Source organism: Castanea sativa, chromosome 9 (assembly GCF_040712315.1).
Source record: "Castanea sativa cultivar Marrone di Chiusa Pesio chromosome 9, ASM4071231v1".
NCBI lineage: Eukaryota > Viridiplantae > Streptophyta > Magnoliopsida > Fagales > Fagaceae > Castanea > Castanea sativa.
This window is the reverse complement of record NC_134021.1, coordinates 39,200,339-39,261,286: the sequence shown is the minus strand read 5'-3', so window position 1 is coordinate 39,261,286 and position 60,948 is coordinate 39,200,339. Positions and strand designations below refer to the sequence as shown.

At 31.9% G+C, this 60,948-nt stretch overlaps 3 protein-coding genes across 5 annotated transcripts; all 3 read right to left on the bottom strand.

Annotated features, from left to right (window-relative positions):
• Positions 1–5,247: 5,247 nt before the first annotated feature.
• LOC142610696 (uncharacterized) lies at positions 5,248–13,089 on the bottom strand. 3 transcript variants are annotated; one of them, XR_012839859.1, is made up of 7 exons: positions 12,852–13,089; positions 11,892–12,043; positions 10,747–10,852; positions 9,588–9,770; positions 6,790–7,302; positions 5,856–5,952; positions 5,248–5,742 (listed from the first exon to the last, which is right to left on the bottom strand). XR_012839859.1 is itself a non-coding variant. In XM_075782597.1 (7 exons), the coding sequence occupies exons 2-7, from the start codon at positions 11,937–11,939 to the stop codon at positions 5,389–5,391; spliced, it is 1,359 nt and encodes a 452-aa protein (XP_075638712.1). In that variant the 5' UTR covers positions 11,940–12,043; positions 12,852–13,089; the 3' UTR covers positions 5,248–5,388. The 3 variants fall into 3 exon arrangements, 2 of the variants coding, with proteins under 2 accessions (XP_075638712.1, XP_075638713.1); XM_075782597.1 differs by having other exon boundaries at positions 5,856–6,010; XM_075782598.1 differs by having other exon boundaries at positions 5,856–6,010; positions 9,612–9,770.
• Positions 13,090–18,233: 5,144 nt separating this feature from the next.
• On the bottom strand, positions 18,234–19,382 carry LOC142609200 (F-box/kelch-repeat protein At3g23880-like). The gene has a single exon (XM_075780810.1). It carries the CDS (start codon positions 19,380–19,382, stop codon positions 18,234–18,236), a length of 1,149 nt encoding a protein of 382 aa, XP_075636925.1.
• A 10,966-nt stretch (positions 19,383–30,348) lies between these two features.
• On the bottom strand, positions 30,349–32,527 carry LOC142609513 (two-component response regulator ARR9). The gene is made up of 5 exons (XM_075781105.1): positions 31,936–32,527; positions 31,673–31,776; positions 31,473–31,550; positions 31,016–31,086; positions 30,349–30,897 (listed from the first exon to the last, which is right to left on the bottom strand). Exons 1-5 carry the CDS (start codon positions 32,036–32,038, stop codon positions 30,534–30,536), a joined length of 720 nt encoding a protein of 239 aa, XP_075637220.1. The 5' UTR covers positions 32,039–32,527; the 3' UTR covers positions 30,349–30,533.
• Positions 32,528–60,948: the final 28,421 nt, after the last annotated feature.

Genomic DNA, 60,948 nt, shown 5'->3' with positions numbered 1-60,948 from the left:
TTTCAAGGAAAGCTACGTAACACCAATTCTTTGCAGCTATCACTTTCTACCACAATGATCTTTGAACATCATATAGTGAGCAATTGATTGATCTCAAGCGACGCCTTGCCAATCAAAGGGTTCTTGAAAGCATGTTGACGACCTTTGGACAAACTCTTCAAGCTAGACTGACAATCCTTCTTCTTTTTATGTGACTGAACTTAGTGAAAAGTACTAAGCTGCCTACGTACCCTGGAGAGGGATCAAGTCATTTACGTAGTTCAACCAAAATTTTTTTAATTTTTCTTTTGCTTTGTTTTTGATGATGATTTTTTTTCTTTTGTTTTGTTTTTTGATGATTTTTTTTTTTGTTTTGTTTTTTTTTTCTTTTGCTTTGTTTTTTTTTCTTTTGCTTTGTTTTTTTTCTTTTGCTTTGTTTTTTTTTTTTTTTTTTTTTTTTTTTTTTTTTGTTTTTTTTTTACAAAAAGGGAGGGCTCACGTGTGTAATCCTTGCCCTACACCCCACGGCATTTCATGGGTACCAATTGTGCAATAGTGGGTATCATCTCTAATCGAACCCGAGACCTTGGCCTCAAGGGTGACATGGACATCCAACCACTACGCCACACTCACAAATGGTGACATAAAGTGGGATTAATTTCTCCTTATTGGTGCACTTTCAAAGGTAATGGAAAAACATCATGTACTCTTGTAGTGCTGCAGTGGGTAGTTTAAGCTCTTACCGAGGAGCAATTCTTGATTTTCAAGCATAGAAGCGTTTGAGGAACTTCCCATTGATGGGGCCGATCCTTACACCCTTATTGTCAATCAATTTGTAAGCCTTATTGGTGTTTGCCCTTTGCCTGAGAGTTGGAAGTACATCACAAGCAACGGTCACATGGTTTGACCCAACAACTTCATCAAGGTCTAGATCAATCTTGTTTTCTTTGGCAAGCTTCATGATTTGTTCTTTGAAGACGAAGCATTTTTGAATTGGGTGGCCAATGATGTGATGATATTTACAGTAGTTAGGGTCATCAACTTTCCCTATGTCTTCTGGTCGCTTGCATTCTGACAATTTAATCAGCGTTAATTGCAGTAGTTGTTCTAAGATGTTTGGCACATCTTCATCGGGGAACGAATATGATTTTTGCTCTCATTCCTTAAAGGTCAGACGACGCACTTCGTTCTTTTGCCATCCTCCAAGTTGTTTTTCATTTGTCTTTGCTCCTCTCCTTGGAACCTTAACTATGGTAGTGTTAACAGTTATTGGGTCTTTGAGATTGCCTTTTGTATTCCTGTCATTCATCTTTACTTCCTTTCTGCTTTCCTCAGGTATGGGAGGTTTCATATTTTCATGGCAAGAAATACTCAATTCCATGTCGTGCGCACGAGTTGCCAATTCTTCGAATGTTTGGGGTTTTACCCCTTGTAGGATGTACAGAAGTCCCCAATGCATGCCTTGGATGCACATTTCTACAGCAGATATTTCAGAAAGTCTATCCTTACAGTCTAGACTCAAAGAACGCCACCGACTGATGTAGTCAACAACGGGTTCATCTTTCCACTGCTTAGTATTGGTAAGCTCCATCATGCTTACCGTGCGGCGCGTGCTGTAAAACCGGTTAAGGAACTCCCTTTCCAACTGATCCCAACTATCAATCGACTCAGGTTCCAAGTCTGTATACCAATCAAAGGCGTTTCCTTTCAGTGAACGAACAACCGCTTTACAAAGAGGCCTCCTTGAGTCCTGCGTTCTCACGGTGTTTCTACAAAGTGAGCAATGTGTTGCTTAGGGTTTCCCTTGCCATCGAATTGCAAGAACTTGGGGGGTTGATACCCATTTGGCATTCTCATATTGTCAATGCGCTTCGTATAAGGTTTTGAATACATGAGAGAATGTGTGGAAGAACCTCCATATTGTGCTCGTATGGTGTTCGTTATCATGTCCTGCAGTTGTTGGACAGATATTGAGGCCATTGAGGTGGATTGTTCTTGTCGGGGAGTGTTTTCAATTTCTTTCCCTTCATCATCCTTTGCAGATGCGAATTTATGACCATGGCTTGATTCACCAAGATCTTGTACTTCGAGTTTGTTCATTAAAGTTGCAATTTGGAGGTCCTTATCTTCAAGTGCTTTTGTGAGAAGGACGACCCTTTGTTCCATTTCAGCCATCTTTTCTTCCATGGTAGAGGTGTTAGTCATCATGACTGACACAACTTCCACAGATGATGGAGAAGGAATTGAATTGAAGTGAGCACGTGAAATCTCATCTTTTGGGTTCCCTTTGATGAGAGAGAAATCGTGCGACCAGCTTCTTGTGGAGGAAGAAGGGGATTTGCCCCCATACTTGTGGTGTTCCAAGATGGAGATGTCCTTGTTGATGACCTTGTTTCTTTTAAGAGGGTCTAAGGAGATGATTGTCTGGACCTTGGCTTCCTTGGTTGATTGAGATTGAAGCTTATTGTGAGCTTTAGATTGGCTACAATTGATTGCTCCAATGCAACTGTTGGTGGTAGCCGTACCAAGTTTAATTGAAGTAGCTATTGTTGAAGCTTGAATGTTCTTGCTAGAGGCCATTGAAGTTGGTAGCAAGATGATGAAGATTTTTTTCTTTGAAGGAGAATGAGATGAGAGGCAGAGAGGTCCCACTGGGCGTGCCAGAATTTGTAGACGACTAAATTTCTTAGTTCGAAATAAATCAAACAAGTAAAATAGTTTCGCAAATACGAATTTGTATTGATAAATGTGTGGTACAATTCTCTGTAATTACAAAGGAGTGATCCTCTGATTCGATCTCCTTGAAAGATTTATTGATTGGAATTGTGGTAATGTGATTTTGATTTGAACATAAGATATTCTTCAATTTGGCTGAGGAATGGATCGAAGATCTTTGAAACGGAATTACAATGAATCTCTAGCTATGAGCTTGTTAGAAATTCTTTGTTCTTCGTGTTCTTCGTGTTCTTCGTGTGTTCTTCGTGTTCTTCGTGTGTTCTTCGTGTGTTCTTCGTGTGTGAAGGTTTGTGGTGGAAGTTCTTCGGGGCTTTGGAGGCTTGAATCCGTAGAGCTTCACCAATTTGTGGTTTGTTGAGGTTTCCGGAGGCTTTTAAGCTTGATTCCAGTGAACTTTGAGATTTAGGAATATGATTTGGATGATTCCTCTTTGATTGTTCTTCGTATTTGAAGGTTTGTGGTGGAAGTTCTTCGGGGCTTTGGAGGCTTGAATCCGTAGAGCTTCACCAATTTGTAGTTTGTTGAGGTTTCTGGAGGCTTTTGAGCTTGATTCCGGTGGACTTTGAGATCTGGACGAGTAGTTTGGATGATTTTGCTTCGAATGTTGTTTGCATTCGAGGTTGAAGTTCTTGAAGTTCTTGGAGGCTTCGGGGTTTGATTCCGGCAGAGCTTCTGGATTTCTGAACTCAAGATATCTTCTTCCTTCTGTCTCAGTCCTGTCTGTCCCTGTCTGTGTGTCTCCTCCTAAATGTCTTAGGAAGGCTTCTATTTATAGGAGTTTAGGGGTAGGTGAGCGACACGTGGCGGAGTTTGATTGGTCCGCTTATGTCATCGCTTACACGTGCTGAGTGCTTGTGTCACTGCTTACACGTGCGAGGCTGCCTGTGTCATCGCTTACATGTGCTGAGTGCTTGTGTCACTGCTTACACGTGCGGAGCTGCTTGTGTCATTGCTTACACCTGCTGATGCAGTTTCATGCCTTTATTTCAATGACACTTGGCAAATTTCTATTGGTTTCTGAATAGCGATGGCAAAACCTAGCAGCAATACGTGGCGCTTTGTAATTGGTTGTATTTTGTGGACTTGGTAGTATGATGTGTCAGCTTGTGATAGGTCGGGAATTTTCCCTCTCTACAGTATTTTCAGTTTTTAGTTTTCAATTTTCAGCAATAAGCAGTATCCAAACAAACCATAATTATGTTTTCATATTCAACTCTTGCTTATGTTTCCCTTTTTATTGTCAATATGGTTAATCTGCTTAGTCTTTCTTGTGATATAGTTGATCTTAAACATGATTTTTATCAATTTTGATTTTGGAAAACTTCTTTCCCCACGTACAAGTGTAATATGTATTGTTAGTCATATTCTATAAGCAATACATGCAAAAGGGAAAAAAAATCTAGTCTTTTTATATAATTTAATACATTAATTGGAGTATTTTTATCTATTTGTAAAACTTCTTTTCAAACCTTTAATTTTGAAAATTAATCTAAACCATCAATATCATTATAAATACAAGTTTGAGATAGTCACTATTTCTCTTGGTGATATTTGATTTTAGTATTGAACATTGGATTTTAGTAATGAGTTTGTCTTAAAATCAATTAATTTTGATTTTAATTTGATATAAGCAGAAATGATGAGTCTATTCATCTTTCATGTGTATGGGAGATTGAATATTTTCAAACAGAGTAAACTGTATTAATAGTGTACAACATTTGAAAAGATGATAATTTCTAAAAATAATTTTTATTTTTAAAAAATTTTGGGCTTTAATTAAAAAGTTTACTCACAATAGATAATGCATTTTTTTTAGAGATAATTACAATATGCTACTAACCCCGTAGCTCGAACCCTCTCCTCCCTTGACCCTCAAGCACTTTGTACATGGGGAGGTGCCAATTTAGCTACAAGGCCTTTGACCAATAGATAATGCATTCAATTGTTCAATAAAGGGGGCTTTTCTTTTTTTTTGTTTGCTAAGTGAGAGGCCTTAGTTTTTTATTATTATTATTATTAATAATATCAATTTTTGCAGATATAGTATATTCTATATTCTATTCTAATAGAATAAAGGTTGAGATGCCACTGGCACAAGATACCTATCACCCACAGATAACATATGTCATCATATAATCTTAGGCTTGGCAGACATGTCGAGTTAATTAATTTTGGGTAAAAAAATTGGGCCCATATATCTAATTATGGGAAAATTATTGTGTACTCCCGGAGTACCATAAATGCGTACTCTTTCCTCTTACATGAATGGTGTGTCCCACTAATTAAATTCATGGTAGGATCTACCATTCATGTGAGAGGATGCAGTACACATTTATGGTACTTCGAGAGTACCTAATAATTTTCCTTAATTATGACTCACACCTAGAGAATGCATGCAATGACAACAAGTGTTCTTTTATCAAAGCATAAGAGAATGACGTGTCAAAATCGTAATAATTCTAATAGTAAGGAAAACAATAATAAAGATAATTAGTTTTTCCCATAAACATTTTAAGTAAAAAAAAAAAAAGGTTTTGGTAAAAATTTGGTCTTAAGTAATAACATTCATTACAAATTGACTTCAAGTCATTAAAATACAACATCTTACATATCATTAAAATACAACATCTTGTGCCGTTTACTCTCAAAAAAAAAAAAAAAAAATACAACATCTTACATATCATGTGCAAGACTCAATGACTTCAATCCAACATCCTCAATCCTACTAGAAAATACAAAGAAAGCAAATAGAATCCATGACACAACCAGTGTAATTCTATACATTCTTGCTCTGACTTGGGAAATCATTTCTCTCATCCTTGATTTTTCTTCTCTTCGCCTAGCTATCCTTTCCCTCTCCCTTGCCTTTTCTTCCATTTCACGAGCTAGTTTTTCCCTCTCATTAGAGGCCTTTGCCTCATTCTCCAACCTCTTGAATTTTGCCAAGACTATTGCTGCAACTTCAGACCCACGCTTACAAGTTTTTTGATCCAACCACTCAAAGAATTTACAAGTCTGTACCTCTTTCTGCACATAAAATCAAATCATTTCAAACAGCCCAATTGCAACAATTTAATCAACATTAATCGGGTTTTGAAAAATAAAAAGCATTTCAAACTGAAGATGATTACATAACTCACCTCATCATAAAAGCAACAGCCATAAAACCTCCTCCCAAAATTATCCAATGTCAAAGACGTCCTTTGCGCGCATCTATCTCTCGAACATAAATGGTGACTGAAACTTGAGTAAAAATCACTTGATGAAGACATAGTGGGACACAAATTTTTGATTCCTACGGACAAATATCAAACATTACCCATCATCAGTACAAATTTTTCAAAATTTGAAATCCTAGAACACTCACTTACCTGTGAGATACAAGAACGGAGGTCAAACTTGTATTTCCTTGCTTGCAATCAGTAGCAGAAGCTGAATCTTGCGTAAATCTCACACAATTTCGATCATGAAATGCAATTTCAGTCACCGGATTTGATTTCTAAGAAAGTTGGAGAAGGAATTCGAATGAAATATCTCTCGGATCCTAGTTCTAATTTGTCTTATATAGCAAAGAGGGTTTTTAAGTGGAGAGGTGAGGAGTGGGTTACGGAGTCCTAACAGAGGCCACATCAGGTAGATAAAGTGATAAAGTCCAAACCATGGGTAGGCATTATTAAAATGGGTCTAATTATTACATGTGGATAAACTGTAATTACCCCAACAAAATAAGATCCTGTACTAAATTTAGTTAATTAAAGATACACAAAAACTCATGCACTCAGTTAAGGACAACTTTTGAGTTGTTGTCAATAACTGAACTCATGACCCAATCAGCATTTCCACCTAAGAGTCTATAATTGTGTGTATGACAGTATATATTTATTTTTACATTTTTGGCTGAGAGGGGGTTTTCATTCTTTCTCAGATGAATATATGAACAAAATAGTTGTTCCACTTAAACTAGCTGAGTTCCAGCTGCCTCACTGACTAGAACAGTACTCTTGAGCCAAAAAAAAGCAAAAGAAAAAGAAAATATATAAAAATGTTCATGAGAGAGAGAGAGAGAAAACATACCAGAACTCTGTGAAAAGTCTGCTGCCAGGTCAGAGAGACTGAAATTTCGAGTTTCCTGGCCTAAAGATCCAAAAGAAGGAGATTCCATATCCAGAATTTGTTCATTCAGGGGTTGTGAGTTAGACTGTACACTGGGGAAAGATGCAACAGATGCATCTTCAACCGTTGGATGCATTTCCAGGACATTTCTGTCAGAGCCATACATGTAAGGAGAACTGCCAGAATATCCAGTTTCTGATTTGATCATGCCCCCATTTATTCCTTGAATCATATCCATGTTTGAGCTTTGAGCTGATAGCATACTTGGTGGGGCACCAATCCTACTAGAATGAGCAGGCATTTGAACAGCAGTGTGCATTCTTGTGTGCAACAATGATCCACCATTAGTAAATGCATAAGGCACACCATTAGTAAATGCATTAGGCAAACCAGAAACAATAGGGTAGTGCATATTTTCTAACTTCACAGCTGGTCCTGTATGCTCTGAAGCATAGCAAGCTGAGTTCTGGTGCACTGTCAAATAAAGTAAATATCAATTGCCAATTCGATGAAAATTTGACATGCCATAACAAGCATGTACTGGAAATGAAATTTGTCCAAAGGAGCGATCAAGGAAAACATTAATAGAAGTGCCTAAACAGTTCCCCAGGCCACCCAATAAATCTGTAACAGACTACAATATGGAATTTTGAACAAAATTAGCCCAGCATTTCAAAGGAAGCGCCAGATGACGTTCATCTCCCCCCTCCTTTGCCCCCACCTATCATATGAAGTTGGCTACATGCCTGTAATTATATCTATGCCTACTTTTCTCACCACCTTGATCAACAACTATTCATGAACCATTTTCAACTGAAATAAAGTAGTTCACATGGTGCATGTATCTGTATCATTGTAAAGCAGAAATTTTTTGTTTATTTTATTTTTCTATTGAACCTAACAATTTATTGTAAACCCAATGCAGCAATCAGTTTTCAGTAAGTTCTAATCATTAGCATATCAGTCCTTTGTTTGCATGTGCCTATGGTGTATTTTAAGCATAATTTTACAATTATTAGACATTAACCCTGTCAAAATATGATGTTATGGCTTCTACACAGCCAATGAGTAGTCCTTATTTTATATAAACCATTAGCAACTTCGTTAGTTTGCCATCCTGACTTTATGAGATCTTTGGTGTATTCTAAGCATAATTTTACAATTATTAGACATTCATCCTGTCAAAATATGATTTTATGGCTTCTACACAGCCAACGAGTAGTCCTTATTTTATAAAAACCAGTAGCAACTTCATTAGTTTGCCATCCTGACTTCCTGAGATGTTCTCCATTGGGAAAAAAATACATTGGGAATGGAGGCCTAAATTTTACCAGTGTGCCAACTACTAAATAAATGGGTTCACATGCAAGTGCAGCATTTTCAGCTATGTAAGCAATCTGTGGATTATTCACCAATGTGGATTTATTAACAATAACAAGCTCCTGTGTTCTATCTCAGAATTCTGAAGCTTTTATTATGGTAATCAAATGCTGGAACCACTCGAGCAAGGTTGAGAAACTACATAATATTTATCAAAATTTTTTTTGGGGGGATGGGCGAGTGGGGGGGGGGGGGAGAGGGCAGGAGAGAGAGTAATAAGACCACTCAATTATAATATTTGAATGTTAATCCCTTGTAAACAAACAGCCAACCTTACAAGTACACTGCATTACTGCTCATGGTCCACACCAGAATAATGCAACAGTGCCAGACTTATAACAGTTAAACAATGAGAAGTGGTCAAGCTCATGTGAGCTAAAATTAAAGTCACAGTTAGATTAGATAAAAATCAAAGATTATTCCACTCTCTCTAGAATTTCTTATAGCATTCTACTTCACAAAAATTCTCAAGCTTATACAGCCGGAGCCATTTGATAATGAGTACTAGCAGTGAGTTCTTAAATATTTTTGCTAAACCACATTTTAGGTTTTTAAGTTTTTTCCATTAGCCATACAAATCCTGATGAAATGCAGTCAAGAGATATACCATAACTAAAAATAACTGGTACATAGTTCGTCAAAAAAGAAAAAGAACTATACTGGTACATAATGGTGGGGCAACTTGAGCCCCTCTTCCTTTTCTTCCATCCACCTATGCAAGCCAAAACTACAAGCTTTCAAGATTCAAAAGAAAAGGCACAAATAAGACATTAATTTCTCAGAATAAATTGTCGTCTGCGACACTTGCAAGTAATTCAGTAGTGGAGAAGGCAAAATTTTAGGGCTGTCCAAGTTCTTCTAGATATTATTAAGAAAATTTATTAAAGTGAAAAAAAGGGGTGCAATTCTAGTAAACAATTATTCAAGATATTGCCCAAAATAAAAAGAACAATAGAAGAAACAGGGAAAATGAAATGTGCTAGGGAAGAAATACTCCCCCTATGCCAACCATAATGTTCATCTCATAAGTGCAGCAATGTGAAAAGACTTCTCTATTTTCAAGTGACAGATCAAACTGTATGTTATCCAAAGAGAAAGATACATGATCCACCTAGATAGTAGCAATATATACAATTGTACTCCTGGGATTAATTAAATGACCAGGACTATGAGCAAAATGCAGGTATAAGGTTCTTGAATGTTGCAACAAAATGGATATGGTTTGTGTTAAATTATAAGAAAGTAAAAGAAGATCAGGGCTGCTTCTGAGAACAGTAAAATGAAACTTAGAACAACTAAACCTACAAGTAAAGCCATGGGCCAAAATAGACGTCTAGTGATTATATAACCCTAGCTACTAAACATGGAAAAGGTCTTACATGATGAGATATGAGATCCATTACAGGTAGGCAGTGAAGTAACTCCACTTGGTTGCATCTGACACATTAACTGCACCTGTAGATCAAGCAACCTGTTGAATTCATTTATTTGTTGCTTCACCATCAATCTAAGATAATAAGCCCTGAAGAACTCTCGATTTTCTTCTTCTAGCTTCTGCCAAACTGAAAAGCAAGCAAAATACTAAGTTTGTGAAGGGTAGAAGGACACAGCAAGCGCATAACGACTGTAAATAGAATTGGGTGGGGTAAAAAAGCTCTCAGAAATCTGATTTTTTTTTTTTTCTTTTTTGAATCCACTAAAAACTGTGGGTACATGGATCTGATTTCTCATATTGGATTCATAAATCAACAATACAAAAGCCTTATCTTGCTTGCTCTTCTTTTGAAAGAAATTGCTTGAGCAGCTGCAACTGCACTGGGTTTATTTGTTCAAGTTGACTGGCAAGGAGAAGTTAGTATAAAGCTCTGGATGGAAAGCGCTGGGGAAAGATAAGATATTGGATCAGGTTGAAGGGCTGAGCAATCCTATATGTCTGAAGAAGTCCTATCTCTATAGATAAAAGGAGTGATAAGTTTGCAGCGGTTCATGACTCCTGATTGCAACAGGTTGGTTGATGATTCAATATCCAAGTAGGCCAATGAGTAAAAAATTCTTTTTAGAGTTCAAAGTTCAAACTTAATTGGTAAACATATTACACAATTACATGAGCTATGGTCATCTTGAATATTAGAATTAATAATATAAAAGAAAGCTATTAAAGAAGCATGAATAGCAAGGTTCAGAATGCAAACTAAACGAGTTGCTTGGGCAATAGGCCAATGATACTTGATCAAAATTGGTCTTCACCATGCTATTATTTCACCTGTTTTCTTCTTAAAAAAAAAGGATAAAGAAAGTTGAAGCTATGCAATTTAAGGAGTTAATTTTCTAACTTTTCTAAAATTAACTTAATTATCAAAATAATTACACTGTATTAATTTATTATCATGCAGTTTTTTTAATTTTGAGTATGCAAGAAATCTCCATATATTGCTTGTGCAAATACAACCTACTCATATATGTTTCAGAACACATAAATAAAATGAAAATAATGACAACTATAAAAATAAAAAAAAATAAAAAAGTATCCATAATTACCAAGCTCTGTAAAACCAGGCTCTATTTTTGCTTGATCCAATAGAGTTTCCACAACCTCCTTCTGACTCATGTACAGTTGAAGACATTGCTCTATAAGATTTTCCACCTGAGAAATCAAGACATATATGCCCAGAAAAAGGAAATAAAGAAGATCAGGACAGCCAGATTCTTTTTCTTATATACAATACATGGACTAAAACCATGGTTTAAATTTTTCCATGTCATCAACATTCTATGGTAGGGTTCATCCTAAAAGAGATTTGTAGTCTGACTGGCACTTCTGGTATTTCCATCAAAGACATTCAGGGCTCAAATCACCACATCCCCCACTATTGAATTTTAAAAAAAATGGACCGATATCAAGTGCCTTCCATCCAAATATATCACAGGTTTGAGTCCGGAATCAAGCTTTCCCAAAAAATAATAATAATAATAATAATAATGAGGGGGCGGGGGAGATTTGAGAGTTTTGTGCACTAAGTACAACCTTTACCATTTTATCAAGGTTCTATGGTAATTCTAGGGTATGGTACCAATCCAAATTGTTTATTTCAATTGATTTATTAATGAACAAAAGGGTAAAATTAAAACACAAGCAAATACATGGTAATGATCACAGTGGATACTATACCTTCGCAAAACATAAGAGGTAAAGCAGAGTCACTAAATTAACATCTGTTTAGTTAAAATTTCAATAATCCTACAACGGAGTTACCCTAAAAACTCTATAAAATCTCAATCCATATCCCCTTATATCATACATACATTAATACATACACACAATATAATATATATATATATATATACAGAATTTAAAAAAAAAATACAAGTAAAAATAAAAAGATTATATTTAAGCTTATCCTCCAATTTCTCTAAACCTAAGCAATAATAGTACCACACACACACATCATTCACAATACAATTTTATTTTATTTTTTTTTGAAATCACAATACAAAGGATGAGGAAAAAACAATCATTATTCAGAACTAAACAAGGTCAATTGCTCAAAGAATTTTAAAAACAAATAATCAAAATACACAAAAAGGAGCAATTAGAAGAAGTATAAACCTATATAATTACTTTTTACTAATTAACATCACTATTTTTTTATTGAAAAAAAAAAAAATCAATCTCAAAAGCTTACCACTAGTATATCTTGGCAGGAGACTCTTCTAACGGAACCACTCGACATTTTTTGGATGCAGAGAACCGAAACGAAAATCACTATAAGAACGAACGCTATGAGGAATATTCGAAATTGAAGCACACTGATTTTCCTCCACTTTCAGCTTAAACCTATCAAAATAATCAAATATCAAAAAAAAAAAAAAATCTAAGATAATGTGCCCTGAAGAACTCTTTTTTTTTTTCTTTTTTTTTTTTCTTTGCTTTGTTTTGAATCCACTAAAAACTTTGTGGGGGCATGGATCTGATTTCTCATCATTGATTCATGAATCAACAATACAAAAGCCTTATCTTGCTTGCTCTTCTTTTGAAAGAAATTGCTTGAGCAGCTGCAACTGCACTGGGTTTATTTGTTTAATAGTATTGGATAAGGTTGAAGGGCTGAGCAATCCTATCCTATATCTCTGAGCAAGTCCTATCTTTATATATAAAAAGGAGGGATAAGTTTGCAGCAGTTCATGACTTCCGATTGCAACAGGTTAGTTGATGACTCAATATCCAAGTAGGTCAATGAGCAATTTTTCTTTTCTTTTTTTTTTATAGATTTCAAAGTTCAAACTTGGTAAACATATAACACAATTACACAAGCTATTGGAGTCTTGAATAGCCCAATGATACTCCATCAAAATCGTTCATTTCTTCTTCTTATTATTATTTTTTATATAGACAAAAACCATTTATTTTAATTAATTTATTCATGAACAAACAAGTAACATTAAAACACTTGCAAACAAACATTTACTAGCACTAATTTAACATCTGTTTTAGTTAAGATTGTAATAATTCTAGAACAGAGTTATCCTAAGAACTCACACACACAAACCAAAAATAAAAAAGAAGACTATTATATTCAATTATCCTCCCATTTGTCTACAAAATTATAAACACAAATTTTGAAATTAAAATCTGAAAAGCTTACCACTTGTATATCTCTGGGCGAGTCTGTTCTAAGTGAACTGCTAGACATTTTTGGGAGGGAAAAATAAAAAACAAAATTTCACAAAAAAGAGCTAATGGTTTTAGCTGATCTCGCTTTTGTATTACAATAAAAGAGAGACAAACATCCAAGAGTTTGAATTTGATTATTTTGAAACCAAAAGCAGAGAGTTGTGATGTTAATCCATTGAGAAATATGTTAAGAGAGAAAGTTTTGGAGCAAATTGGTCATTTTGATCGAAATTCGGTAAAGAGAGTGAGAGAGAGTGAATGGAAAGGTGACGAAGCAAAGGTTCGTTTTCTATGGTGGAAGCCGCTTTCATATAAAGTAAAATTTTTATTTTTTATTTTTTTTCATTCACAAACCAATGCTCTGCAATAATCTAGGGGCACGACAAATTTGAAATTTTACAACGTGACAAGTCATAAAGGAAATACCAAATAAAAAAAAATTATATATATATATATATATATAAAGTAATGTTAGCAATGAATTTATTTATATAAAACTTAATAATAATTCGAAAAGTTTTGAAATTTGTTAAGAAAATTATCGTCTTTGTAGTATCACTCAATAATTTTTTTTTTTTTTTTTTTTAAAAAGAAAACGTTTTTGGATGGGTTGGCAAGGTGGAATAGCTGTGAGCAAAGGAAAAAAAAACATTGGTTGTAAAAGGGATCTTCGGCTCGTGCTAACGGCGTGACCATTTTAGGAAAGAATAAGATTTGTACTTAACATGAACACCTAGTATTTGCATAAAAGGGAGATAGTGACCCCCTATAGTTTGATGTTATAGAACACCTCTTATTGACTAAGCTTGTGTTAGACCACTGTTGAGGATACGCGTATCACTCTTGGCATCCCGATGTCCATTTTCTTGTCCAAGGTTTGCTCGCCACTTAGTAGTAAAGTCACCATCTGTTCCACTACCCTGACATTGGCGTGTCTTCTCTCTCTTCCAGCCATAATATAGTACAGTAGCTATATTAGGGTTTGAAATGGGCGAATAAAGGTTTAACACCTGTCTTGATGTATCTCATAACATTCTTGGTACTATAAGAGGAACATATTTTTAAACAATTAGGGTAAGAACCTAGAGAAACACAGGAGAAAGAGCAGAAGGTTTATGTAGGAAAATGAGGTAGAGAAAAGGCTTTCTTTGGGAAGAACATCACCTATGTACAGAAGCTTTCATTTTCACATAATAGAGAGCTCCAAAGAGTAAGGGACATTCTCCCATTGCTCACCCGTGGTTTTTCATCCATTCCAAAGGGTTTTCCACGTATTTGCCCATGCCTTTTTTACTTTACATGTTATGCTTTCCATTTTTCTCGGTGTTAAAGTGCTAAAGTTTTCCTTTTTATTGTTCTTAAGTTTTTTCACTTATATATATTGTCAGATCCATCATCTATTCTCACACATAGTCTTAAAAATCTAACTTGTACGTACAGTTGACATGTGAAAAGAGTGGGGTTCACAAATATGGGAGATCGAGGGCCTATTTGGTAATAGTTTTCAAGTATTGTTATTCAAAATGATATGAAAACTGTAGTTTGAAAAGTGTTGTAAAAATACATGTTTAAAATATTCATAATTCAAAAAATGTGTTTGGTACCATGTTTCAAACAACATATTTTAAAATATAAAAAAATATAATTGTGTGTTTGATATGTGTAAGTATATTTTTTTTAAGTGTCAACTTTTTGACATGCACAATTATTTTATTAATATTTATTAGAGTAGAGAGAATTTCCCACGCTATTTATGTTTGGTCTTCTTCAGTTCTTCTTCTTCTTCCTCTTTAGAAAATTTCTTCCTCCTCTTAAAAAAAAAAACCACAATCGTTTGGTAAAAAAATCCAAGAACCCACTCTCATTAATCTTCTAAAAAACTAACGAATCCTTTGCAAAAAAAAAAACTAGGAGGAAAGAGATAAAGAAATCTAGGTTTGTGTTTTTTTTCTAATTGGTGATGTTGGATCTTTTTTTTAGTAATGGAAGTGAAGAGAGAGATGAAGAAATATAAGAGTGAAGAGAGAAGGACGTGTGAAAGAGAAGGAAGAAAAAGAAAGAACGAAAAAAAGAAAAAAAGAAAAGAAAAGATGAGGCGTGTTGCATTAGCGTGAGACAGAGAGAGAGAGAGAGAGATGGAGAGATGTAGATATGTTAGGTCTTAGCAAGTGGGTCCCACACTCTTTTAAATATTTACAAAAATGCCATTGAAGAATATTATTTGAAAACTAAAAACTGGTATCAATGAATTCTCTAAATATAGTATTTAAACTCCATAAATTGAGAAACGTGACTTAAACACTTAATAAAAAAAAACACTCCTACCAAACATGTTATTTTCTTTTGGGCCCCACAGTTTTTAATATTTAAATGCTGAAAATTGTTATTTAGAATCGCTTACCAAATAGGCCCTGAGTAATGACGTCTACAATAATTTCATAACAAATTATGAGTGACATTTCATATAAGGTAATGTTACCTAGAATGTGTTGTGAAGTTATAGTTAAAATATTATGGACATAACATTTCTCATGAGAATTTAGTTGATTTGGATTTTGGATTGGGACCATCATTTATTACCATCTGATTCATTTATTTGGTTTCACTGGCCTTGGATCAAATCAGTGTTGGCTCCAAGAATTTTTTTCAGGGTAGTCAATAAGAAACTTAGGGTATATTTAGTAGACTGTAATAGGCACTGTAATGTAATAGTTATTCCTATGATTTAGCTATTCAGTAGTTTTGTTATGTTTTTATTATAGGAAATAGTCATTCCTTATGAATAATTATTCTTTAAAATGATAAATAACTATTCATCTCTAAAAAAGATGTAATAGCTATTCCTCAGTAAGTGTATTAATTTCTACAATTAATATATTTCTAAATAAACAAATTTTCCATATGCACATAATAATTATGAAAATAAAAATATTATAAAAAATAACTAATCTCTCTTTCAAATTTAAAATATTATTTTTTTTAAGAAATATAATTATATGAGTATGATATTTCCTAAAATATTTATATCTTAAGTTTGATTTGAAACACTTTCATTCCATTATCTTCATGTTCTATTATTGTATTGTCACCAAACAAATGAATAGTAATAAATATTACGTTACAGTATTTTGTATTCTTTGTAATATCTATATTCTTATTCCTATGTAATTATCGTTACATTATAGCAAACATGCCCTTAAAGAAATGCCTCATTGACAAACAACATACAAGTGGAATAGAAAATTATACAAAACCTAATAAATAGAAAACCTCATATATTGTCAAAAAAAAAAAAAGCACAAATACATAAAATTTTACAATATCATTTTACTAGTTTTCATATTTTGAAATCATTGCATGTTAATTTCATTATCAATATTGTAAGTTACATCTCTTTCAATGTCCATAACCAAGCAATCATTCATCCACTGATTTTCCATTTGATTACAATTTTTTTATTTAACAATTTCACTCAACTTATTCGTTCTTGTATTTGTATTAAGAAGAATTTTTTTTAATATTCTTTATTAAGAATTCAACTCAACAATTCAATTAAAAAAAAATACAATTATTTTATTTAACGATTCAACTCAACTTAGTAGTCTTTGTAATTGTATTAAGAACAACTTTTACTGTGTTCATAGCATTAATTTATTAAGAATTCAACTCAATAATTCAATCAAAAAAATTTGTTTTTCACTACTCATTGTCCCACACCCCAGTCCTCGCATCCACTTGGCCCACTTCCTCACATAGTGTTATTTATAATTTATTAAAGTGTAAATTAAAGTTTATGCACTTATATTTGTCTTTACCCTTTAGCTTTTTACTGCCCACGCCCCATAGCAGTTAGAGCATTCACAGCAGTGGAGCTAAAAATTTAGCAATTTAGCTCCACCAAAAGTTACTTTATCTATTTTACCTACACACATGCTGCAGCAGTGGATCTATTTTAGCTTTCAACACAATAAAATAATATAAACATCACAATAAAATAATATATCTACCACAATAAAATAATACATCTCACTACAATAAAAACACCACAATAAAAAAGTAATGTGAACGCAAAATAAAAAATTAATTTTTTTTAAATTTAACAGTGCACATCTATCTAGATGCAGATCAGAAGAATTTAAAAAAATAGATTTAAATTTCGCATCTTCATTTCTTTTGGTATTTTGGTGGAGCTAAAATAGCTATATAGCTATTTAGCTCCACTGCTGCAAGTGCTCTTAGCACAGCCACTCAACTCTTACAGCAAATAATACTTCATAAAGCTAAACACTATCATAAAGATGTCAAACACTTATAAGACTAATCACTATCATAAATTATAAATTTACACCAGTCTATCACAATCCACAAAACCAGACACTCAAAACTCAGAGACAGAGACAGAGAGAGAGCTGTGATAGTTACCGGTAGATGAGATACTGAGAGCAACGAGCAAACCGATGGTCAATTTGATTATGTTCTCTCTCTAAAACTCTTAGGTTTGCATTTATTTTTATTTTTATTTTTTGAGGTTGTTATTGGGCTTCCTAGTTTTTTTTTTTTTAAAAAGGGCCAAGGATATTATTAAGGGACCAAGTTTAGTCTTTTAGCTTAAATAAAATTTAGGCTGTGGTGGAAGAATTCCTATCCTTGGATAAGGAGGGACATGCCTCTAACAAACTTATTGCTATTTAGCTAATGCATAATCCTTGTTTACTAAAAAAAAAAATTAACATGTTCATCAAAAAATAAAAAATTAACATTATTCTGTCAAGAGCTTTGTAGTTGACACTTCATAGTATTTTTTTAAAAAAAATGTTCATGATTCAAATGTCTCATCCTCTTGTTTTAACTATCAAATCATCAACAAAAAAAAAAAAATCACTTACTTACAAGAGTGATCACTTGAAGAACATATGTCACCGTAAAATCTTGAATTGAATTACAACTAACGCTCCGTTTGTTTCAATGGAAAACCTAGTGTAAAGATAGTTTTCCTTATTTTCCAGTGTTTGGTAGCATAAAAAAAAGATGAGTCAAAGGAAAACTATCTTTGGTCAACATAAAAAGTATGTCTTATTTTTAGAGATTATTTTCCATTAAATTCTTTTGGAAAATAACTTTATCTTACAGCAAGCTAAATAAGGGAAGTTAAGAAATTTTTTTCAACTCATTTAAAGTTGCTACCAAACATGGGAAAATGAGACAGTTTTATAGAAAATGTTTTATAGAAAATAACTCATTTTCTAGAAAACATCATTGTTGAAACAAACAGAGCGTAAATAACTGATGAAATAAATGCTGTATGGCATGGATTAAGGAAAAGGCAACATCTTAAAGGACAAGAATGACAAGTTCACTTGCCAATTAAAACTAAGCTTTCCATGGAATTTGTTACATGAACAATCCATGTAACCCCTTGAATACCAAGATTATTCTCAATTCGAGTCTCAGGGTCTAACAAAATGAGCCTGTGATCTTGTTCAACTATAAAAACACCAGTGTTGGAGCAGCTAAAGAACCAGTCAAATATTTTCGGTAGTACGATTTGTTTAGTCCACGACTCGACCACACCATAGACCTTCATTACCCATAGGCATATCTTAGCATCACTCACAGTAACCACAGCCAGTGATCCCTTGTATTCTACAAGAAACTCTTTATGCCCCACCTCAAGAAAATCTATGTCTGGCAAAAGTATCTCACGGAATCTCTCTTCATTGAGATCAAAACACAAACTGGATAGGCAGGTTCTGATATATGCCCTGATCCCATTGGATCTAATACTATAAACTGAAACAAGTGACATCCAATGTAAAGATCCATTAACCAATTGGCAGGTATCCCTACGAGAGATTACAACATAGTGTATTTTCTTTGATCTTTGTGACTCTGTTGGTAGCCTTCTCCATGAATCCGTACTTAATGTGTAAATTTCAGCCTCAATCCATGGCTCCATATTACGACTCCTAAGATATACAATTCTTACAATCTTGTAGTCATTGGTCTCAGAAAAATATGAGAATCCAACAGCCACTTCAGAAATTTCAGTTTGCTTTAAATAACTTGACAAGCAAGTAGTTGTTAGCACCTTAAACTGTTGAATATTAAGATTCCACAAATATATTGTTGGTTCTAATGTATATCTGAGACATACAATGCCATTATAAACGCCCACTATTATGGGTGGAAAAGAATTGGGAAATTCAAATCTAGATAGTGGAAAAGAATTTGGAAATTCTAATCTAGAAACCTCACTATTATTGCATGTAATCATGCACAAATTTGGCAAAGTATTATCTGGTTCCGTAAGTAGTAGAAAATGGGACTTGTTATTATTCTTGCATAAGAGGCTGGCTTTATTGAGGTGGGCGTTGATGAAACCTCTACTGGTGATGGAAGAGTTCCAAAGCTTGGAGACACACCTGAATCGAACAAGAGACTTGACTAGTAGCCATGTGAGGATTTCGAGGACGAGCTCATGTGGGAGATACTTGGACGACATTGACTCTTTTTTACTCATCTAGGAGCCTGAGACTGGCAGCTTAACAATCTAATCTGGGACTTATATATATTGCCTTAAGTGTAGTACAATTTGTTTTTTTAATTGAATTCAAACACTTGGATTCATTAACAATTGACCAATAAAACACAAATTATGTTATGTTTTCTAAGTATAATTAAATTATCATTCCCCTTAAGTTTATCTGGGATGATAATATTTCATAATTCTTTACAACCTGACCAGCTTTATATGCTAGCAACGTACAAAAGCTAAAATCAACTATTACTTATCAGCTGACAACAATCAGATGCTTTTCAGGGGGAAAAAAATCAGATCCTAAAATCATGGGCTCAAACTAAAATAAAGGACCAAACAAGTAAAGACTCCGTTGGATAAACATCCTAATGTTACAAATGACAAGTAATTAAGTACGTTCTTTTTTGTTTTTTGAAGCCGACAAAGACAATGGCAATTTCGGGGCAGACTTCTTCTCCTACATGCTTGCTGTTGTGCCAGTCCATTGCAACTACTCAATCCCATGTAATACTTTTATCAACAACAACAACAACAACAACAACAACAAAAAACCTAAAATCCCACGTAATCTTCACGTATGATATGAACCAAATTATGTCTTTTATATATATAATACGTGTTTGCCAAATAAAGGGCCTAAATGAGTTTGTCACTAAAAAAATACTAACTCTTGCTAATCCAAGCTTGAGCAATAGTTGATAGGTCTAGTTACAATTCGAGGTGTGCATAAGCTGGGTTGGGTTAGGTTGAATTTAGAGTACTTTTCAACTAAACCCGACTTAGTTGGGTTGAGAAATTTCAGCTAAACCCAACCCAATTTATTTTAAAAATCAACCCAGGCCAACCCATAGGGATTGGGTTGGATTAATTGGGTCATTTGGTTGGGACCATTTTATCAAGTCTAATTTTATTGTTTATAACAAAATTGGGTTTTCATTTAAATATTTAAATTCATTAGTAATAGATAATTATAATTTACATAATTGGGGCTAAATTAAAATACAATAATAAAAACAAAGTCTCAAATTAAACAAAGTGTTTGTTTGGATCTTGATTACAAGACAATTTTTAAATAAAATTTTTTATCTTACTATTTGTGGGTCTTACATGCATTTCCTCTTAAATAGATAAGTTGTTCTGAACGTATACTAACTCTTAAAATCCAAATAAATCAAACTAATAGACTTAAAATACATATATTTTTAATAAGCTATTAATAGCATGAGTTAGGTTAGGTTACTTGGGTTGAAATCTTTGCCAACCTCAACCTAACCCAAGAACTTAAAAAAATTAAAAATTAAGACTCAATCTATAATGAATTGTATTGTGTATGAGGAACTGAATATTTTTTTAGTCAAATTCAAGGTGAATAACCTCTTGAACATGAGAGAGAGAGAGAGAGAACTTTATTTAGTTTTATTTATGTTTGCCTCTTATTCATGTCTTGCTCAATTTGAATACAAACCTCGATTACCTACTGTAAGAAATTCATATTACATGTATGAATAAGGAAAAAACAATAGAAGATAATAACTCCTAATAACAAATAAACAAATCTCCTAATCTTTATCTCCATAACATATAAATAAATCTCCTAGAAAGGAGAAGATATTATTAATAGGATAAAGTTTGGCTCCAACCATCAATAGGAAGATGACAATTGTTCTTGTCACGTGCAATGCATATGATCCACTTAATTAATATTATAATTTTAATAGCATATGACAAGGACAAATATCATCTTCCTATTGAGGATTGAATCATTGAAGACATGTTTGGAACCAAATTTTATTCTTATGTTATAGGAGGATATAAAAGAGACATTTTACATCACATCCTTATTGAATTTAAATTTAGAAAAATAAAATGGACAAGAGTGTTAGGTGAGAATCAATTATTATGCACATATATTTTGACTCATATGATGCCCCTAAGATACTTATGACTCGTTTGATACATGTGTTTAAACATATGTTTTTAGTTTTTAAATAATATTAAACGCATTTTCATACACTTTTTCACTTACGTATTTCCCAAAAATACAAATAACGTTACTAGAACAACGTTATCAAACAACTCCTTATCTGCCAATAAAGTGAGAAAGTCTAACTAAATGATCAACTGCTCTAGTTTAATCCTACAAGGGTTTAAATAATAATTTTGTATAATAGAGGGTGCAAGATAATGACCTATACCCAAAGTACCTAGTCAATACAATACTAGAAGTCATTTTGGTTTGGTTAGGAGAATGAAATATTTGGCACTGATTATTATCGATGTTGTGGGGGGTGAGATTTATAAAATAAACAAATGGGTAGTAGGGGTGATCAATTGGTACTAGTTTATTTTTGTCATTGGGCCCCTAAGCCCATGAGTCAGCCTACACTACAGACATCCGAGGAATTATTCGAGGATGAATGTCTCCTCGGATGGGCCTGGCAAACGCCTTGAGATTTGCCGAGAAGATTAAAAGCAGAGCTCTGAAAGAACCATTGGTTAAGAGGGGAATCCAAGTATCCTCTAGAGGCAGCGGCATGGTGGAAATATCTTGCCAAAAAGGCTGCCACAGCCACATTAAAGACACTGCACCTACCTCCCTGGCCGCATTAATGAGAAAATGACCCCTGAACAGTAGAATAAAGCTTTCCTGTTACTATTTAAAGACTGGAAGAAGGTGGTAGAAGGGGAGATCAGAAAAAAAGAAGAAAAGAAGGAACTAAGAACTGTAATGTTTGGCATAAGAGAGAAGCAATATACAAATCGTCCTCGGCTCACGTCTGAGGAGGTTCTTTTATCGTAATTGTTTATTATTTGCAAGGATTGTGGCATTCTAGCCTGCTTGTCAAGTTTCTAGTACCCCTAAGCTAGATTTCAAATCCACTCTCTACAAATCTTATTGTTTAAGGCTCATTGGGCCTGAGCCCACATCTGTCTTTGGGTCCAGGTGCAATTGTGCATTTACAGATGTACCATTTCAAGATTACTACTATATACATACATACATACATACATACATACATACATATATATATATATATATATATATATATATATAATTTAGATATTTTATATGCCCAAATATCAGTCTAAGTATATTAACTCAAAATATCAGATCAAGTAACATGTTTTTATAATTTTTTAAAATTAATTTTCTTGTACTAACTGAAACTCCTAAAAAATCATTGACACATCCAACACAAACTAGTATGTTTTAGGTAATATCATTATTGGTTTAGTGGCCAATGCAATATATATCGGCCAGTACAACCGATACCAGTATAATATTGATTAATTTTTCCATACCACATGAATCTCTTTGTTTTTAACTCTTTAATCTATCTAAAACCAATGTAAAAAAGAAATGATCAAAAAAATTTCAATAATTTATTGTTGACAACCGCCACTATAAAGGGTTATTAAAAAAAAGCAAATCTTTATTTAACCACCGTGACATTGGCATGAATTGGAAGATTGGAACACACGTCTTGCGCACATAAGGAACTCAAACAAAATATTACGAACATATCGATAGCCACAATAAAAGCTCTGATAGAAGAAATAGTGTAATAATGGTGAAGAAATAGTGTAATAATAGTTTATTTTGAACACATATATATCTCCATTTAAAACATCAGAACGTGTTAGTTGAACTACAAAACTTTTGGTGAAATTATGGTTTATTAAAACATTAGAATACTTTTCAAACATAAAAAAGCTTACAAGTACTTAAAACTAGATCACATATTTTCTTTTTATGCAGAATGCAACACGTTCATTCTTCAACAAAAACTAAGCTCTCTAAGGAATTAGTTGTATGAGCAATCCATGTAACCCCTTGAGTATGAGCAATCCATGTAACCCCTTGAGTGCCAAGATGGTTCACATATTGAGTCTCAGGTCTAGCAAAGGAAGACCATAATCATATCCTTCAACTAGAAACTCACCAGTGCTAGAGCAGCTAAGGAATCTAACAAATGTACAGTTTGTTTAGCCCATGACTTGACCACACAATACTCCTTCATTACCCATTACCCATAGACATGTGCCAATACATCCTCTAGAAACACTTAAAGTAATCCAAGCCAGCAATCCCTTATAGTCTGCAAGAAACCCATCAACTTATATGCCATTTTCTTTTATATGTATTGAAAAAATATTTCCTTTTAGTGGTTTTAAACTTGTAATGAATGAAAAATAAATAAATAAATGACTTGCAATTAATGAAAAATTAAATAAATAAATGACTTGTAATGAATGAAAAAATAAATAAATAAATGACTTCAATTTATATATGAACAAGTGAACTCCCAATTTTATAGAAACTTTATTACAGACCAAACTCGATTTACCTGTCTATTTCGAACCAAACTCTCTTTACATTGGCATATTTATATATAAGAACAAGAAACCTGAACTTGTAGGAAGTTTCTTTTGAATCAAACTCTCTTTACTTCCTCACACACGTAAAAGTGGAGTACTACTATTACTGTAGTGAAATATTATTATTATTGTTACTAGTTCTTTTGAATCAAGCTCTCTTTACTTCCCCACACACGCATACCAAAAGTGGAGTACTACTATTACAGTGAAATACTATTATTATTGTTACTAGTTGAGTTCCTCAAGATGTGCGGTACAACTCATTATTAGTTTTCTCCAATATTTTGATAAGTTGTACCAAAAATTTTATTAGTTTTATCAAACTAAAGATTACAATTTTTATAAAAAATTGTAATATTTAGTTATTTTATATATACACAAAATAAAAATACACTAAGAATAGTATAATGATTTGATCATACTATATATGTGTGTGTTTACAAATTGAAAATTGCATGATATAGTAGCTAATATAGATAGGCATGCTTCATGCCTACTAAAAAATGCATATATCATTTCAATTGTTGCAAAAACAACTAAATTTGAGCAAAAATGCCATATTTCAAATCAATTGTTTCTCATATAAATCTTAGGAAGATGATATTAAAATTTCATTATGCTTAAAATAATTAATATAACAAAATAAACATACTTATTATATTAGTAATCTTTCTAATTACATAGAATACATACTACAATGTTATTTCCACACATACATACACACGCACATGTACACAACACGCACACGCACACGCACACGCGCATGCACGCACACAAAGAAGTTAGGAAATTTAAAGGATTAAGATTAAATTTAGTGAAATCACAAATATTTAATTTTTTTCAAGGCTTCTGTGACAATTGTTGTCAAAACAACTAAACATGAGTAAGAATGTCATATTCTAAATTTATTATTATTATTCCAACTAAAAATTATTTTCTATATAGAGTTTATAAAAATAATCATATAAATTCATTTAAAATAAATAATTAATGCACAACAATAGATAATTAATATATACATTTACTCTATTGGCTAATTCAATGAATTAATGCTTTAATATAAATCAAACTTTGTTAAAGTAGAAAACTAAATAAAGAGAATTTCAAGGAATGCACCACATGGCACAACATCATACTCTCCAGCATGAAGTCTCTGCTTTTATATACACTAGCTTGTAATCCCATGCATATACATGAAGACACTTAAAGATATACAATAAGATGCATAGTATAATTTAAATCCTATTGATAGTCATTTTTATATTTTGTTAACTCTTTAAAAAAATTTATAAGGATATTATTAGGTATAAAATGTAAATTATTCATGTTTTTTTTTTTAAATTATTGCGAAGCACTTTTTTTTTCGATTAATTTATTCTAAACTCTTTGGTTTTTGTACTTAATAACTCACTTGGATGATTATTTATGATATGGTTTCACATTTGATTTTAAAGTTAAGAAATAAAACTCTTTAAGAATAAAAAATTTAAGACACATAGCGCAAAATTAGAACTTTAATTTAAAATTCTAATTTGAGTTTTACTCAATTTCATCTATTATTATTGTGTGTGTGTGTGTGATGCATGGTTTAATCAAAATACATATGTAAACTATTTTTTATATTAATTTAATTAAAATTAAATAATAAAAATAAATGAATATTTTACTTTTACGTTATATAGAATGCAAATTGTGTGAGACTAATATATTATAAAAGGCATATGTGTGTGTGTGTGTAAAATAATTGAATGGAAGATCGTAAATAGTTATGTAATTAATATAAAAGGAGATACCTAAAAATTATATAAAAGGATTTTGCATAATATATTGAGATTTAAGGCTCAAGTAATATTTAAATGGAAAAACCTTGAATTTAATAATAAAAAACTATCCCAAAAAAAAATTATTTAAAACATATTTAAGTGGAAACATTAATTCAATAATTAAGAACAATTTAATCTCTATTATTTGATCTCAAGTTCTCTCTATAATTATTAACAAAACAAAATAAGTAGCCAAAAAAAAAAAAAAACCGCTTAGTATGATATTTGCTATCTAGTTCACCTAGATAAGTTTTTTCAAAGCGAGGATAAAGCTTTAGCTACGAAGAGATTCAATATGCCAAAGCAATAGAGAATAAAACTTAAACTACAAATAGAATAGTAAACCATTAAAACAAATGCAGTAGCTTCCTAGTTAACAATATGGTTCCTAGTTAACAATATGGGCAATACAATCTACTATATCTTTTAATTAAGCTCTAAAACAATCCAAGTGTTGTGAATACCATGCAAGAATGTGTGCTGAAAACTCCAATATTCTATCAAACTTGTTACAACAATCTTTGCATCTTCACTAATGTGCCCCATCTGTGATATGTTTTCTAGAACCTCGCAGTGCATATATAAAAAAGTTGAAAATAACAATTAAAATTTGTGTCTATCTAAAACATTGACAAAGCATTAATTAGGGTAAAGTTTTTAAACTGATTTAATGGCTGGAATTAAAAAAAAAAAAACAAAAAAACAAAAATTCCCGTAATGAGCAGCACATAAAGCAAATAAATCTAAAGCTTTCTAACCACAAAATTAAACTTTAATTTTATGAATTCTTGCATGGGATCCATATAAAGAGTATAAAAGAAGTGACCAAGGGAAAAAAAATTAACAATATATGCACAAACATCAAAAGATTAAGCAAAGTACAAAAGGCTATGAAAAACTGCAACAAAATACATATAATAGATGGCTGAAGCAAAGCAAGTTCATGTGCCACCTAATTGTTTTCTAAGATTGAAACCATGGCAAGCCGTGAAAGGTGTTTTGTATCATGTGTCCGTTGATTTGTTGGTTTGACTGCTTGAAAAAGCAATGTGCTCCTTGCTCTTAGGTTAAATAGATTTCCACTTCTAGTGCAAAAGCCTCCGTTCATTTTCTAAATAGAAATAGATAACTTGGTTTTCTAGTTTCAGAATAATTCTAGCAATAGTAGAGTTATAGATATATTTGAGATATTTATGATTTTAACATTTCGGATTGATTAGCCTCCATTGAACTGTTCTTGGAGATAAATATGATTTTAGCATTTTAGATTGATAAGCCTCCATCAAATAATTCTTTATGATCTAATCTAAAGTTGTTGATAAACTTGGAGACGGGAAAGGAAAGTAAAAATTATTGATAATTCATAAACTCGAAAAAAAAAAGGCTAAACAATGCAGGAGATAAAATTGTAGTGATGTAAGAATCAAATACATCCCATAAAAAACAAAAAAAAAACAAAAAAAAACTGATAAAAACAAATAAGTGATTGTTTTTATCTAAAAATTTGCTTTATTTCTATTTATTTAATTTACTGCAATTTGTTCAATAAGTGGTTACTGCTTTTTTTATTTTATTATTATATATAATACGTTTTTATAATACACTATGTTGCTAAAATATGCAGTAGACCTTTTTCTACACCAAATCTACGTTGCTATAATTCAAGATGCATTAGACCTCTCTTTTTTAGTGTAGTATACGTTACTGCAATTTAAAATGTATTAGACTTTTTTTTTAATCTAAAAATCCTTTTTTTTTTTGCAGTATGGTAAAGTCATTTGACACAACCACGGCGTCTAAGTCCAACTTTTATTATATAGTATATGATATGATATGATATTGATTAGCCAAGGTATTGCTCTTTTTGTGTTATTTTCATTATTATTGTGTTTACACTAACATTTTCCCATAGTAATACGAGGAAGCTCCGAATTCTGCCAAATATGTAAAAATTGGTTTGAGCTTTTCCATATTCAGCCGAAAAGTTTATACTTTATTTTATTTTTCCCTAATTGTAGGTAGATAATAAGGAATGTGATGTTTGAATCATAACATTGTTACAATGGGAAATGAGGAATTTGAAGATGGACTCTGTCCTCTTCTTCATGGACTTAGCAACCAGATGTTTCATCAAGTCCTATTAAAGGTTTCATAAGTACCAGTTTAGTCTAATAAAGGCCTAAGTTGAAGGTTCTACATTGATGGCACAGTAGAGTCGGTTGGGTTGGGCATCTGTACCTCAAGTTCTACAGCATCTTAGACGCGTGACACAGTCACACAAGTGACCGGGCCGGTTGTGCGTTTGTAATATGAAAAGGCCCAAGTCCAACACTAAGCCCACTATTTTAAATACCAATAGAAATGAGCATTTGCTTAAAACACACATAAGCAATTTCTTTTTGACGCTCTTGTTTGGGCCCTATCATCTGAGTTAAAAGGTTTATGATTTGGGCCTTCTTTGTAACTTTTGGGCCTTCAAAATATTGACTATAAGCCCAATGGCTTTGTTTTGCTCTTAGTTTTAACTTTTAGGTTAAACAATAGTTGCAAAGGGACTTGGATTTTAACCCCCCCCCCCCCCCCCGGGGGTCTTGGCCTATAACTTACGTTTTAATTCCTTTTTTTTTTTTAAAGATAATATTATAAATAATTAAAAATAATTAAACAATAAAAAAAATAAAAAAGGGAAGAAGGAGGTAAAGTTGCAACGAGGAATAGAAAAACCTATGAAGACATTTTGGTAAAAAAAAAAAATGATCGGAGACACTGAAGATTAGATTAGTGCTAAATCTTTTGATTGAGAAATATGAATGAATCAAGTTTGTTTGTTTAACATTTGTACCAATGAATTCAATTTGACTAAATTCAATTAAATTCAGTAAGGATTTAGTGTAAAACTCTTTATATACAGCCTCGTATAAAATATTTCAACATTAAATCGTTTCACAGAGAAATTGGGAGTAGCACAAACAAATACAATCCTATTTTAAAAAACCTATTTGCTGAATAACTATTAGTTTTCTATCTTTGTGTTTTGGTATTTGTCCTTACTTAGAAATTAGTAACACTACTTATTCTTTTTGCTTCCATTGCAATTACAAATTAAGAATTTCAATCTAGGAAAATTGTCAAAACTAGGTTTCGCAACAAAATGAAAGATGGTTTTCTACTGAATTGTTGTATTTCTACATTAAAAGCGTAATTGAAGCGAAATTTAATACATAATAATTTTCACAGTTTAAAAAATGGATCAGTTCCAAATTGATATATCACACTAAATTTAGTTAAAATATATTAATAAAGACCATCATTTAGTATCTTTTCTTTTATTTATATTTTCATTTTATTAATATTGAGAAGATGTCTTTTTTTTTTTCATACGAAAATTTTTGTTCATATTTTGATCTCAAAGACAAAATCATAGTTCGGCCTTGCAGGGGTATATTGTATATGTGTTCAAAGTTGTTTGTTTGTGACGCTGTATATATAATAGAGAGCTACTACAAAGTATTAAATCGATAAATTTGCAAAAAAGTGTTTAGCGAGTACCAGCGTTAAAATATTGGAAGAAACTAATATTTTTCACTTCCTACTTTAGATTGTCGCCTTTAACCGCGTATTGAGCTAGCCTTGATGAAGAGATGTTTGTTAAAATTATGTGCTTAAATGGTTATCATTTCATAATAGTTTAAGTTTTGGGGAGAATTGATAATTTAGTAATATATAAATTCACAATTTCTTAATATCTTAAATTTTTAGAAAAATTGGCAATTTAATATGGTATCAAAGCAGAAGGGTTAGGCTTACATCTAGTACTTTTTTAACTGAAATTTCCTTTTATTTTAATGAGGAACTGTCACATCATCCACTAATTAAATAAAATATAGAGATTAAAACCCACTACCACTTGCTATTGTATATTTAAAATAAAATAATATATCTTGTTAAAAATGTACTAGAAGTAAGCCAAACTTAGAGCAAAAAGTCTCACTCTATCTCCCATTTAAAATCTCATGTGTTGAATCTTATTTATTAAAAGGAAGTTTAAGCCCACACATAAAATGTTAGAATTATATGATTACATAATTAAATCAACTATTTTTTAATAATTTAAACTTTTGGGAGAATCGGACATATTTCAAATAACAAACATTTACAATACATACAAGAAACTTTTACAATCCATACACGCTATACATGCGACGATGTTATGGCTGAAATTAATTGTCTTTAAAAAAAAAAAATGAAGAAAAGAAAACAGAATCGGAAGTTGAATAAGCCAACTGGATATGGACAAAATTCATACGATTAGTGAGAGGGACTTCAGGCAGCAAAATGTGCCTTTTTATCCTCAAACCAAGCCTTGAACTTTATCTCTCCGTACATCAGAAAAAGAAAATGAGCCTAGGGTTGTTGAAAGAGTCCCACTAATTGAGAGGCAGACAGACTTTTATGGAGCATAATGTGCTTTCGAACTCCATATCAATTGAAGCCTGTCTTTCTATTTCCGTATCCGTTTAGACAACTTGAACTCCAAGGAGCAAAATGTGCATCTATATATGTTGTATTCAGATTGAAATGACTTTGTTTGTGTTGTAACTTGTAAACAACATCCCAAATGAAAACATCAAATCTATTGATCTACAAGATCCATGAATCTCACATTTAAATACATTTATTTGTTTATTTATTTATTTTTAATTTATTGGATTTTGGTTAGAATTAGCAAGACAAAAATTGGATTAAAATATTTCCATGTAAAATGTGTACATGAAACAACTCGCTCTACACTCCTATTGGGCCTCTGTATTAACCAACGTCAAAAATTAAAAAGTAAAAGAAAAAAAAGAAAAAACTATAGAAATTACATTGTTCAAATTAAAAGTGGGAAATATTTTCCATGCTTAATTTGTCAAACCACAGTGGCGATGCCATTGTATCTGGGTCTTGTTCTATCTGGTGAAAGCCCTTCTTCCAAGGTCTTCCTCTTGTTACTACTTGAAAGTTGTTGTTGCTGTTGTGATTGTTGTTGCTGTTGTTGTGGTTGTTGCTGTTGCTGTTGCTGTTGCTGTTGTTGTTGTGGCTGCTGTTGCTCTTGTTGTTCTTGTGACTGAAACTCCGGCTTTTCTGTTTCATCATCTTTGTCTTCATGTTTTTCGTGCTTTTCTTGTATTGGATCCTTCAACTTTGTTTTCATCATATGGGGTCTAAGCCTATTCACATCTGCCAGTCGCACTGGCTTCAAGAAAAATTCTTCTGCTCCTTCCTCCAAGCACCTGAAACCAATAGTGCCCATTAATAAGTTTTACCTCAGGAGTCCAAATTGCAAGAAAGTTAGAACTTTCCAAGAAAAGAAATCTCCAAAAATTGTTCTTTTGTTCTATCCTCAATTACCTGCTGATCCTTGAAGGCACATTCTCAGATGACATAATCACCACCGGTATGTTTCTAAGGGAGGAAGACTCCTGCAAATATCAGGAAAAAAAAATCCTATGAATTTTCATGGATGTTTCCAAAACTGATGACCTGAGAAAGGCTCATGAAAAGTCAAAGAAAACAAAATCTATGGAATATCTTGAACCAGATTTTGTTTGGGTTAAAAGTAGGTGGGAAAATATTCTGAGAGATTTTCTTTGAGCAAGTGGTGAGACAAGGAAAGGACTCAGGTGGGAAACTTTCAAAGCATTTCAATTTTCAAGTTGGAATGCAGAATTTCAATATGGGAAAGTGTTGACATGGACTAGTGTTTGAGGAAAGAAAAAATGATCCTCAATAGGAAATATGGGAGAAAGTGGGAGGGAATATTATGATAGTAGAGAAAGAAGACAAAGCATTAGAAACCAAAGAATACCTTGATTTTCTTGAGCAAATCATAGCCTGTCATGCCAGGCATACAGTAGTCTGTAATAATAAGATTCACTTCCACTTCCTGCAAAACCACAAAACACCAAAGAAATTCAGAAACCCAAGAGAGAGAAAAAAAGTGATGAAAATTAACAAGAAAGGTAGGGAATCTCAAATACTGAAAGAGTGGACTTAAATGAAATATACCTGATGATTGCTTGGGGAAATAGTAAGTGTACTTGGTTTGCTTTGGTCATGTTCATGCAAACCCAGAAATTCTAAAGCCTTAGTACCAGAATCAACTGTGGTAACTGCCATTGAAAAAAAAACAGAGTATGTAACAAATAGTACTAATATTAAAAGCAAGACAGAATAACATAGACAAAAGAAACGACGACCACCCATGAATACAATGTTTGCACAGAAATGCTGAGAATCTCTTTTTCTATGTTTGGCCACCAAGAAAGTACCTTGAAAAGATGAGATCTTGAGGAGCTTCTCAATCAGCTTTCTATCTATGAGGCTGTCATCAACAGCCAAAACATGGAATTGTGACTCTGTAGCCATCCCCATTGCACCAACTGAAGATAAAAGACCAAGCTTTGAAGCCACAGAACAAGCAAAAGAGAAGAGGAATTTATATTCTCTCTCTCTCTTTGTTACTCCTTTTTTTTTTTTTTCTTGGTAGTATGATTTGTAAGACCTATGGGATGAGAATGGGGAGAAAAGAAGAGGAACTATGTATTGAAATAAGACCCACCAAAACCCACAACCCACAAAGCAAGATCCGACCAGATTTCATCCCAAATCTTCCAAAATTTCCAAGTTGATTTGAATTACAAGGCAAGCAATGAAAAAAAAATATAAGGAACCCAAAAAATATAGATCCAAATAATAAAAGAATAAAACAAACCCAAAAAAATAATCCTTTGAGAATGAATATTTTTAAGTTGATGGGAGGTGACCTTTATTTATAGTACCACTACTAACATATACCAAGAGAGTTATAGAGAGTTATAGAAAGAGAAAAATAAAAATAAAAATAAAAAAAAGTTATGGGATGAAAGCAAAAGGAGAGGGTTTGGGAGAGTTGAGAGTGATGTGGGGGAGGTGGGTGAGAGGGGGGAGGAAGAGTGGGACCCAAGAAAATCCCTCAAGAGATACAGGTGAGGTCAGCAGAGGTGCCTTTTTCCCTGGGTGTGAAATCATGTGGCGCTTACCATATCTTGAGCAGGTGGGGAGAGTGGTGGCAAAGAGAGGGCAATTTCTTTTGATTCCCTTTTAAGATTTGCTTCCCATGCCCATCCATCTACACATTCATCATCCCCATTACCATACCAAACATTCATGCATCCTACACCCCAATATCATATATTTTTTTTATAATCAATATCCCAATATAACTATTTCCTATTTTAACTCTTATACCACCTTGTGGAATTTTATAGGATTGATGCGATCTATTGTGAGATTTTGGAATCAAACTCTTTTAATCAATTTCTTTGAAATGAGTAAAGGACAAGTGTAATATCAGTTTTGTTACGCCATCTTTACTAATCGATGTGTCATCAATTATAAAAAAAATAATTCAGTAATTTAGTTATTAGTAATTGAAACCTACTAATGATACATTCAATGCAGCATCAATTTGTACATTTTTAAGTAATAAAATTTGTAATACATCCAACATTTTTTTTGTTTTGAAATTAGCCTAAAAAAGTCATTCAAATTGACGTCACAATGTACACAGTTGTTAGACTTTAACCACCTAATAAATGAATATTTGAAATATTAGTTAATAATTGATAAGACGTTAGTTTGTAAGTTTTATATAACCAAAGTGGATGGGCTATGCACATCCCTAAGGTGAAAATAAAAACTGTTACCTACTTTTAATAATAATATGATAAATAATTTTAGAATATGAGAGAAGAGTTATTGTGTGGAATCTTTTAGTATGTGATCCAGTGTCATACTTTATGGTTGGGGAAAAAGGTCCCCTAATTTTATGCTAATGAGGCACATAAATGCAAGTAGGTTTCATAATGGCTAGGATTAAACAGGAGGGGCTAAGCTTGAAGAATTATGAAGCTTTGCATGCCCCTAAGCTCCCTAGCTCCTATGCGTATAATTTCTGCTTAAATGTCACACTTATTAATGTGAATTGTGTTTCTAAAATTAGTGTATGCATAATGGCTAGGAGTGATGAGGAGGAGCTAAGCGTGGAGAAAATAATGCATTGCATGTCCCTAACTACTGCCAATGCATATAATTTGTGCTCCAATGTCCAATTTTTTAATGTGAAATGATTTTTCAAAGTTTTGAAAAGGAATGAATTCTTATAATTTTTCTGACGAAGATAGCATTAGAAAGGAGATGGTATTCTTTTAAAATAATTTATAGATCTATCTTGGAGTCTAAATAACATGATTTTGTACCATATAAACCCACTATTATAAGAAGGTTTTTTATTACACACATTATTTTATAACAGTAGAATCTTCTTATGGGTTCCAGTTAGTTCAGTTGATAAAGTTTATAATGGTTGAATAAGAGATCTGTGGTTCAATATCTGCCTACACTAAAAACCAATTGGTGTCTTGGTCTGATAATAAAGAGCTATCATCAAGAGTAGACGTCATAAGTTGAAAATCTCTATTAAAAAAAAAAAAAGAATCTTCTCTATTTTAAAATTATTCATTTTATGATTAGAGTTTTATTTAAAATTGAAAGGATTCTTGTCCTGTCTTATGAGGTTGAAAAATTTTCCATAATAAATTTTTGATATACAGAATCATTAGCGATATTGGTCATCTTCTTAAAAATTAATTAAAGGTAAAATTCAGTATCCAACTACAAAGTCCAAAGCATAAATTTTAAAATAAAATCCAATTAATGCCTCTTTACAATGGAGCTCCCTTGCCTTGCTCTTCATAAAATGGGAGAGGCAGTATTTGGCTATTTGACCTCAGCAGCAGATGATGACAAATTGTTTTAAAATTTACAACAATAATATTCTAAATATTAATTATTTCAATTTCCTAATGTATCATATAAAAAGAAATGAAAAAGAAAAGAAAAGAAAAAATCAATGTTTACCTTGATTTGCCCTCAAGTTTCATCAGTACATAAAGTCTGCGAATCTAATATTGATAGATTGTCCTAAAGTAAAACAGTGCACACGTTTTTTCTCCTATTCCACCAAGCATTGTATAAAGGAAGTTACATGAATAAAGTAGGACAAAGTTTTCTTCGAAAAATTCATCAAATTGACTAGCTATTCAAGCTGCAGGGAAAGTTTTTCTAATTCATATTTGAATGGGATTTTCTTTGTCTTTAAGCCAAGAAGTTTCTTCACGATTATCATGTAAAACCAATGGGTCAAAGAAACCCATAGTGTGTGAAATTTTATTAGACTGATTTTGACCCTCTAGAAACTATAATAGCTCATGTGTGTGTCTCTCATGTCAAATATCATTATGATGATGAGATCTTCATAATCATCTGATATCTTGCATTCTTCCTAGTAATAGATAAAGGATAAGACTTGTGGACACAAAGATGAAGAAAATGTTGCACATGGTAGAGATTGATAAAGTGAAAAAAAAAAAAGCACAATAAAAGTGGGCCAATATGGCCTATACATTCAAAAATTTACTCCTTTTCTTTCCCTTGATTGGATGGCCATGACCTCATTTAAAGGTCGTGATTGTTTTTGATAATCCGCGTTAATTTTTCTTTGTCAAAGTGTTTTTGCTATTACTCTTATATCTTTTCAGATTCTGTACGAGGAAGATGAATGGAAAGAAGAATGAAAATATTAAGTCAAAATAAAATGTGATGAGATGTAATTTTTTAGTTGTTATATTGAGAAAGAAAATGGAAAACAAAATTTAAAAAAATAATTTTCATTAATGAAATTTGATTAAAGCTGATTTTTGTTCATTAAATTAATAAATTACAACTTATCTCAAAAAAATCATTTAATATTTCTTTTGTCTTCCTGATTATATGTAATTAAAGGAACACATACATAGCCATTGGACACTGGAGCGTTGACGAGGCATATTAAAAAAATTTGAAGTGACCTAGAATGAATTTAATTAAGTGTTAAATTTTTTCATAGATGAAATTGTGATATTCTAAATTTGAGGGACAAAAAATTGAGTTATAGTAAAATTTGAGGAACAACTTGGTGAAATTTTATTTTGGTGTCTTTCTTTCTTTCTTTTTTTGGTCGCTGATGTAGTAGGGGTTGTTCCCTTCTTTAATGGAAGCCTATAAATGCACCTAGTTAAGTTAAGAATGGAGGGCATGGTTCAAATTACCTTTTCTCTTTCTTTTATTTTTATTTTTTACCTTTTATGAAATGGGAAATGATAGGGAAATATAGCATTTTTTAATTAGGGACAATTGTGCATTTGTTGGTTAGGGGATGAGTTTTTTTTTTTTTTTTTTAACTAATATTCCTCGTGTAAGTTGTGTAAATGGTGAGTACCTAGTTAATTTAAGAATGGAGAGCATAGTTCAAATTACCTTTTTCTTTTTTCTTTTCTTTTTTCACCTTATATGAAATAGGAAACGATAGAAACAAAAAATATATACTAATAAACAATTTTAATTAGGGACAATTGTGCACTTGTTGGTTAGGGGATAATTTTTTTAATGTTCCTCGTGTAAGTTGTGTAAATGGAGAGTCTTGGTGTCTATATATTTTTTCATCTGTTAATTAAATCTCTCATATTTATCGAAAAAAGAAATAGAGAATAATTAGGTTCAAAATTAAAAATGAGATTTAAAAAAAAGAGGTTCAGTTAGTCTCATTTTAATCCTCAAAGTATTAAAAACAATTTCATGTTATCTTGGTACAAATTAATAGTCACTTCTTTCTCAGAAAAAAAAAAGTCTCTTTCAAACTATTTGGTTTAGCATTAGTATGGATTAAAAGTAGGTAGAAATCACTGAATTTATAAAATTAATTCCAAAAATCAGTCTTTTTTTGGAAAGAAAAGTATGGGAACAAGGATATATGGGATTTTTAAAAAAAATTCAGGAAATAAACACAATCAATAATTTAGGAATAAAATTAAACTTTGACATATAATTCAATAATAAAAATTATAATTTATCCTGTTAGGACTTTGTAATTTGGGGAAATTATAAAAGACCCAAAGTTTATGCCATATTTCATTTTGGATCCCACATTTTTAATAAATTTATGAAATCGTTTCAATTTGAATACACAGCTTCATTGATTAAATTGTGCATTTCACATAGATTAATTTGGTAGCATCGAAACAGTGTATAAATTTTGTGCCTCTTATGTCATTTTTCTCTCAAATGATTAATCTTGACGTGATTATGCAAATGTTTCACCAATAATCCATAGGTGCTTTCGAACCAAGGACCTAGTATCCACCAAAACCAATTGAGAGAAGTCTAATGACAATTAAACCACCACCTTTGGTGGCCGGTGGTCATTCTACAATACAATTCCTTTCCTTTTTATTTATCATACCTACATAATATTAACAGTTATAAATTTAACAGTCAATTTTTATCTAATTTATCTTTATAAAAGGTGGGTTTTATTTCTTTTTAGAAAATAGTAAATGTCAGTATTAGCTAATTTAGTAAATTCCTTTGTTGTAAAAAAAATACCTATTGGAAATGATTACTTCTCATTATGGTAGGGAAATTGCTATTGCCAATTGCCATTGCAAAATAGAAATTTTCAAAAGTGATGTGACTACTTTTAATTGATAGGGAAAAAAAATTGTGAAACTTTTTGGTGATTGGTTTGATGGTTAGAAAATTTTTAGTCTAAATATGATATTAAACATGGTTTTATGATCATCATGGTATTATACTAATACCACGGATGATTATACCAAAAACATGAAATATTAAACATGTAATTGATACATTAAATGCATTTTATACAAAATATGACCACATTACTCCAAAAAAATTTCATATACATAGGATTTTAATTATATAAAAAAAAATCTGCTCAAATTTGTGGTCCACGACTTTTTATCATAAGGTGACGACTTATGTTTTAATATATTTTTTTTGTAGTCGTGATTAATTAATATATATATATATATATGTGAAAGCTAGGAAAAACTTTTTTTAATATACATTATTATATTTTGGGTTAGATAGTACCCTCCCATTTTACCTGTCTCATAAAAAAAAAAAAAAGTGAAATATGTATAAATTAGAGAGATTGATTAAAAAGAGGGCCCTGTTACAAGGAGTGCATCCCCACATCGGTTAGCATGTTACATTAAAATTGGTACTGTTGTTTTTTATTTCCTAGCAAAGATTCCCCGACACACTTTAATTCATTGTACAACCTGTCATAGATAATCCATGCTTTGCTAGATTATAGAAGCTTATTTTGTGGGGGCCGAATAAGCAATTGCCCAAACATGCTGGATTTGCCCTGCTGTTTTAGCTCGCTCGCTCAACCTTGTAGATGTAGTAGTAGTAGTTGTTGTGTTGAACAAACATTGATTTTACATCACATATTTGCTGTATAGTTTTTAGCCTTCTCATTTTGCTCTTAATGCAAATCTTTATTGACTGAGCTGTCAGTTGATGGAGTACAATAATTTGGTCACGTACTGTGTAAGGTTGAAGAATTTAATGTTGTTGTATAACCCAATGTCATCTATATTTGTTTGGTTTATTGCTTGCTTGTGAGAAATTATTAGGTCCACCAGGAGAACTGCTGATGCGATTTTCTCTTACTTTTCAACCAATAAAATGTTATTATTTATACAAATGTGACATCATTTGATAATTTTTATATTTTATTCATTGTGCTAATTAGGAAGTTCACGCATATATTTGCATAGATGATATCATTTCATTGGTTAAAGAGGACCACATCAGCGGTCCTCCCAATATAAATAATAATTTCTCTTTACTTAGGACCCAATATTATTCTAGAGCCACTGTTGTGGTCATTTATTGAGATTGCATAGAGTCTAGAATTGTAAAAGACTTTGTAAGTATAGGGTTATTGTTGCTATTTCTTCTATAGTGAATTTCCTATTGAATTTAGATCTCTCGGAGTTATATTTTTCCTTGAAACTTTCTTCAACAGTTTTTCCACTTTATCACCAAAATCTATGTATTGATTTTATTGTTTTTACTATTGCAGTTGGTGATTGATAACTATGGTTGGACTATCTGTATTGTGCAGAATTTATATTAAGTTATTCTATTAATTAATTAATTAAGTTTAGGGGTCTAAATTGAACTTTTCAAGAAAAAAAAAATTTTGTTTGGGGTGAAGGGAGAATGAAGTTCATAAGGGAACTCTTAAATCCATTCTTAAAAGAATACTACTGTTGTTTACAAGTCGGGTTCAACATTAACGTACCAATTAACCAATCACCTCAAGTTTGAACTTTGCAACCGATATTAATCGTAGAAGGATTAAGTTATAGACTAAATTTCCTTTTTAAAAATGTCAATTGAAATGAGTTTGATTTGTTGAGGATATTAAAGAGGGGGGGGGGGGGGGGGGGGGAATCAAGTGGAGATCAAGTAATTCAAAGGTGACGATGACATCAACTAGGTGAAGATCTTCTAGATCCGATAATGAAGGGGTGGAGATTGACTGATTGAGCTAGGTATGTGGCGGAACATGAAAATTGAAAAGTGTGATGCCGATGACAATTAAGGTAATAAAAGGATGGCAAGAGACGGCAACAAAAGGCAAAATAGATGACGAGCGTGAGGTGTGGTCAAATAAAGGAGAATGAGAGAAGTGGAGAGGAAAAGAAGTAAATAAGGAGTAAATAAAAGCATTCGGTCTTTAATTTAAAAATTCAAAGATTTTTGTGAAGTCATATATAAACATAAAATTAAAATAATAAAATATTACTTATTTGGATGCGATATAATTTTTTTTAGAAGCAATCAATATAGTTCAATACTCATAGAAAACAATTTAAATATATTTTCATAATTTTTTTTTTTTTTGTGTCTTTTGGTCTTGTGAATATATTTTCATACTTTTAATACTTCTAATATATTATTTTCTCAATTTAGTTTTAAATAATCAAATTTTATAGTTAAATTTCTGTAGGATCAATGAGCCCAGAAATATGTGCTGGGTTGGCCCAAGAGTGTTTGTTGAGCTAAGGGCCCAATTTGAGGACGTTGAATGGTTCGAGGATGTAAGAACGTCAACTCACTAAGCAATATTAATATGTAAAGAAGTGATATTTAGTCAACTATATCCACAAAGGTGGTTCGAGGAAGAATATGTCCTCGGCTTGGTAAAGCCGAGATAGAAGAAGGGCTGGATAATGCCTATAGGCAATATTTTAGAAGATCCTATAAGTAAGGGTAAGCATGGTAGATGTACAGGATAAGAAGAAGGTCAGTGAAATATTTAAAATAAAGTTGTTATCACCGCATTGAATGCTCTGCAACTATTTCTCTGGCCGTATTAATGGGGAAGTGATGCCTGAGTATCAAAGTTCAGCTTACAGCTGCCTCCAAAGACTTTTAGGGGAGGTGGATAGGACAAGTATCTAAATCAAAAATCTGATATATACGTAGAAGATGGGGAGAAGAAGGTGGATGATATAAAAGGAAAAGGAGGACATTCAGGAGTGGGGATCGGAGCGAAAAGAAAGAGAAAAACACTATACACAGTAACACCCAAAACTGTAATCTATTTTTTGAAAGAGGGAGAGATAATACAATTCATCATCGGCTTGTGTCCGAGGATAAATTATGTTCCTTAAACAATTCATTATGTGTGACGTAGCAATCGAGCCCATTATATTTGTTATACAACATCACTAAAACCTAGATTTTAAGCCCACTCTTTACAAATTTTATTGTATTGGGCTTTTCGGGCCTATCCCCTTCTTACTGTTGGGTTTGGGTGCAAATTGTGGCCCTACAATTTCTTATAATAGATTTCTAATGGTAATTAGTTATTAAAAAATATTTTTTTTTTATAACAAAATATATACTGATTTTTTTTATAACTTTTAATTTTATAATATATACTTGTAACTAACTAAGATTAGGGAGAAACATTTAAAAAATAATGAGTCAAAATCAAAATTCCTATTAAGTAAATTTTGCGAATCTGGAAGAAAATAATTTTTATTATTACTATCCCAATGATAAATTAGAAAAAAAATTCAAAGAACTTATCAAATAAAAGGAAAATATCAGCCAACTAATTCCGATCATTTTAATTTTACTTAAATAATTTGTTAAAATATAACATCACTTAAAATCAATATAGTTCAAAGAAAATGTCAATTGATTGGAATATAGTATTATAAAAGATGTTGCATATTGCTTGATTTATTATTATTTTTATCTCAAGGCCATAGTAAAATTAAATTTCTATTTAATTTTTTACTATATATTTTTATATAAATTATTTGTTAAGAATTAACTTTGTTAAATCTTATACTTTAATGTTCTCCTGAACTAAAATTTTTTTAAAAAAAAAATCTTAACAAAAAGGTTGCATTGGGGTGTGCATCCAATAACATATAGCCACTGTACAAATAGTCATTGCCTTGGTAATCGGTCAGGCCGGGTGCTCATTAAACTTGACACCCGAACCGATTCAGTCCGATTTCAATCAATTGCCCTGTCGAAAGTGATTGGACCCACTCGGGTCGAATCAGTTCCTTTTTTTTTTTGGGTTCGGATTGCATTGTTTTTGAAATTTAATTGTTTATATATAGTACAAAGCCATAATCTATCCTCATCCTCCCAAGTTTTCTTTTTCTTGTAATTTTTGTTTTTTATTTATAGTTTTCTTTTGGATAAATATAATAAAAATTCAATATATAGTGTCTACTCCATGATAATTGTTTTTATTTATTTATTTATCATTAGGCTAAGATTTCAAATTAGATTTTAGTGTAGATAAGGTTTAAACCTTAAATCTTTTAATTGATGACAAAATTTTGTATTGGTTGAGTTAATTGGAATTCACTCCATCTATAGTTAAATGGTTGAAATCATCTAAATGAGTTCATACCCTTGATTTTAGGGGACTATTATATGAAAGGTCAAGTTCTTGAGTTTATTCCATATGATTGAAAGATTTTGGTCTACTTAAATGATCTTATAGCCATTGATATTTGATTATGTAATCCTATAAAGTGAGGTTTAGGTGATAGCTTAGTGATAGTCTAGAGGCATCCTTTATTGTGATACCTCAAATTAGTGGTTCAAATCTCACGTCTCCCCTGCGGTTGCCCCTTCACCTCACTATCTAGCTATCCTAAAAACAAATTAAAAATAATAATAGAATCTGCCAAGCTAATTTTGTAGTACTTTGTTAGCTTTACAATGCCTTACTGGTGACCAAGGCACTTTGAACTATTCTTTCATGTGCTTAAAGAGTTAAACAATTTGTTTTTCTTTTTTCTTTTTTTGAGAATCGAAGAGTTAAACCATTGATGTTGCTAACCAATGAGTGTTCCAAAATTGATCTAAGTGGATCAATTAAAGTTCTGAGGCTTAATATAAGGCAATAAAATACAGAGGCTTAGAAAGAAGTGGTAAATGATTTGTTAATTATAAAAAGTAACCCGAGATTAAGACAAAAAATCAAGTGTAATTTGATTTAGCATGGCCATCTGAGACAGAGAACCATTCTGGCAAAATCTTCAGCCAAAACCACCTTTTTGTCAAATCTCTAGTCTGGTGAACGTGATCACATCCATGGCTACAGTGTGTTGCTCCCAATTAATTAATGGGTAGTTAAATGGAATGGATTGGAATGACAGGTCTAGGCAATTGTTCCACCATGATGGACAGTGGTACCACCCTGCAATAGTTAGATTCTAACGGTGTTTGTCAACTGCTTAAGAAACCTTACATGTTCCCCTCTCTCATTTTTCATCATCATTTTGACCCTACCAATGTCTCACCAAGCATGGACCATTAAATCATTCTCGTGATTCTATATTAATGGTTCATTTTATTATTTTTACAAGCTCTATAAACAATAGTTTTATTTTATTTTTTTTATTATTATTATTAACATTTAAACCATAGTTAAAGCTACTATCCGTCCATATAAACTGTATGAAGGATTTTTTTAATCTTAGAATATTTAGGAGCTTGTCAAGATTAAGCAAGAGGGATTCATGAACCCACTTCAACTCTAACTTTAATTATTTTTTCTTGAACTTTTAGCTAACTCGGTTAAGAATAAACTTTTAACCACTCAACCTAAGATACATGCACATAATTTTCCTCGAGTTTATATAGTTTCTCTATTCCACACATACCATATTATTATAAAGAGAAATTCTTTAAAGGTAGTTCTAAGATGCTGATAATAAATTTTGAATTTAGAATCTCATAAATATCATAAGACATTAAGAATATATATTATAATTGTTATTGAAATAGTTAAAAATATGTTAATTACAAAGTTTAAACTAATCATTTTTCAAAAACCAAACACGTTAGAAACCTGAATTAGTTTCTTAAAAAAAAAAGAAACCTGAATTAAAATTAATATTTTTTATAAGGTTTAGTCACCTCAGGTTAGCCCAACAAACGCTACTACCATTTTTAATAGCATGGAATACATACCAAGCTTGTAGACGAAAATTTTCAGTACAGTTCTCTCTCTCCATTACATTGGTAATGCACAAGTGCTTCAAATAAACCGGAAAAAGAAGTAGGCCAAAATGAACTTTTACCTATTTCACACAAAAAATCCAGCATTTTTACCCCATTTTCCAAACTAATTAGAAAAATGCTTCTATGTGGAACTCGATTTTTGGAAAATCGAGTTATAGTGAACATGAACTTAGGAAATTTTTTTTTTGGAACTCGAGTTCCAATTTTTTTTTTTTGGAACTCGAGTTCCAATTTTTTTTTTTTAAATTTCAATTTACTATAACTCAATTGTCCAAAAATCGAGTTTTAAACATGGACATTTCCCTAATTAGTTTGAAAAAGGGAGGTAAAATGCTGGATTTTTTTTGTGTGAAATGGATATTTGCCCATTTTGGCCAAAAGAAGTATATAAACCGTGCTTATTGACTTCTAAAAGTAAACCATATAATTTTGAAATATTTCAAATTAGGAGAGTAAAGAAACAAAATAGGATAGTGGAAAAAAATACTCAATTAGTTGGCTTTGGCTTGATGTTTTTGTTGGATTAAAAAAAAAAATACAAAACAATGAAGGCTAATTTTAGGCTCTAGGCAGTATATGATCAACCTTTGGGCCGGAGGCAATGAACAAAATAGAAAAAATTATTTTTGGGAATAATTTTTTTTTTATCTATATATAATTTTCACATTTTCATAGATAAAATAGAATATCAACTATTGGCATATGTTCTATAGTGATTACTCTTTATCATCAAGTTAAGATTTTTTTTCCATAAAAAAAAGCTTCAAGATTTATTTTTTTGAGAAGTTACAATATACTACTAACCTTACCGTTCGAACCCTTTCTCTCTAAATCTCCAAACACTTAATGCATAGAAAAGTGCCAACTTAACTGCATGAACATTGATTTTTGGCATAGACAGATGATAAATGTACTTTATTAGAAAGAGTAGCAAAAAACCAAACCATATTAAGTATCCAATAAAAAAAATTATAGTTTGATGAGTATATAAACGTTACAATTGGATTAGTTAGTTTAGTTAAAATTTACACGTCCAACCTAAAAAATCAGTTCTCTTGGTCTTGGGCTAACTTGTCATTAGGCAAATGCGAGCTACGGTAATTGTCAAATTTGACTAGCATTGTAGCTTAGCAATTAAATTTTCATTTAGTCCTCACTGCCTCTCTCTGTCTCTCTCAAAGATCTTGTGATGTGGAGAGCACAATCTTGATGGCAATTTTAATTTACCCAGTAAGTCAATAAATTAAAATTTAGTTAAAAAATTGGCTATGTCAATCCTAATGTTCTAAAAATCTTTTTTAACTAATGTATTTTTAATTTTATATACAAAAATACTGAAAATTCATTTCCATAAATTTTTTTCGTGGCCAAAAAAGTTCTCGTACATATTGTGGCCTCCAATTCCATATCTTTGTTAGATGGAAACATATCTAAACTTAATCAAAACGCAAAACAATGACATTAAATTCATATAATTCATTATAGTTCTTAGAAATATTGCTTTAAGATGTTTAGCTTAGAATTTGCTATCACGCAAAGAGCATTACACAAGCTACCAATTGAAATCAAAGTTGGTAAGAAGAAGTGAAAGATTGACGCATGAATATTGGACTATATAGTATATATGTCATACTGGATGTATTTGCATTTTACTTCAAATTAAGCACTTTGAACCCATCTAGATTTTTGCCTTCATCATCCGGCCTTCATATTTAACTTGCAAGTGATTGGTTAAGAGTTTTGTAGCTGTATTAGCACTTTCCCATACACTAAGTGTTTGGGGGGGTTCAAGGAGAGAAAATTGTTCGAACAGTAAGGTTAGTAGCATTTGTAATTATCTTTCTCAAAAAAAAAAAAAAAAAAAAAAAACTTGTAAGCGATTGGGTTGAAACATTTTGAAAGCATGGATAGTAACATACAGTTACAAGGAAATATGAAAAAGTTATAATGTGAGGTATTCAACAGTGATCCCCATGCATTTAAGATTGATGTTCAGCACGTTAACCACTACATTGGCTACCTTCCTCGTAATTTCCATTGAATTTATATTATATTTCTTTGTATTACAAGATTCATAGTCTTGCATTTTATTTTATCACCTTTTACTTAATAGTATTTGATAAATTTATTTGTATTCAAGAATTATTTGTTTGCAACAATACACGGAATGTGAAATTGTAAATTTAAGTGAAAAATTATTTTATTTTTGATTAAAATGCTTTTTATTTGAATGATTACTAAATACAATTTTTTAAAGCGTGTTTATATTTTATTATTTTCTATTCACTTTTATAAAAATAATGAAAATTCATTTAAAATTTGTTTAAATTGTTTTAGATTTTTTTCTTGGGTAAATTTCCATATTTTTACACATTTTATATACATTCATTTGTATTTTAATTAATTATTAAATTAATTTTGACATCATCATAGTTGGACCTTGATTGAACTTTTGTTTAAACTTAAAGCCTTGAACATCTTCATTTTTAAGTTCATTGAACAATTCGGTTTTAAAAACCATGGTTATGAGTTGTGGAAGACAGTCCCAAACACAATTGTTTTTGCTGAAAAAGAAAATCCTATTTTGGTACTTCTTGCCCTTCCACTTTATTTTTGTGAGATTTTTTGGGCTCTAAGCATGCCAAATTAAATTTTATCACTAGATAGTAGATACGTCCTACAACGTCTTCTCACATTAATCTGATGCCATTTGAATGTGATTTAAAATCAATTAAACAATAACTAAGATTTACAACACTTTATAAAAAATGATTGTCTTTTGGTTAGATTTCCAGTATTTTTACGATATCTTGCATGTTTCAACTCCGATTTGGGTCCATAAGCAACCTTTGGAAGAAAAATTTATGATCTTTCACATGGGCTCGAATTCATCACAATTGGAATGTTGGATTTTTTGTCAAATTAAGGTCAAACCTCGATCAAGATTGGCCAAACATGGTTATAGAAGATATATTTCGTTAAATTGAAGTGGAATTTGGTATTTAGGTGAATTTTTTAGTTTGCTTGATTGTCAAAAATGGCCAAAGTTAGGTCTACAGGAGTAATTTTGGAATTTTGGTCTCCTAAATTATAAACTTGGTGCAACCAACATCCAATAGGTACGCAGTTTCCTAATGTCTAGATGAAATATGCAATTTTCAGAAATTTTAAGGCTCAAATTGAAAAATTTTGTGCGCAAAGTATCGTAACAATGATAAACATAAGTTTATGTTTATTAAAATGGTTATTGGCTTTATTTTTATTGTTAGTTTTATTTTTCTTGGTATTGGTAATTTTATTGTTGAATTTTATTGTTATTATTATTAATTTGAAGAACAAATTTAGCACACCCATCGACGAAAAATAATTGCAAATCCAACTTTCTGCATTAAAACAATCTAGTTTCTAAATTTAATGATAAATGAAGAAATAAAAAAGGCGACAGCCTCAAAACCTGTAACTCGTGTTTGCCTCGAAGTAATGAGGGAGAGAAGCTGTGTATGCTAGTGATAAATGCAGGCCACTTGCATCTACTTCTATTTCTGTAAGTGAATATTTATTATATACTAGTTGAAAATTATAAACCATATGTACCTTTTTCACAAAATATAGGAATTCATTCTAATCACTTTTATTTAGAAAAACATTAATTGTCAAAACAATAGCTTAAGTCAGCCAACATTTGATTGGCTTGAATATTGTGTTGTATGCAATTGAATTTACAAAAAAACATTTCCTTAATTGACTACTCTAACAACTTTTAATGTCTGCTTTCTTACCCATTGTTGGAGCTACTATAAGGTTATTTTTAGTTAACACGGAATATTTGAGATACATTTATTGTAGTAATGTGAGATACATTTATTGTAGTAATGGCGGCGGTACCCCTTCCCTTACTACATATGAAAAACCTTTAGAATTGGTTGTAACTCATCATGATTAAGTAGTGTCCTTTATTCTTCCCCTTAAAAAAAAGAAAGAGTAAGGTTTTTTATTTTATGCACTTGTAATAATACTTAATCTATCCCAAATTATTGGTCCTTTATTTCATTCTTAACTTATCCTTTACTTATGCAGCCATACGGTGAGCACAGAGCAAATTATTATTTTGTCTTTTACTAAAAAACCTTATCCTTTACTTTAAAAAAAAAATCAATATCATTAATTCACTAGAATTTAAATTAATGAGGTTAGATTTACAAATTTGTACGTTTTCACAAACCATTCAAAGATTTTATATCTAAAGTTGAATTTTCTAAACAAAATCAATTATATGGGATTGCAATAATAATAATAGTAGACCAAGAATAAAATACAAATACTAATAGCATAAAAACAAGAACAACTAACAACAATATTAATAAACATAAACTTGTTCATATTGTAAAATTATTCAAACCGCACTTAGAATAAAATAAATAATTTTTATGTATAAACATAACAAATATAAAATGTTTAAAAATAAACAATCATGATAATTATTATGTATATTGATATTTGTAGGAAATGACATATTGTGTGTGGGGAAGATAGGCCTAGGAGTGTATATTTATATGCATAATGGGCTGGAGGCCCAAGCCGAGGATATTAAGCGGTCCGAGGATGAGTAAACATCTTACTAAGGGTCTGTATTAATTCATAAAGAAGCAAGGTTTGATCGTGATCATCCGAGAAGTTGGTCCGAAGAGGAATGTCTCCTTAGATTAGCTAGGTAGAGGTCGGAATGAGTTATCTACCATCCAGAGGCAATGTCCCATGAGACTCTGTTGATAAGGAAGTGCAACACAGGGGTATAAGACAAAGGAAAACTATGAAATATCTAAGGAAAAAGCTGCTGCCACTGAATTGAATGCTCTACAGCTAACTCTATGGCCGCATTAATGAGGAAGTAATGTCTAAGTAGCAGTGTTCAGTCTTATAACTATCTTCAAAAGTTTCAGGAAGGTGCTGATGAGACAAATATCTTGACCGGCAATTTGATCCATACGTGGAGGGTGGAGAAAGAAGAAAGAGAAGTATAAAAAGAAGATGAAAGCCCCAAGATAAGGGGATCGAGAGAGCAAGAAAGAAAATACTGTAGAAATAAGAACAATATTTATAATATGTCTTTAAGTAAGAGAAATATCAGATTCAGTCTCCTCAATTTGAGTCCGAGGATAATTTTCGTTACACAAACTAACCCATCTGTGTCATATTGAGATCTAGCCCATTGTCCTTGTTATCTGAACTCACTAAAATCTAGATTTCTAACTCATTCTCTACAAATTCATTATATTGGGCTTTTTAGGCCTATTCCTTTCCTGTTTTTGGGCTTAGGTGCAAATTGTGTCCTTAGAGCATCCACATCAGTTGGTGGATAGTCATGTATAATGTACAAATTTCTCAATTTTACACATTTTGAGCAAAAAATCTCCTACGTCAATGGAGCTAAAACTGGATAAAATCGTGCAAAACCATCCATGAGCTACAGTAACCGTGTAAATACACACGGCTACTGTAGCTCGTTTATACAATATTTTATCATTTTCTCTTCGCTCCTTTTTTTCTCTCTCTGATCCGTGCTCAACAGACTCCATTCTCTCATCTTTTTCTCAACACAGAATATACACAGATATACTTTGCTCAAAAAAAAAAAAATAGACACATAAACAAACACAGATCGGTGCTTGACTGGTCGGAGCTCGTGGGTCTTGCCGGGGATCGGAGCTCGCGAATCGCGATCGAAGCTCGTGGATCCTGATCGGAGCTCGCGGATCGCGATCGGAGCTCAAGAGGGAGAGGGAGAGGGAGAGTTGATCGAGAGGCAGAGGGAGTTGATTGAGAGGGAGAGGGAGAGTTGATCGAGTGGCAAAGGGAGAGTGAGAGTCTAAGAGATAGGTATAGAGAGAGAGAGAGAGAGAAAAAAAAAATCAGAAATGAGTTGGGAGAGAAAGAGCGCGGTAATGAGGTAGTTGGGAAAATAATAAAATATTAAAGAAAATTGATTATTTAATTAAAAATGGTAGTAGAATATATGAACTGATGTGAGTGTTTTGTAAAATTGGATGTGTAAAATAAAAAAAGTGGGTTTTTAGTGTAAAAGTGGACGTGTAAAATGAAGGGACTGATGTGGATGCTCTTACATTGTGTTTTAAGACAATATTGCATTGGGTGTTGCTACCTTTCGTCAGAAGTTAGGGACCAAAATAAATATTTTATTAAAATTAGTATTGGGAATCAAATAACTCTTAAAAACTTTTATAAAATAAAAACTATTTTTGATGCCATATTTCTCTGCACTATCCTTCTTGGTCGCTTATTTATAAAATGGCAATTAAAATATCTTAAATGGTTAATTTGTTTTTATTTGAAAATGAGTGATTAAAATGGAAAGATAACTTATTAATTATTTTTTGTTGTTGAGAAAGTACTAAATTAAAATTTAGTTAAAATTTTGGGTATGTCGATACTATTTTTCTATATATATATATATATATATATTGGAAAAAAAATTGTGGCCAAAAAAAGTTCTCCTACGTCTAGTGGCCTCGAATTTCATATATTTATTCGATTGAAACATATCTAAACTTAATCGAGACGCAAAACAATGCCACCAAATTCATATCATTCATTATAGTTCTTAGAAATATTGCTTTAAGATGTTTAGCTTAAAAATTTCTCTATCATGCAAAGAGTGCCACCCAAACTACCAATTTAAATCAAAGTAGGTAAGAGGAAAAAGTGAAAGATTGACACGAGAATTGGACTGTCCATGTCATATTGGTTACATTTGCATCTCACTCCAAATTAAGCACATTGAACCCTTAATTGAGATTTAATACGTGTGAGTAAGACGGCTGCCATTTTTTTCTCATGCAATATGCACACACAAAACTAAATGAAAATTATATGAATAGACAATATAAGACCCATCTAGATTTTTGCCTTCATCTCTGGCCCCTTCATATCTAACTTTGAAGTGATTGGGTTGAACATTTCTCTTACAAACGTAATGACAGAGTCACTAAGAAAGTAATGAGCAATTTTTAGGTACTCTTAGAGCACAGAGAATGATATTTCATCCTCTCACATTCATGGTAGGGTCCACCATAATTATATGAAATAGACAATATAAGACTCATCTAGATTTTTGCCTTCATCTCTGGCCCCTTCATATCTAACATTGAAGTGATTGGGTTGAAACATTTCTCTTACAAACGTAATGAGAGAGTCACCGAGAAAGTAATGAGCAATTTTTAGGTACTCATAGAGCATAGAGAATGATATTTCATTCTCTCACATTTATGGTAGGGTTTACTCATTAAATTCATGGTAGGGTCGACCATAAATGTGAGACGAGAGAACATCATTTCTCCGTATTCCGAAAATACCTAAAATTTTTTCGAAAGTAGAGTAAAAATGTGGATAATAGGTATTGTTATAATGAAATATGAATCAGCTCATGGAAAAGTTGAATGAGGAGGCATCTCGCATCACCACATGGCTTGTCACATAAAATTTGACAGGTAGAATACTAATTAGCATTGGCTTTTTCGCATGCATATATATGGTCCCTCTCTTCCCCTGTCTTTGGGCTTTCTAGTTCAATGGTCCCCTCTCTCTTGTTCTCTCTCAATTTTGTTTTCTCCTAATCTAGAAAAGAAGCTAGCCTAGATTTGATATTAGGTACAGCAATGTTTTTGCAAAGTGGGCTCTCATCATCATCATCTATTATTGTTATTTAGAGTACGGACATTTTTATATTAATATTTTATGTCACAACTTTTTCTTTAATCTATTCATTTCTTCACATTAAAGATTGTAAACTTATGGTATTGAATTACGTTTTACCCCACTTCAACAAATAAATAAACTTTTCCCTAGTTCACATGCTCTTAGTTCCTATTCCAAAACCTTTTTTTTTTTTCAACTTATAAGAACTCAAATTTTAATTGAGACTGTACTCATTATTCAAGGCCTTGTCTCTACTTGAAGAAGAGCTATTCACATTTTCAATACGTCATAAGATGACTAGCAAAGTTAGAATTGGGTTTCTCATAATTGTTTATGTAGTCCTAATTGACTTATAGTACATTTTTTATGTGAGTCTTAAGTCTTAACAATTAATATATACTCACACAACAGACACATACAATCAAAAATCAATATAATCCACACAATTTGAGATTTCACCCTCAGCGCTATTATTTCTTAGGCTACATTTGTTTTAGCATAAAACATTGTTCCTATTTTTGAGTGTTTGATTCAATTAATAAAAATGTTGGTCAATCCAAAAATAATTTTGGTTTGACAGGAAACAACATTTTCATGGGGCATAACTGTTGGAAAATGTCTCTTTTCAAATTAGTTTAGAGAGAAACCCTTCAAACTCCTCCTATATCTTATTATTGAGTTTTGATTTTGACAATCTACCCGTTGGATTGTATGTTATTATTATATCTCCTATGCTTACAAAATTTCAAAAGATCAAAGATCAATTGCTATGTCATCAAACAAATGTTTAAATTTCAAGTTTTTGTGGCCTAAAGTTATGCATAAAACATAAGTTCATCAATCGAATTATAAATAACGTCTGATTTGAATGAAATTTGACATGCATGTTAAGAATATAAAAAACATAAAATCCAACGGTTAGATTTTTAAAATACACACTCAATATATATATATATATATATATATATATATATATATATATATATATATATATATATATATATATATATATATATATATATATAGTTTGAAGGATTTTTCTTCAAACTAGTTTGGAGAGAAATATTTTCCTTTCAGATAATACTTCTGGTGGTATTTTGGTTACCGGCCCCTTCAATGTATAACCTAATAATTTTATTTTATTTTTTACTTTTGGTTTTACGTACAAGTCAAACAATAGAAAATGTTTTCTAGAGCATTTTAGAAGCACACTTGATAACTAGAAACAAGCAATTTTCCTTGAAAATGTTTTAAACTAAAAACATTTCCATTTGAAAACATTTTACATTAAAACATAATCTTTCAAATATTAAGATGTGGCAATTTGCATGAACTTCAAGATGAATCAAGCATACAACTTCTTGCTTAAACTTCAAAGGCACAATCAAACCATTTATGCCTTCATTATTCTTATTATCCAAAATTTATAATTATGTTTATTATTTCAACACTTTCATCTAAAAATTGGAAAAGAAGAAGAAGAAGAAGAAGAAGAGTCATGTAGTTCAACTAGTTGGCACCTCCTGAAATTTTCAACAAAGACATTTTGAGTACAAATCCCCTCATTTTCAATTATTGAATTATCAAGAAAACAAGAGTATTTAACTACCCTTCATTAAAAAAGGTTAACACACATTTAGCTAATGATTTTCGGTGGCAAACGTTCAAATTGAAAAAAGAAAGGGTAAATTGTAAATAACACCCCTAAAGTTTGGGGGTGTTTGAATTTTACACCCTGAAATTTTAAAATTTGAATTTTACCTCCTGAAGTTTGTGGATGTTTGGATTTACACCCTAATGTTTCAAAATTTGGATTTTACCCTTTAAAGTTTGGGGGTGTTTGGATTTTACACCCCAAAATTTTGAAACTTTATGGTGTAAAATCCAAACACCCCAAACTTTAGGAAGTAAAATCCAAACACCTCTAAAATTTATGGAGTAAAATCAAAATTCTGAAATGTTAGGGTATAGAATCCAATCACCGCCGAACTTCAGGGGGTAAAATCCAAATTTTGAAATTTTCAAGGTGTAAAATCCAGATGCTCTCAAACTTTAAGAGTGTAATTTGCAATTTACCCAAAAAGAAATTCAAAATCTGGGACATCCTTTGACAAAATACTCAATAGAAATAAGTACTTCATAGACATTCTATTTATTTATTTATTACAATTCACGTAAACCACAGGTAATAATGTTGTGACTTGTGACTATGAGTGAAAACTTAATCATGCTTTTAATTAGCTGAGGATATTGCACATAATTAACTATAAATAAGTAGCAGAGTCATCTATCGAATTACATTTGATTTTTTACTCTAAAAAAAAAGAATTACATTTGATCTGGATTATTATTATTATTATTAAAAAATCAAAATGTTTTGAGAATCGTTTTCATTGGATTTTACGCTTCTAAGTTCAAACCATGAACATTCTAAACTTTGATGAATCATTTGACCAAAAATAAATTCACACCTTATACCTAACATACAAAAGGTTTATTTTTAAGTGGAATATTTAGTATTTGACTTGTAATGAAATGAAGTATTAGTTTTATTAGGTCAATGTCAACGAAATGACTGACGTGCTCAGGAATTTTTAACATGTGACTAGATATGGTGGACCTGGTTCTATTGAGTGATCATACAAATAGTGAGAACGAAATGTGCCAACCGAACCCATTTATATTGAAAATTAAACCCATAGACATATCAAACAAAGACACATAATAAGTATACAACTGTACATTAACTTTTTTATATTATAATTTGGAAGGTAACTCGTGCAAACAAAATCGTTGTCATGATGCATAAAAATTATATATATTACCAAGACACTAACAACCCAATCCATATATACTATGAGTTTGGCATGAATTATTTTTGCTAACTTATTTTATTATTCAGTTTATTTTTTCTATTATTCATGGGTACTATTTCAGCTAACTTTTATTTTTATTTACAGTACTTTTAGCAAAAAAATTTCAATTTCAGTAAAATAAGCGGATTCCAAACGGATAATAACTAAAAAAAATGTTGGACTGAATTATATATATATATTGGCCACATGAACAAGAGGTTTAACTAAAAACTAAATTTAAGAAGTAGAAAGAAGAAAGGGTTAGACCTAATATATTTAGTGAGCAGGTGCAACCAATAATGTCATAATTTTTAATTGAAGAATGAGTCAGCTTATTTGCGAGATGCAATGAACCCACCACACCAGCGAGGCTCTATTAGTTTTAAGAGATACGGTTGTACTTTGAGATATGCTTTGGGAATCTATTCGATTAATGTAAAAGGATTAAATCTAATTTTATATTAGACTCGGAAAATTTGATCTTAGCTGGTTATCATGGAAAAATCATGCACACCTAAAGTAAGATTAAAATAAATATATATATATACACACTCTGCAAGCCAAAACCATCACTTTGCCAAAGATGGAAATAAGCAAATATAATATGCATTCTGAATTGCAAGAAAAGAAGGGGATATATATATATATATATATATATATATATATATATATATATATATATATATATATTTTTTTTTTTAATTTATTTATAAACCTTTAATAATAAGTGGTACTTAATTAGGGTTTTTCTTTGTCTCTTCTAAAAAAGATGAAGTCTTAGTCTTGAGGCCCATTTTTAAGAATTATAGAGTTGTTATAAAAGCCTGATCAACTAATATTAATGAGGATAGTTATAACACCTGGATCATGCATGAACTTGATCTTTCATACACCAACTTGGTTGAAAGATCGTATAATTAGATCATTGGTTCAACCGCCCAGTTAATGCAGGTTGGTATGTTATTATTATTAGAAGATTGTACTACGTATCATTTATATTAATAATTTTGAGTAGAGAAAAAAAATTATTTACAATTTTAATTTCTAAATTTGATAAAATTGTAAAAAAGAAATTGCATAAAAAAAAAGGAAGTTAAATCGGATGTAATTGACTAGTTTGGCCAAAATGGGCATTTGCCCTTTTTGCCAAAACTTTTCAGCAAAATATCCCCTGTCTGAAACTATTTAGGAAAATGCCCTAGTTTTGAAACTTGATTCTTAGAAAATCAAGTTTTAATGTTGTGGGGAGTTAAAAGACCTGGACTAGTATTTGGGCCTTTGGGCTTTGATAAGAGGGGTCAGTTCGTTCTTGACTAGAGGCATTTAGGACTGCAAGTCGGCCCATAGGCCAAGGATCCGAGGAAGAATTTCTCCTCGGACGGACTAGTGATGACTTGGAGGTTCGCTAGAAAGATCAAGGCAGAGTTCTGAAAAGACCGTAGGTTAAAGAGGGGATCTAAGCATTCTCTAGACTCACCGGTGTGAGAGAAATATCTCAGAGAAAAGCTGCTATCTCCACATTAAAGACCCTGCACCTACCTCCCTAGCCGCATTAATGAGGAAGTGACCCCTGAATAGTGAAATTGAACCTTCTAGCTATTATCTAAAGATTTCAAGGGGAGTGAGTTAAAGGGAGAGAGATTAAGAATTGTAGCCTTAAAAAAAAGGAAAAAGAGAAATAATACAGAAATTGTCTTTGACTTACGTCCGAGGAGGTCCCTTTGTTATAATCATATACTATTCGCAAATACTTTAACACCTTGGCCTGTTCATCAAGTTTCCAACATCCCTATACTAGGTTTCCGGTCAACACTCTACAAATTCTATTGTTTAAGGCTCATTGGGCCTGAGCCCACGTTTATCTTTGGGTCCAGGTGCAATTGTGCACTTACAAATGTAAAACTTGATTTTTGGACAATCGAGTTATAGCAAATTGAAACTTAAAAAAAAAAAAATTGTGGAACTCGAGTTCCAAATTTTTTTTTATAAGTCTTATTTTGCTATAACTTGATTGTCCAAAAATTAAGTTTTACATTTGAAACTCAATTTTTAGAAAATTGAGTTTCAAAACAGGGACAAATCTCTAAATAGTTTCAAACAAGATGCATTTTGCAGGAAACTTTGATTGAAATGGGTAAAACCCAATTTTGGCCTGACTAGTTTGGTTAAATTTAGAGATGACAATGGATCAAGAGTATCTTGTCCTCTCTTTGGAGAAGAGTGGGTTCAGTACAAGTAAAATGGTCTTGACATTAATGAAGTATAGATAAAATAGGAAGTGGATAGACGTTGTGAGAGAATGCTAAAAAAAAAGACAAAGCAAGTGTATTAGAGATTATAATAGAATACATAAAAAAATTACAAGTAAATTATGTATAAAAAAGATTAACTTATGTATGTAATTTAAGGGTCCATTTGGATACAAGTGAAAACTGAAAATTGAAAACTGAAAACACTGTAGCAAAATAATTTTAAAATGTGTGAATAGTACCTTAAGACCAATTTTTAATAAAAAAGTTGTTGAAAAGTGAGGTTTGTAGATCCCGTGAACAGTATACGGAACCCACTAGTGTGCACTGTTCACACAGAAAAGTCAACAATCACGGCTGAAAAAAACCGCAAAACGCCAGACACAAGTAGTTTCATCCATATCCAAACTAACACTAAATATTCATAAAATAATATGTATGTACATGCACATTTGGGACAGGATGAGGTAGAATGGGTAAAACTAGTCACCTTTTTGAAGAGGAGAAAACATGTGCAAGATAGAGCAAGACAAGGTGAGTCAAATGGGAGAGAAATTTTGACATTTCTAACTGAGTTACCAAAATAATGTAAATGTTGACAATGTGAGGAAGTGTATGTCCATATGTATTTATTTTCATTTTTCTTTAATACAATTTATTTTCATTTTCATTCTATTAGGTTTTTGATTTCAAACATTTTCACTGCCAACTCAATTCAACCTCAAATCCAGGTCATGGATATTCAATTAGTTGAATCAATTTGAGTTTGATGATAAATTATATGGGGTACTTTCTTTTGTCTCATGAATAATAGGTCTCGCTAATCAAATCCGTATTCATATAAGAGGAGGGCATGTCGTTGTACTTCGTAAGTATTGAATAATTTTCATAAGCTCACTAACATATGTGCTTTTCACTTGCCTTAACTTAACGAGTTAGGAATGTAATTGGCTTAAATAGTGAAACGTTTTGTCTAGAAATAAGAGATTTGAAATTAAATTTTGTCTACATCAAAGAAACAAAAGATTGAAGGAATGGAGACAACTACCTCACATGATAAATAAATAAACAAGGTTCCCTTAGCCAAGAAAAAAGCAAATAAATGTGGGTTCGAACCTCATTTATATCAAAAACTAATTAATCATTTGGCTTGGTGATAAAGATAAATAATCATGAAGTGAACAATATAAATTAAAATTAAGGTTAAGGATCAGTCAGTTTGGTTTGGGTTTAGGGCGTTTTTGAATCCAACTATATTAATAGGTCTTTTAAAAAATGGAATCCCCGTTGCACCACAAGGATCAGAACTCTGACTACGTCTAGTGGTTGTTTCTATTGATGTGGTCAGTCGGATTCTAATACACATTCATCAAGCCAGATCGAAACCCACAAGAAAATTGAAACCCACGAATTGAAAAGATAGAACCTCATAAATTGAAACACACAAAGCACAAATCGAAACCCATAGATCAAAACACAAAAACCCGCAAATCAAAATATCAAATCCCACACCCAGCACACAGATCTAAATATATACACTATAATGTTCAAAATCTTTCCCTCTACTTCTCGATTTGAGTAGGCGATACCATGAGAGGTGCTAAATCTTCAACGACTCCGTACGTCCTTGATGGCTCTACTTCTCGATCTCTAGCAATTCCGCAGATTCTGACGACGCTAAGAGGTCACCTCGACAATGCATGTGAAATATAGATGGAGAGGAAAAAAAAATGTCTAGGTGAATTTAGACATACGTTAGTTGGTTTGGTATCGAAAACCCAACGCCTCAGCTGACCACCATCGTGTTCACTGTTAGCGACTCCATCTTGCAGTTCGATCAGCTCGGCTCCGTCTTGGTTCGTCGGTCTGGATCAGTTGTTGACCACCCCCATTTAAAATTCTATAATAATTATAAATAAATAATTTTCTTTTCATACCAAAGACAATTTGATTAGTTATTCTAAATGTGTTTTCGTATTTTGAAATCGTTTTATATTTTTTTTATGTTCTTAATAATTTTGAATAAATCTTTAAATTGTTTTATGATTTATTTATTTATTATCAATAATTTTAAATATATTCTTCTCCACATATGTGACTAAACAATCCTTCATCTATTGATATATTACTCTACTATGTAATTGGTTTTTTAATTGCTAATGAGCAGAGTTTACAACAAAAATCCAGAGTTTGAAAACGTTAAAGAGTCAAGAGATTGAAGGGAAAAAGATTACTGTAGCAATGGAGACATTAGGGATTTAGTGCTGTGAGAATATAAGGGATAAGTAGTTTTTTTATAAAAAAAAAAAAAAAAATTTTATGTTTAAAATATTGACAGATTATTGTACTCTTATTTATTTTGGAAGTTTAATTTTATTTTAATTTGACACATTTTTCTATTATACACCCATTGATGTGAATGCTCTTTAATAACAAAAAACACATTGAATAATATGGCTTTCCAAATATCAATTTATTACTAATGTGTAAAGAAAGTTAGAGTAACCGCATCAATCAATGCAAAATTTTTGTCTATTTTGTAAAAAAAAAAAAAAATCTATTTTATATATCAATTTTTACAAAACACCAACATCAGTTTGTCTATTTTATATCCTCTCTTATTTAAATAATATTTTTCTCACATTTTTTTATTTATTATTTCACATCTACCCAAGGCCCACCAACTTTAACACACGCCAACTCCATTTTCTCTTTTCTCTGAACAATTTCCTTTCCTTTTCTTATTCTTCTTCTTTCTTTTTTGGCAAAAAACTCATTTTAGTTCCTACATTTTCATGCGATTCTCACTTTGGTCCCTAATTTTTTTTTTCCATCAATTTTAGTCCCTATCCTAGAAAACGCGTCTCGTTTTAGTCCCTGACGTTACATCAAAAATGGAAATTGCACAGCTGGCAAACATAAAAAATTAAAATAATTAAAATAATGCCCACTGTGTCCACGTGGCTTTCCACGTCAGTCTCTAAATTAAAAAATAATAATTTATTAATTTTAACTAAATAAAAAAATTAAAAACAGAAATAAAAACCAAACCCAACAAGAACAAAAAATTTAAAACCCAGCAAATTTAAAACCTAAAAAATTAAATTCAAACCTAGTTGAGAGCACCGTTGAGATGAGTCCCACATGAGAATGGGCCATCCCATACCTCAGTTGGCTTCTCGTAGTGAAAGCTCTCGACTGATTTCCACGCGCTGGTTTTTAGCGAAAACACAATGACGAGAGGTGTGTTCATGGACTTGACAAGCTTGTAATCATCGATGGAGGGAGTGTAACCGAACCCGTATGCCAAAATAGCGTCATTGAACCCGTAAGGAGTCGGGGCAACGGGTATTCGGGCAGACTCGTGGGTAGCCAGGTTGAAAACGAAGAAGGTGTCGGGTTGAGGCTTAAGGCAGAGGAGGCCATTGCAAGAACCGATAATCAGGTAAGATTGATGGTTTTGGTCAATAGGGATAATTGAGAGCAACGGTGACGACGTCGTTTTCGAAAGAGGTTTCATGGTCAATGGAGTAGAGAGAATCGGTGGAGGCTAAGATGAGTCGCTTGAATTGGGCGCGGTGGAGGTGGGTTTTGATGAAATCGGGATGAGAGATGAGAGTGCGCCATGGCTTGGAGACGCACTTGAATCTGTAGAGAGACTTGACTGGCAGTCGCAACAGTATGTCTACGATGAGTTCACGCGGCAGGTTCGACATTTTCAAATTTGGAGGTTTTAGATTCAAATTTCTGGGTTTGGGTGTGGGTTTGGCTATGGTTGTTTTGATTGGGTGTGATGTAGCCGTGGGTATGGTGGATTCTGGAGTGTTTTGTGGTGTGGGGGTTTGAAATATGGGTTTGAATTTAGGTTTGAATTTAATTTTTTGGGTTTTAAATTTGCTAGGTTTGTGTTTTGTTGATCTTGTTCTTGCTGGGTTTTAAATTTGCTGGGTTTGGTTTTTATTTCTGTTTTTAATTTTTTTTATCTAGTTAAAATTAATAAATTAATTTTTTTTTTAATTTAGAGGCTGACGTGGAAAGCCACGTGGACACAGTGGATATTATTTTAATATTTTTAATTTTTTCTGTTTGCTAGCTGTGCAATTTTCGTCTCTGATGTAACGTCAGGGACTAAAACGAGATGTGTTTTCCAAGATAGGAACTAACATCGGTGGAAAAAAAAGTTAGGGACCAAAGTGGGAATCGCGTGAAAATGTGAGGACTAAAATAGGTTTTTCGCCTTCTTTTTTTGTATTTTTCTTTCTTTTCCAAAGGCAAAGGCTCAAATCAAAACCAAAATAAAACCCACCAAATTCTCATTAATCAAATACCCAAATCAAATCAAAACCCACAAAATTCTCATTAATCAATACCATTGATGATGGGAGGGGTAAATTTGAGTAGCTCAAGTTCTCATATCAGATCTCTCTCTCACACTCATCGAATCTCAAAGATATGAAGAAATGCCTCTCTCGGTTGAAGCTTGCATTGTAAGATTTCTCTCATTTGATTTCAAGCGTTCGGTCACTATTGAGTTTGTATTTAATTTTGATTTTGGGTTTGGATTACGGGTTTTTAGTTGATGGTTTAATTTTGAGTTGGTTTTCTATGGATTTTGGGTTGATCAGGTTTGATTTTCATTGTATTTTAAGTTTCCGTTGTTTTAACAAATTTTGGTGGTGGTGGTTGTTTTAACGGGTGGTGATGGTTGGACTTGTTGGGTGGACGGTGGATGGTGGGTGTGTTTGTGTGGGTGTGTTTATGTGTATCAAAGGAAGAAGGAGATGATGAGGGAGAGAAGATGCCTGAGTTGATTTTGCAGATGGAGAAGAGAGAGAGAGAAATGAATGAAATGTGAAATTAGTAAAATATTAGTATGCAAAACTATAGTAACCGTGCATATATGCATGGTTACTATAGCACTTTTGTATATATGCACAATTTTGCAAATATTGATGTGAGTGTTTTTTAAGTTAAAATTTGTAAAATTAACACTTTTTGTATT

Excerpts from the sequence above, each read along its gene's own strand:
- LOC142609513 (XM_075781105.1), bottom strand. The coding sequence starts at position 32,038 with ATGGGGATGGCTACAGAGTCACAATTCCATGTTTTGGCTGTTGATGAC. Across the intron at positions 31,551-31,672 it reads TTTCCCCAAGCAATCATCAG|GAAGTGGAAGTGAATCTTAT; the intron begins GTATATTTCATT and ends GTGGTTTTGCAG. Across the intron at positions 30,898-31,015 it reads GTGCCTTCAAGGATCAGCAG|GTGCTTGGAGGAAGGAGCAG; the intron begins GTAATTGAGGAT and ends TATTGGTTTCAG.
- LOC142609200 (XM_075780810.1), bottom strand. The coding sequence starts at position 19,382 with ATGTCGTCCAAGTATCTCCCACATGAGCTCGTCCTCGAAATCCTCACA.
- LOC142610696 (XM_075782597.1), bottom strand. The coding sequence starts at position 11,939 with ATGTCGAGTGGTTCCGTTAGAAGAGTCTCCTGCCAAGATATACTAGTG. Across the intron at positions 7,303-9,587 it reads TGGATCTCATATCTCATCAT|TGCACCAGAACTCAGCTTGC; the intron begins GTAAGACCTTTT and ends TTTATTTGACAG. Across the intron at positions 5,743-5,855 it reads GCTGTTGCTTTTATGATGAG|AAAGAGGTACAGACTTGTAA; the intron begins GTGAGTTATGTA and ends TTTTATGTGCAG.